This window comes from Typopeltis vanoorti, chromosome 5, assembly GCF_054136105.1.
Source record: "Typopeltis vanoorti isolate ZY-2024b chromosome 5, IOZ_Tvanoo_1.0, whole genome shotgun sequence".
Lineage (NCBI taxonomy): Eukaryota > Metazoa > Arthropoda > Arachnida > Uropygi > Thelyphonidae > Typopeltis > Typopeltis vanoorti.
In genome coordinates, this window is record NC_143553.1 from 58657847 (window position 1) to 58729935 (window position 72089).

A 72089-nucleotide genomic window follows, 5' to 3' on the forward strand; every position below is an offset into this window, starting at 1 on the left:
GAGGCATGTGGTGAAGTCGTCTGTAAGGATAATAAAATAACACACAGGAACTTCTGAATTATATTAACAAGACCTGCAAAGTTTCATTTCTAAACCGAATTCGCCGCATCATTCTTCATAAATTCGTGTATGGCAAAACTTCGAACTAAATTCTTCCGTGAATATTTTATATTTCCGTATGTCCAGCAAATAATGATCTAACAGAACCCAATTATGCACTAATACTAGGTTAATTTGCGTACTCATCAGAGGAAATTCCTATTCTCTTTAATGTAATGCCGGGTCAGCTTACCCCCCCCTCCTCCCTCCACATACACATACAATCGAAAACTTTTTTTTTAAATTCTTCATTGACGGCCATTTCAATGGATATATATCTCACATACATTTTTAATTATTAGTACCTGTTAAACTCTATATTTAAGTTGTAATATCTTTTTTTAGTATTCATTTAAATTGGTGTCTAAGTGGAATTACACCAAAAATAAATTCATTATGGTTATTATTATTATTCTGTCCCATAACTTATTTGGTCTTAATGGCGTGTCACAGCCAGCCAGGTAACTTGCCTTTTCATGAACTTGATTTTACTTTGATAGGACGGTTAATCTGTTGCAGTAATCCATGGAAAGTATGTGTGCGTATGTGAGAGAGTGAGAGAGTTCTCTAGTCAGACTGTTTAGTAGGGACAAAAAATCCCAATTTTCGGGGAGGAAATCTTTTGACATCCAAAGACAGTGTTTTGACTGACTGTGCTAATAGTATTATATTCTATCTATCTCTCCCTTCCATCTGCTTCAGTCGAGTTGGGCCTCCTCCCAATGAGGAATCAAGGCGAAATAATGCAGCCCGCAAGCCACTCCTGCTGCATCCCTATTGGAGGTATTCATGACTGTATTCCGTGCGTGTTCACTGGGCCGGCTTGCCTGCTTGCGGGATGAAAAAACCCAAGCTAAACTGCTGGAAAAAACCTACTGCCCGCGCTCAAGACCGGGCGCGGGCAGTAGGGTTTCCTCAGATCTTCCTCAGCCATAGCCAAGTTGGCTATGGCTGAGGAAAATCCTTAAGCTCCTCACGTCTTCGACGGGAATCGAACCTAGGACAGACACTCCTTATATATATATATATATATATATATATATATATATATATATATATATATATAGAGAGAGAGAGAGAGAGAGAGAGAGAGAGAGATTAAAGATACCAAGCTATTTTAAATATAAACCTGGTTTTAATCCATTTCCCAAGTAAGCAAACAGACAAGTAAGTCAAGTTTGCGCCTACAAGTAGTGCAGGTCTGGGTGACCCGCACGTAGTGTAAGTCTTAGGCAACTCGTGGTCGTGGTTAACGTATATTATACCCAAGGTAAAAAACTTTTTACATATATATAGATAGATAGATTTCTCTTTCGTTATTCTAAAATGCATTTATAAGAGCTTTTGAACTGAAAGGGAGTTAGCCTCATATGGATATGAGAGTGTTTTCTCAGGAAACTCGATTTTTAATCTCCATAAAACAAGACTGAACACCACAAGGAATTATCAGTCAGGCTATACTCGTCTCATAATAATAATCTGTAGTGTGATCCTAAATCATCATCAACAACACTCTTCGCATATTTATCAGTTTCCTTACTCGCACCTTCATACTCGACACAAGTGGGCACATCCCACATCTTAATTCTTCTTCCATAGCATTTTTTAACAGCCCCTATTTTATTATTTATACTCTTAACTTCTGATGTACAGCTGCACTTGGATGTTTTCAGAAGTATATATATAATCAGTTACATTCTAACAGTCTCTTTGCCTTCAGTTTTTAATAATCACTTGATCCTTTTCTCTCTCGCTCTTAAAATAGGAGGAATTCCATTCTCACACTGCCACAAAATGTCTCGGGGATTTGTATACCTGTTGAAATGTGAAAGCTTCTTCCCTTTTTGGAAATAAGCTAGTAGTTAATTCTTAAAAATCTAAGATAATTTCTGTTGGATTTCTGAAGCACATGTATGTATCTTGAACGCAATAGTTTTTCATACATAATCATATTTTAATGTTAAAGAAAAGCAAAATATTTGTTTTTTTTTGTTTCAATCTTATTTGAGAATGTTATAAATTCTGCCTAAGACTCTTTGAAGAAGTCTGAAAAGAACTGATAACATTTTCTTTTGCTATTGAATCTTAAATGGCAAATATGTTTATAGTAAGTTATATTTTATTTATTTAATTATATTGTTTAAAGTATATATTAACTGTATTAGTTTATTATTGATGGTATTACATTTTAACTGCACTGAGTTCAAGAAATATATTATAGCATGGCTATACGTAAATTTGTTGATATCCGGAATGAATGTAACATACTGGCATTAACATCTTTAATTCAGCTGATTAGATGCAAACATCGCTAATGATCGGCTCAATAGTAAGTGTGATGTAAATATTAAGATGATTAAGTAAGGATATTTTCACTCTGGGGATGAGACTGATAAATTTAAACCATTTTGAAACAGTATTATTATAAGTAATCGCTACAGAGTTGAACAATTTGCTTAATAGACTGAAAAAAAACAGTCTGCTGGGTTATTAGTTAACAACAACATTGTTGAAAATTGCATTTGACTTATTCAAAGATGCAACTTACCATCACTGAGTTCTGTAAATACTTTTGCTGATTTTCACACTGCATAAGACGAAGTACTATTAAAGAAACAATACTTGATACATACTTTCAATTCTGGTTAGGTTTATACTTTCGGAGTACAAATGCTACTTATTCTGTAGGTTGCAGAATTTTCAATAAAAAAAATTCGCTTATTTTTCTTTAAAAACATTTTGTCACTGATTTTATCATTCTTTCTTAAAACGTTCTTAAAGAAAACTCTTCTGCCTTAGGAGTCTGATTTATAACTAATAAGATGTCTTAGATTCGCATTTTTTTCTTTCATTTGTGTATGCGTGTGTAGGGAAAGGGGAGGGGATTTTGTGCAGGTAAATGCCTTGACGTGAGCAGAAACACAGACTTATTTTGTAATTGTTTCTGAAAGATGATACTTTAAATATTTTATTGCTAGTTTTCCGTCTCTTAATCACATTTCTTTTCACTTCATCTCTTTTTACAATCGCAGCTTCACTAGAAAAGGTTGAGACGACCTACAAAACATAGATATACAAGAACTATTTCATTATTGGTTAATGCTTGATTGCGATGTTAACTAATTTTGTTATACATAAACGTTTTTCTTTTTACAGACCGTGATGGCGCTAATAGAGAATGAAGAGATAGAGAAAGAACATTTAGATCCAAAAATTGAAGATGTTTTAGAAGCTTTTATATGTGGAAATGTTACGCGTATAACTAGTTTGACAGAGAACGAAAAGAAAGCATTGTTTGCAGCGATGTCGATGAGTCTCGATTCCAAAAGCAAGAAGCACGTTAAGTGCCTTCTGAAGCTCATATATACTAATAAAAATTGCTTTAGAAAAACAGTACCCGAGCATATAATTTCTGATGTGTTATGGGAAGATGTAATAAATTACGCACCATTACTTATAGACCTAATGAAAAAGGGATTGATGCTGTCTCCGAACTTGTTATGCTCATTACTTTTCATGTTGATTCCTAATTTAGAACAAATCATGGAAATTATACCACGAGACGACATTGCTGATGTACTTTTTAATTCCATCCGAGACCTCATTCATCAGAATGAATGTTATGTAAACACAACACGTAAGTTCGTTCCTAGGTTTACAGCTGAGTTTCTAAATGACCTGGACCCAATAAGAAATGACGCACCAGAGGGACCCTATAAGAGTGTAGAAGATTATATTTCAAGGCAGTGTCGTTACCTCGAAGATCGTATTATTACTCCTTTCGAGGAGATACTAAACGAGTTCAAGTTTCAGAAGATGTATAACCTTCCCTTTTATAGCCTCACTGACGTACGCGTTTATGAAAATTGCACCATCACTGATATGGTATATACAGTTTATGGAAAGGCTTACAGGATAAAGATCACTTTTGAAAAGCAGGTGTTTTGGGAATATGTAAAACGCCTTAAAGAAAACCACACACTGGTTATTTATTCTGATACAATGAACACTTTTGTGTTCGGGTGGCTTCTTGATCGTTTCCCACAGAATGGGATCAGTAATTATTGTGAACTAACTTTCTTGAAAAGAGACTTCAGAAACAATGTTTTATTTCCTGGCAAACACATAATTTTAGAATCTTCCATTCATTCTGATGCATATTGTTCTCTGCTTGCTCTTAAAGAAATCAAGGATCTCCCTTTCGTTGACAACATAGTTTTCAAACAAAATTTGGAGGATTATCCAAAGTATATTGTAGAGGAAGCAAATGACGAGGAAGCAAAAGAACAAATTTCTTCCAAAGAAGGCAACATGAACTCAACATCCGAAGATAATGATTTTCCTAGTGGAAATTTGAAACAACAAGAATTTGCGGAACGTATTATTTGCGGAACCAAATTTAAACCGTTCAAAGAATTTAACGCGAAATTTTTGAAAACCGTTCTTGATCAGCATCAATACATGGCTTTCACAATGGCTCTAAATACAAAAATTTCTCTGATTGATGGAGCTCCAGGAACTGGAAAGACTTTCCTTGCGTTGAAAATTATACAAGCAATTTTAGAAAACAAACATGTTTCGGTACCAATTCCGATATTAATCATAGCGTCTAGTGAAGAGGTTTTAGATCAACTTCAAAAAGGTGTTCTTTGGTTTACCGATAAGGTTATAAGATATAAGCTGCTTAGCTTTTCAGATATGACGAAAAGAATATCCTCAAAGGCAGGTAGTCCAAGCTCATCAGAAGACAAAACGTCACTAGAAGTCGGGAAGGCGTTGAATTCTCTATTCATCAATGATAATGACATTTCTGCCAAACTATCTATTCTTAAAAAATACATGTCAAATTTAGAAATATGGAAGAAGCAAATCAAGGACTTACCTTCTCATCCATTACTTTTTGCTAATATGTTTCGAAATATATTGCGAGATTTTGAGGATTTTTCTGAGAATAAAGCAACAGATTATAAGCAACACCCGTTTCTAGCGAAATGGCTTTGCATAACTCCAGAATTTCTTCTTGAATATCAAAAGGTTGACGAAACCCGTATAACTTTTCAGGAAATTTATAATAAAGAGGAGATGAAGGAGGAGGATATTGTTTCGGATGGTGTTATAGTTGACGAGCCAATAGCTCACATGATGGCCAATATGGTAATGGAGCTGTTCTCTTATCACTGCACAGATTGCAGCCAAGAAGCACAGAACAAAAATGGAGCAGATGATGAGAGTAAACGTCGCGCAACGAAAGATCAATCACAGAAAGAAGAGAGTGATGTAGATGAAGAAGAAGAAGAAGATGAAGATGAAGAAATCGACTGGGAAGGTAAAATGCGTCAGCTGGAGTACAACATAATAGTAAACGAAGAAATTGAATCACAAAAGGATAGCGGCGATATTTGCTGTTCCACTTCGAATTCATCATTATGGGAGTTGAAACTACCGGACAGATGGTGCCTTTTTAATCGTTGGCGAACAAAAATCATCTCTAGACTTAGAGAAAGACTTAATGACGAAGAACAGAAGTACAAACAATGCTTAAAAGATATCGATACACGAAAAGTTAATTTGATGAGTGGTGTCGATGTTTTGATTATTAATATAACAGCCGCCGTCATTGACAGAAAACTTATTGAACAGTTGAACCCACGAGTCGCTGTTGTAGAAGAAGCAACACTTATTTCGGAAAGTCAACTTGTTTCCTGCTTGCCACTCACTATAGAGCATTTGATTTTGTTTGGAGATTTCATGTCACTTCAGTGGAATTCATCATACAGAGTCACACAGTCAATTTTCGAAACCTTTGCTAAGAATAATTTTCCGTACGAGCAGCTGAAGATACAATATACCGTCCGGGGTCCTAAGGGAGAACTATTATGTTATCACCTTTGTCCCCCACTGGAAAGCAAAAAGATTACAGATTATGATCATACTACTTTTATTGGGATACAAATATGCAAACATCTTAATCCGGGTCCAGAAGAAATGCATGTCCTATATAACAAGGACAATCTAATCATAATGTCTCAGTGTGAAAAACCATGCAATCAAATGCTTAAATGTGGTCACCGTTGTCCTGGAAGTTGTGGCTCGTGCTTTCTCTTGCAAATACACGAGAGGTGCAAAGAAACTTGTTATAAAGAACTGCCTTGTGGTCATATCTGTCCGGATATCTGCGGTGTTCAGTGCGGACCATGCAAGGCACCTTGTGAGCTTCACTGCCCTCATGAGAAATGTCCGAACGAATGTTGGGAACCTTGTGGAAAATGTATAGAACCTTGTAATTGGCGATGCAAGCACTTTGCTTGCACCCGAGAATGCTGGGAAGAATGCGACAGAGAACCGTGCAATTGGCCTTGCTCACTTACTTTAAAATGCGGTCATCGATGTCTTGGATTTTGTGGAGAACCCTGTCCTCCTGTTTGTGGGGTCTGCGATCCTGAAAAGTTAATTACCAGAAACAGTCGTCTTTCTAATCAACATTACATCTTGTTGGAAGATTGCGGTCATGTAGTGGAAAAGGAATTATTGTATGATTGGTTTCAACTACATGATACTGATTTTAATGTCAAATGTCCCCACGAACTGTGCTCAATAAGAATATCGCATAATAGGAGACTAGGAAATATTATTAAACAGCGTAAAGCTAAATCCGATCGAGAAAATGAAGAAAACCAAGTAAGCCTCATAGATTCAATTCGGGACTCTCTTTGTATAATGGAACTCCCTGCTGAGAGCAATGAAATTAATCATTTTAAAGAGCTTCTTGATAATTGGATGAATAATCATAATTACGCCTTGAGCATGCAACAGAAAGAGGAGCTATTGTGGGCTGTTGGTAAATTGAGGAAAATGATACTACTACATCAATACAAACAAAAATTTCAGTTCATGGGATCGTGTGTCCTAAACGTATATTCAACAACAATGGATTTAATTCTATCCCAAACTCCATTTGATGAAGACACAGAAGAAAATATTAAAAGGGCTATTCAACTTCTGGGAGGTCTTTGTGCAATGGACATGTAGTAATGAGGAAATCCAAATTTAATGAAATTGTAGAATAATTTTAAAAGGATAGAAGAAATGTCGTTTATTTATTTGGAATTTATATAGAAAATTGTTCAACTACAGTTATTAATGTCAAATAAAAACGAAAAATAAATGAATTTTTGCATTTGATTTAATATGGCTACTCAGTTTGTTATCTATCTATATCGATATATATATATATATATATATATATATATATATATATATTACGTCTCTTAGCTTTCCCAAAAGAACTCTCTTTCTCAAATTTTTCTCCATGCTTTCTTCTCTGTTTCATCTTAATTTCTTTCTTTTTTTTTTTTTTTCAATTTACTTCATCGAATAAGAATTCTTTCACATCCATTTAACTGATAATGAGGAAATCAGTTATCTTTAACGTTTAAATGTTAATAATAACTGATTTAAGCGGGATTTTTTTTCAGCTGGATCACTTTCTCCGGCTGCATGCTTTTCATTTATTGGCTCCGTTAGAACTCTACTAGGAAGAGGAATGAAGTCGTTTCTCATTAGAAGGATGGACAGTGAAAAGTATATGTGCTATATAAAAAAAGCTGAATTTATTTCATATTTAATAACATTTAAAAAATAAATAAAGCATATTAAAAAAATAAAACCCATCTAGTTACACTTATTTCAAATTATGCATTTGTATTTAGAATAAAAGCTGAATACATTTTAAGAAGATTTAAAGGATCTAAAATGAAATTATTCTAAAAATTACATCCCGGTTCTTGCTTATCTACACTAGTGTATTGAGAAAGCCTGCATGAACTGTAGGTCATATCATTATGGATGTTTTTAAACGGATATGTGTTAACCACTTTCGATTATTCGCCTGGTTGGCCTCGTGGTTAGTGTACGGTTTATCCTCCAACCAACAACTTGTGGGTTCGAATTCCACCGTTAAAGTGGTTATTTAGGGATTGTCTTTTGGTAGGAGATGAATTTTATTACCGGAGCGGTGCTTTGGGGTTATCTAAAAATAAATAATAATGAAAAAAACTTAATAAAAATAATAGAAAAAGAAATCTTTAGCTTACTCGCGCACCGTACTAATGTTCTATAGATTTATAACCTTTCGTGCTTGGGAATCGCATTAAACATCGCCTTGTTTATTATTTGACATTTTTGTGGATAAATCAGTATTTTTTTCTAATAGCTAAATGCAATATAAGATTGTTAATGAAGTTGGTGTTGAAGAACAAATCAAAAAACAGTCGTACTCGTATTGAGTGTGAATTTCGAAATTCATTTCCAAGGCTTCCATCACAACAAGGAAAGCTTCACACGTTACAAAGATAGTTATAATATTCCTGATAAAAATTATAATAAATGCATATTTGACCTAGTGAAATTTGGTTTATTTTTCTATGTAATAAAATAGTTAAAATGATTTTATCCGTTTATTTCACTAAGATATGGCGTTAGGGCTTCTGTTTAACCATGGTAACATTCTTGCGTCTACCACTGTTCATAGCTCAGTGGTAAGGTGCTTGTCACTACTTCAAATTGTTCTACGTACGAGTACAATTTCCACACCAATGTTTTAGGTCGCTACGGCTCTGAAGCTTTAATTATTTATTTATTTTTCTAAGGTTGAAAGCAAATCGTGCTCATCATAGCATCTTGCTATACGAAATGTGATTTATTTTTTTATAAGCAGTCAAACTCTAAATGCTCAGCCAATGAGCAGTTTCTTCTCTTCCCTAACTGAATTTATCAGTCTACTTGTCAGTACTTTCCAAATGGTGAATCCATTTTCATAAAGCACTCTTCATGATTTATGAAAGCAATTGAAATGAATAAAAATTCATTTACAGAAACTGAATCGCACGAATAGATATGGACTTCTTATTTCATTTCGTTTTGATTGCAAATAAACCAATTTTGCAAATTTTTCAGCAGCTCGATGGCTAACAACAGGGCCGTCGCCAGATTAGATCGTGCCCTAAGTCAAAGATTAAATATCGCCGCTGATGATTATATGACAAAAATATAATAAAATCTTCAATTGCTATTTTGATTTTATTACAAGAGAAACATTAATGCAAAACGATTACATAAAAATATTAATTAAATGTTTGCTCTACGGGGATATCGCACAATAAAACTATTTATGAGTTCTAAATTTATATAAGGTATGTCCGCCTCTATCGATATAGTTGCTAGACCAACCACTCTTTCTTGGGTCATTGCTGTTCGCAAACAATTTTTAATCAGTTTAGGCTTGGAAAAACTTCTTTTCGCACTTGCTACGCTAAAAGGAATTGTTAGCGTAGCGACGGCGCCTACCGCAATATGGCTGAATGAGCGCCCTTATTAAGCCCCGCCGTGAAGCAGGCTGTCGCTATGCTACACCCTGTCGACGTAACAATCATATTTGGAGTTAGCTGTCTGTTGATATAGACACATGATATAACTTAGATGGATACTTATATATCAGTTTCTTATAGGTGATGTCAAAGATGTCAGGCTTTGATATCTATTCGAATATTCATGATTATTAATGTAGACTGTTACAGAAAATTATTCATTGAAGTTTCAGTATTATCATTAAGTAATCATCGAGTAAGCTGTTTAACAAACCGCGTGGGAGCATAAATATCCATATATGATTATAAAGTTAGATCTCACAGGATTAGGAACACAAACTTGCAATGTTTAAGACTTAAAACATCTCAAGAGCCTTTCAAAAAACAAAAATATTGCTGACAAGACACCTAGAGAATATATAATATAATGTTTTAATTAAGCTACTTCCTGTTCAGTTCATTTTAATCACGCTGTAAGGATAGTCTCCGTTATTCATCTAATCAATCAGAAAGGTTTATGGCCTCTTATAATTAAAGACATGACTATCCCGTATAAAGTAAGTACACTAATAAACACGCATTTTATTGTTAAGCATTATCTATATAGCAGATAATTACTTATGTGGCCTCAGTGGAGAAATGGATAGGAGCTTTTCTTCTTCAACTCCAGAGTAAAGTATAAAACTTCAGTAAGAAAGTTTAAGTCTTTCTTAAATGAAATTATTATGCAAAACATCTGAAATCTTTACAATAATGTATTATGAAAACGATGTGATTTTGACGAAAAGGCCTATATTTGACAAAGGTGACTTGAGAATCCCTAGATGGCCATAATCTGAAACCACCTAATGTAATTTTTGTTTTAGTTTATTTCAGATTGTCTAAAATTAATCCTTTACTAAAATTTATAGTTGTAATCAGCCGAATCATTAGAAGAAAAATTAATCAGAGGAGAACGGCTCAATAACGTTCACTTTTGAAGTGGAAAGAAGGAATTAAGGCTATTGAAAATATATGTCCTGAATTTTGCTTTGATAAGTGTTTTATGAAGAAATGGCGGTTTTTTTCTTACTTTTCGTTTTCAGTAACTGATTTGTTAACATTTCTGGCCATCGATGACAAGCCGCGGATTGAAATCAAATTCCGCTTGTAGCAAGATGTTCGTATAAGTTTTAGGGTGATTGATGATTTTCATTGCCCAATGTGATGTGATATAACTGCCTGCCTTTATTGGAAGCTTTAAGTTGCATGATATTTTTGTTGTTTTCAGATCTAACCGTAGTGTACGCATGTCAATGTACAGTAGTTCCCAAACTATTCGTGGGTAAAATTACTATTAGAAAAAAAAATCTTAATAAGTACTTAACAAAAGAAAACCAAAAATATTAATAATGCTGATATGAAACTTACTGAAAATTGTTTTAGCAGGCTTTAAAAAACAACTGGCATAGAATGTTAGTAATGCTAAAGTTCAAATCCACTCAATGTTCTTTTTTGTTAAAATCTCATATATAATTATACTTAATTAGATAATACAAAGTAAGTAATTGTGTATAATTAGATTCGCTAATAATTATAACTGTTAACAAATGATTCACATAATACTATCTCTTAACCATCGCTAGCCGAGCAGGATGTATCCCAATTCAACGTGTTACTATTAAAGCCAACTTACAATAGTTTGCACCCTAAAAGCATTAATTATTCCGTTACCAATATTTTTTTATATTATTCTTTAAAGATTGTGGAATTTAATAGTCAGATAATACGTATGTAGGCTAATAGATTAGGTTGCTGGCACTCTCTCCGTATGCTATTTAAACAAAATTGCAATCTTTGAACTCATAATATTACTGTTAGTCTGGAGGCAGGTTTATGTTAATACCTAGTAAAAACAAATCTGCGATAAATATTCGAACATAATTATTATGTCTGCAAAGGAATCCTAAAAAAAAAAAAGGAATTCCTCTTATCTAGAAGAGATAAGGGAATGGAAATGAAGTAGGACATGCATTTTATAAATGATCTGATAGCAGAATAATAGATGACGCATGCTATGAAGTGATGAAGGAAGGTGGTTGTATCTCTTGGTATCACTTGCTTTGTTAAGAACTTTCGCTTGATTTAACCACCGAAATTGTTCACAAAATGGGCACACTCTCGCTTTTGTTTAACAGTGTGCCTATTTCGTGAACGATTTAGTTGGTTAAATCCATACCACGACTTACTGCTATCCTTCCAAATGATTAAAAAAACTGTATACGATTCTCATCAATGATGACAGGAACATTTCTTCGGACAAGTCTCATGCGGAGGTGGACTCCCTATGAGACTGGTCTCCTAGATTTGGAACGGATCTACCCATCTGCCTAACGAAAAGATGACCTTGTCCTATGCTAATAAGTTCCTTGGGGAAAAAGAGTTGGATATATAAAGAAAACGCGAACTATGTTTGCATGCTTATCATAGGAAAGGTCTATTGGCAGATTTCCTACACACAAGCCCATAACCAGTAATGTACGAAAGATTCTTTTACTTGATCGAAGTAAAGATTGTGTCATTTGTAAACAGCTTAGTTTTTATGGAGAGCTAGATTTCTAATTAATTTCAGATCAGGATGATATGGTATTGGAAGAGTTAATATCCTGTAGGTAATCGCAAAGGCAAAAATCTCAGTTTTCATTTATGTTGAAAACTACCTTCATAAGAATTCCATAGCAAACAATAACCGCAATTATGGTGAAGTCTGTCTTCATTAAAAGAGTTGAAATGAGAAAGATTTTTTTTGTTTTTAATTAAAAACATTTTTATTATATATCACAAAGAAGAAACAGTACAAAAGAGCAATGAAGACGAAACGCTGGATAGGAAAATTTTTGGAAAAGAAATCCATGATGACAATAAGAACGAGAGAGAAGAAACGGTCTATTATAGCATTCACAATAAAGATGATATCATGGCTTTCAAAACCACAAGACAAAGCATTTCAAAAGGCTATAAACATGAGCATATCCGCCATTTTTCAACCGTTTTTCACGTTACTTTCCGGAAGGCATTTACCGATCTCCCACAGATAGGAAATCTTGGGAATCTTTTCCAAGAGTGAAGAGCCACATTCTGCTTTGGTCCATATATTTTTTTATCTTGCATCAAGAGAAGAACCATCACCTTTCTTTTATCGCCATCTTTTTAAGCTTCTTTCTGAGGTAGTTTTAAATTTCTTCATAAATAAAACATCCTAACATTTATCATATATTAGAATAAAACAGCCGTTTCGCAAGGTAAAAATCTATATTCCATCTTTTAACGGATTACGACACTCATTTTACGTCTTCTAGCTATTTATTTCCTACCAGTTTTGGCGATAGCTTAAAACGTCAGTGTTCAAGTGACAGATTGCTCCCTCTAACGTCTCTTATGCGTACATCAGTGGTGCACAAGCTAAGCATATATGAGATTTTAAACGTCATCTCGACGGTGTAAACAATAAGCGAGAACGTGACGGGATTGTTGTCAGATGAGAGAATGGCGTGTTGCGATCTGCGTTACATACATACCAACGAGGAAGTCAAACATTTATCAGACTTTTGATTCTGAAATGAATTTGCAAATAAGGGCAAGAAGAATCATCTGATTCTACTTTTACACGTCGTCGGAAATTTCTAAAAAGGATTTGCAAGTACGTGACGTATTAATAGGGGTCGATCGCTTCTTTTAATTTTTTTTTTAAATTTAAACAGCAGAAATGCACGGCTAAAATCTTTTAGGGAAATCTTTTCGTATTGTTCAGCTTTCCTCTCTCTCTCTCTCTCTCTCTCTCTCTCTCTCTCTCTCTCTCTCTCTCTGTGTGTGTGTGTGTGTGTGTGTGTGTGTGTGTGTGTGTGTGTGTGTGTGTGTGTGTGTGTGTGTGTCTTTATCTTCACGAACAACGATATATTATCATGGCTTTCTGAACGGCATTTATTTTTTAGTTTTCATCTTTCATTTATATCTTTAGTGCTCACGTAATCTTTTCAATTTATCAATTTTTATTTCCGTTTGGAATCCTGATTTGCTGAAAATAAAATGCATATTGAAAATCCCATTATTTTTTGACTTTTCAATTTTCATTTGCACTTTCATTCTCACTGTATGAAAGCAAAAGTGAACAAACTTAATTAGAAACACGCATCCTACATATACTGACCGAAAAATAGCCAAACTATTGATAGAAAACAGGATTAATTTTACTGTATTTGATCATTAATACGCCAAGAAACAAAAAATCTTTAGAAAGAAGTTCGGATACCAGTCTTCCTCCTTTTTCTAAAGCATATATGCCACTATTCAGATACTGTTAAACCATCTAAAAGGATAACTGTGCATTATTTTTACTTTCTCTCTCTCTCTCTCTCTCTCTCTCTCTCTCTCTCTCTCTCTCTCTCTCTCTCTCTCTCTCTCTCTCTCTCTCAGAGTAAGAGAGAGTAAAAATAATTCTTTGCAAGATTAGGCAATCAGGAAAAAAGTCAGACCGAGCAGATCTGCTATTTAGACTTGTATAATACAGTTGGCAGTAGAGGGTATTATCATCTTCATAATACTGTTTTAATATTTTTCTAATGGTAGTCATCCGTTGAAAATCCCATTAAAGCCCATGCCAGTGTGTTAAGAATTTATCACAGCTCCTTCCTATTATATCTTTGTAAAGTTTACTTCTGGAATTCGTAGCGAACTGAAAGCAATTTATTCATCTTGACTGATAAAAGCAATGGATATAGATATATACCGTGGGGCAAAAATATACGGGTACACGATTGTTTCACAAATCGCCATATGCCACTGACTCGTTTTTTGTCGCAATTACTTTTCTGCGTATATTTTCAGCTAAATGGTGATAAACAGACGCTGGTATGTTAGCTTATTTGTCTAACAAAATAGCTCTCATTTCCTGTAGAGAAGTTGGACGCATTGATCTTAACCTTAACCGAAGTTCTTTTTCACAAAAGTTCTCTTTCCCAAAGGCTTGAAATCGAATCTTTTTTGCTAGACAAAGCATTCTCATTTACTGAAGTCACTTCTTATAGTATATGACAAGATGGATTATTATGTTGATAGTGATATTGAAAGCTGATATTGTAACAAGAATTCTGGTTCACACTAGAAGTATCTACATACTATAAAGCAGATCTCTTTTCAGAACAATGAATGAGATCATCCAAATATTATAATAAAACCAAAATAAAGATCTTTAATAGCAGAGCAAAGTTAAGGCTGTATTATGTGGATCAGAGACATAAAAAGTGACAAAAGAGAAGGCTTCTTCGTATTAGATTAAAAAAAAGCATATAGCTGGATTTCATTTTTCTTATTTAATGATATTATTCATACTGTTATTTTTTATTGTGGCAAGGGGTGACTTCCTTTGTTGACCCTCCCTCATTTGGATCTACCATTAGCAAAGAGATGCTTTAAGCTGATTCCCAGATGAAGTGCGTATTAACAAATATATTCTAAATAATAAAAAAAATACTCTGTACAGATCAACCGGAAACGAATGTGATTGCAAAACTGATTCTATTTTAGGATCGAAAATATGTGAAAAGAATGAATTATATATGTTTTAATTCCTCTTATAATTTTTATTTTGTCTCCTCTCACTTCAAACCTAGTTTAGCTACGTATGAAAAACACCTGTTACCTACCCTATATATTTTCTTAGCTAAATTGTACACTTCAGTTAAAATGCTTTCCTGTTCTGTTAGGAAAATTCAATTACAGATAATTAATTCGCATAACTACATCTTGAGACACTTCCTCCGCGCACGTTGTGAATATTCCATGAATATCTTCTTCAAATTAAAAATCTGAACAAGCAATGAGCCATAATCCAGCATTAGACTAATCTTAGAGACATAATATAATGATGTCATTAGAGGCTCTTTTTAATTAAATAATCTATCTGTTGACCTTTACGAGTTGCTTACCAGTATGATTCCCTAGCTTAAATTACCTTTCAACCAAAATAACTCGTCATTTCACTTTAAGCGCTCTTTCAGCTAAAGTTGAGTTACTCAATCTCATTCGGCGATGGCAGGGTTTTTCCTTTCTGGAAACTCGGATTTTACAAGTTGCATGGGCTAACCAGCTGGTCTTCTGGAAAACTGCCGATGTAAGAACACCGGTAGTTTTCATAACCTTAATTGCATTGGTGCTGTAATTCACCATAATCCTAATCCGAAATCTTTTTGTCTACTCAAGAAACCTGTTGGATTATCATGTCAAGAACTGAAATCATCCGAACAACTGAACACTGTACCTAGCTTCATTTTGATGTTCCATTTTATCCGCTATGAAATGAAATGTGACATACTAAAAATTAATTATCAATAATTCAGTTAACAGAGACAAAAATTTAAGTTCTAAAAAGGTCACTCTTAGTTCCCACTCAGTTTGCCAAAACAAAAACGAACATTATACTTTGAATATGATTATGAATTGTTGGCACGTCGGAGTGGATTTTGATTTGTTAATCGCCATGCTATATATATTAAAACCTATCCATAACTCAACACATTGGGATATATTGCACCTGGCTTTTGGATGTCGCATCCCGCATTCTTTATCACTGAATAGGTATGTGTTTATATAACTATATACACCGCTTAAAAATAATGTGTGTCAGAATTTGTACATTGGAAAGTTTATAGATTAAAAAATTCTAGTAATGAATATTTATTAACATTCATATTTTGGTATTTAAAGATTCACATTAAAAATAAATACTAAGTTTCTAATACGATAGAAATTAAAAATTCTAATACAATAAAAAAATTGTAGTATGGAGATGATAGTGTCGATTAAAAATTGATAGCGTAACTCTTCTCACTACATTGAGCATGCTGACTGATAAAGAATTGTGATTTTTATTTGCAAGTGACACGAGCACTGTCTTTGGTAACAATACATAAGTTAAAATTAACCCTACACAAAAATTATTATAATTGAGTTTTGGACTTCAGAATTGAGAATGATACCCTTATACCTGTGCAGATGTTCGTGTATTGCCAATTGAAATAATAAAATATTAAAAATAAAAGCAAAAGGTATGACAGCGATGAATGATCGTTTATGAACACCAAATATATAACTTTAAAACAAAATGTATAGAATTTGCGTTAAAAGAAATTTGGAATTTTAAATTTATGAATTTTGATTATAATTTATTACATTTTGTCATCGTGAAACAAATATAAGAAATGTACTAATATAGAAAGATACTGTTTGTGCTACCAAATACAGGAATTTATTTCAAATATCGCACCAGTATACTGAGAAGGCAGAGGCATAGCAAACAGTTTCGTTGCTTTAGTGCTAGACAAGGTAGAAGAATAATTCATCGCATTCTCTACCTTTTCCACTTTTTTGTTTATTAACAAGTTCAGCATACACATGTTGTAAACTGTGTTGTTTTAACAGCATGAAAAGCACACAGGTATGATATTTTTTTTATCTTAATCTCATTCACGAAAGATTGTTAGCCTGTAGTACATTGACATTAGTATCATGAGCTAGCTAAGGGTTAAATAAATTATTTGGAAACCCTAAGCTAGTGACTAATGCATGGAACTTTTATAAACCACCAGTAGGAAAAGTGGGGGTCTCACTCACACTGGACAATGAAAATTTTGATTGAATTTTGGTTGAAGAGCGGATACCAGCTGACTGCCAGAACGTATAGTTCTAAAACTATTCAGTAGGTAGGGGATATTAGAGTTAACTAGCTATATATTGGGCTATTTTTTATTGTTTTTCATGGCTAACCGAAATATGAGAAATTATGTCGTCTATAATATGCCGTGGGATAGGCAGAAAGTTGTGTGTGTGTGTGTGTGTGTGTGTGTGTGTGTGTGTGTGTGTGTGTGTGTGTGTGTGTGTGTGTGTGTGTGTGTGTACATGTGTACAAAAGAAGTCGTGTAGGAAAGAAGACAACGCAACAGGTTTTGTTCGATTGAAAATAGTTTGAATCGCGTAAAGAATGCGCTGAGAATCTTTGTGAGGAATTTAACAAACCAGTCCTGCAACACAGAAACAGGAGTTTTCTTCCACAAACGCTGGATTTTCCACTCACAAAACAGATAAATGGATTGAATAATGCAAGCGATTTGCATGCATAACATACTCTCCTCATGGCCTCAGTATTATTCCCATGATTCCAATCATTTCTGGAGCGCTAATATTACCTCCTTCGGGTCTGATGGGCAAGTTTGGATCTGAAGAATAATTCCAAGTGCATCGTCGTATAATTGCATTTTATCCAGCTCTGCGGCTTAAGAAACAAGTTCCAGGTAACTGTCGAAAATATGTCAGAAATTTATTTTATAACCAACAAGGTGATAGACGCGATGGACAGCTTCTCCTCTTTGCAGATTGTGAATTCATATTCCATCATGGTATGGATGTTTGTGAATGTGATTAGGTGGTAGATGTTTTCATCACTTTACGTGAGACTACTACTTTGCTTTTGGTTGCCTGAGCCTAGTATTCATCCTCAACACCTTTTGGTTTGTTAATCTAAGCGGTATACCAGCCACATTATAGTATCATTCTCAAAAAAAAATTCGTATTAGCTATAGCGTTTAGAAAATTTATGGTAGCATTATCAAAATAAATAGACAAGAGATTTAAATTATCCATGAAGAATAGATAATGCTGATAATGTGAATTGGTAGTAGTTAGTGTGTACTGAGGCTTAATATGCCATAAAATGCAATTTTTCTGGCATTTACGGAGATCTCATAATGTGAGGATCTTTTTTTCCCCTCACTGGACGACAAAAGTCGGTGAGGTTCTACACACAGGATTCCTTTCCTGCTCTCACTCACATATCCATCCCACTAATCGAAAAGGTGTGCAATTATTCCAAATATTTTACGAAAGCGCGATTGAAGATGACGAAAAGTTAAGTTCGGCGACCTTAGCTGTCGTGCTCATAAATGATTGAGGTAGACAGGAGTTAACTATTACTATAGATGGAAGCTCACCAGTACTTTACCGAGTGATGAAAATCATTTGCTATTTTTTCTGACAGCTTTGTTATTCAAAATACTGTTCAAGCAACGATAAAAAAACGTACAACAGAAATTAGGACGGGTATGTGTGTGTGTGTGTGTGTGTGTGTGTGTGTGTATGTATGTGAGAGAGAGAAAGAGAGAGAGAGAGAGAGAGGAATGAATCCGTGAAGATGAGGAAGGAATACTTCTTACATGTGTCCTAATCTCATTGATAACATTCTACATAGAATCTACCAAGGATTTTGAAAACTTCCAGCGTAATAGGTGAACTCTCCCCCCAGAATTGTCACGATATGAAAATATAATAATCGAAGCCTCTCATTACGACCTGACAACATATTGCATGTGTTTGGCAAGATTCCCCACGTGCATATCACTTAAAATGGCTTTTATCTGTATCATATACAATGCAATGATATCTATTATCAGGAGACTCTCCTCCTGATGGGTCTCCTGATAATAGATAAGGATTTACTTAAAATAACGTACACTGCTAGCAATAGAGTTATAACAAGTCCAGAAGCAATAAATATGACTTTGCGCATAAATATTAGTTTCATTTTAGAGAGAAAGCTAAAAGAAAAATTGAATAGTGATAGAAAAACTATTATTGTTCTATACACAGATATGTCCTGTTTTTATATTTTTGTAAAGGTAAACTTAAGCTTACAACGAAAGTGAAATTAAAAACAGCAACTATTTCCGCAGTTACACTCTGGATCTTACACGTTCGGAAAAGCTGGTATGAGAAAATATTTTCAATCTGTACCATCGCATCTATTTGCGCATTTTAGAGGAGTAGAAGACAAGAAATTTTCGGCGAATGGTATTATATACATTAGCTTTGGTTTGAACGAGTATACTAAGTAAAAAAATTGTGTAAACAGATGATATAAATAATAAGCCTGGAAACGATTGTAGATAATCTTTAAAAGGCAAGTTTCGTAATAACATTCATGCATCGCTTTTTTTTTTTCTGAAGGTGTTCTAATTGATAGCAGAATCGTGATAACATGACTACAAATTTTAGTAAAGGTCTTAATATTTAGGTTTTAATATTTATTAAACAGAATAAAAATCCATTCGGTCTGCGTAGTCAATAGTGTTATGCGTATGGACGACAAAACGAATCGAATAGATGCGTATGCATATTGAGAAATGCACCCTACTACTACTAATGATGATGATGATGATGATGAGAGTAAATTTCCTGCATTCGTAGTTATGATTGCTCGGATCTCTAAACTACATAACTTGAAATATTTAGGAAGTTAATAACATCGTTAAGGTTGTAACTAACACTATTTTATTATTACAGAACGTTCTTCAAATCAATCTTTCAAATTAATCATTTAAACACGTGACTTTCGTTCGTTATGTAAATGGGAATTCTCTAATTCTTCTTGGAGTTGTTATTATGAGATTGTAGAATAACAGTTTCTTTCTTACTGTTTTTAAATCTATGTGATAATACTGTCATGTTTAAAAAAATAGTTCTTTTTTTATTTACGCAATGGTCGCGTAAGCTAGTTACGGACATACGACAAAAATACAATTTACAAAAAACTACAGATGTAAAACCAAGAATCAGGACTTATCTGGATTCTTTATCACCAGATTCTTTAATGCTTTGGGTCAAAGGTATTATTGCTGCACTCTTTTCAAGTGGAGATTGTCACAGTAGATCGCATGTTTATTCCTGATGACAGCAACATAAAAGTGCTTTTTGTAAAATAAAAGGGAAATGCCACCTCTGAAAACAGTTCTGTCACATGTAGTTGAATCCGGACTTAGTTGACTGAGGAGAGAAAGAGGAAGTAATAAATTCTCAGGGGTGTTATAAACCTGCGTGGGAGGAGGCAAGTATCGTCCTTTCCAAGATGCAGACTATTTATGGGGCGATGATTTTTCCTAGTACAGTTCCCACTCCCTTGAGTCTTCCGGCTGCTTGAATGATACAGTGTAAATCTTATTTGTATAGACACTGCTTGCCGGTGCATATCCTCAAGTCCCAAAAAGAACTAATTTGGTAAAACCAAATTCGTTACGAACGTATACGAAGTGTAATGGAAGTTTCAGAATTGTATTTATTTATTTGTTATGTTTTCCAAAAAATGGTAGTTACCTACTGTTCTATGCTATCTTGTTCGAAACAATTCCTTTGTAACTTACCACAGCGAACTTAACATTCGCTTCATGTTTAAAAACATTTGCAAGTCATGTTTCGAATTCAGCAAATGCAATCTGCTTTTTTTTTTAATTGATGTGGTTTTCATATCTCTTTCCCGTACACTGTTCGTTTCAATTTTGGACAAATCAAGAAAGTACAAGATGTAGGATATGGAAAGCTTGAGTGAGATATTCCTGCATAAAAATAAACAAATAAAAAAATAAAAGGAATGATCAGGCGCATTCTCTCGTGATGAGCTAATGAATGACTTATCATCAATTGGGGGAGGGGGGGGACAACAGTCTGCTCGGTTTTGTGTGATGAAAAGCTCGATATTCCGTATTCAAAACTTTATTACCTCTATATGAGACAGAAAAACTTACTTTTACCTGTAACACCCTGATAAAATTTCCTTACATATTAAGAAAGAAATCGAGCAAGGTCCTTATCAACTAAAGAGCATGGCCAATGCCCACTGAATCACGGAGGTTCATTGGAGAGCTCCATCTTCCGCGAGCCACTTTGTAAGATGTTTTCCGTACGTGGCACACAATATCAAAATAAAATATTGGTCCAGGGTTCGAACTTAGTGAACGAATGCGTGAGGAACGATTCCATGAATTCCAAAATAAAATCAGCATGAATTTCAGTCCATATTTGAACTTAGAAAAGCAATCAAATCTTTAACTTCGCCTATTGTTTTCTTTCAAAAAGAGCACTAACATTTTAGAGGTTCCTCAAAACATTTTCCTCTATTTAATTTGAAACAGAATTTAATTCTCAGTGTCGCTGTTCTTTGAGTTCTTCTTCTTCTTTTTTTTTTTTTTTGATGGATTGGAAATTGCAAAGAACCTTACACAAACACAAGCGCACATATAAGATATTATTTTTCGATAACATGTGGTACAATTTTGAACATTTTTAAATAAACACCTTATGATAGCACAGATACTTCTTTCTACAGATATTTACCTACCTAGCCATGGAGTAACATTATCTGCCCCTTATACCGGAAACATTTTGATCTTAAATGAATGATTTTAATCCTATCAAACCTTTCGCAGGAAAATTGTTAAAATGGATATTAAATAATTTATTGACTTAAAGACTTAAAATGTGATCTGTGTAACAGTTGTATTAGTTATTGAGTTTAACGCTGATATAACATTGAATTATAACTGCGTTGGAGGTTGTCTCTTACACGAACAACTTCCTGACCCGATGCTCAGGTCGGTTCAGGAAAAACCTACTGCAATGCGTGATACCTTCTGATTCATCCTCAATTGAAAAACCTCTAATTAATGGTTCATCTCATCCTATTCCCAACACGGGATTCGAACCCATCTGGGAATAGGTGCAACATAGAACAGTGCAGTTGGTTTGCCAAAAGTTGCCAGTACACCACATTGGTCCTGTTGATCAATACGCAAGATGACCTAATATCAAAACATATCTTGATAATTCCACCTTCATCGACCTAGAAAATGAAGCTACTGAACAAAGGGTTCGTCGATTCTTTTTTTTTTTTTTTTTTTTTTTTTGCACCAACACAAGCAACCGGCATGGCGCTAATGCACCCTCTGTCCAAAAGAAACCGAACTTTTCGAAAATAGAAGAAACTAGTGGCGCAACATGTTGTATCTTTTTGTTGTCGAAAGCGGCAACCTTCATTAGTGTTGTGTCAATTGTTTATGACGTTTGTTTCATTAGAAGCCAAGTTATAGTGCTACGAGTGACAGTGTGTTTTGACGAACGGTCGGAAAGTCAGTTTCAAACAGAGAGCTGCGTTTGACTTTTGTGTTAAACTTAGTAAATTTTACCGAAACGCATCAAATGCTTCAAAAAGCATACGGTGATGAATGCTTATCTCATACTCAAGTTTACGAGTGGTTTAAGAGATTTCAAAGTGGTCATGAGACGCTTGAGGACGACGAAAAGCCAAGCCGTCCAAAAACTGGACTGAGCGAAGTTAACATCCAAAACGTGCGTGATTTCATTAAATAAAACCATAAATCGTCCATCAGATTGATTGGAGATGAATTGAGGAGTTCAAAATCAACTGTGCACAACATTTTCACCGAGAGTTTGGCCTTCGTAAATTGAATTCGCAATTTGATCCCCACGAGTTGACCGACGACCAAAAAATATATCGAATTGAACACTGCAAGGACTTCATTAAAACCTCTCGTAAGTACTCAAACTTCCTTGAAACGATCGTTACTGGTGACGAAACGTGATGTTTTGAGTATGAGCCCGAAACAAAACCCCAGAGTGCTGAGTGGAGACCACCAGAAGAGGGGCATCCGGAAAAAAGTCGCTTGGAGAAGTCAAAAGTAAAGACAATGCTGATTTGTATATAAGATTTCAAGGGCATTATCCACAAAGAATTCTTCCGCCTGGCCAAATGGTTAATGGTGAGTTTTATCTCGAAGTTTTGAAGCGATTGATAGTGAGAATTCGTCGCATACGGCATAAATATCGTGACGACCGGCCGCTCTTCAAAACACACTGTCACTCTTGGCACTATTACTCGGCTTCTAATGAAACAAACGTCATAAACAGTTGAAACAACACTAGTGAAGGTTGCCGCTTTCGACAACAAAAAGATACAGCAGGTGGCGCCATTAGTTTCTTCTATTTTCCTATTTTCGAAAAGTTCGGTGTCTTTTTGAACAGAGGGTGCATGTGTGTGTGTGTGTGTGTATATATATATATATTAAATGAGTATGGTGAAAGTGGACAGCCTTCCATAACACCTTTTACAATATGTATTTCTTCTATTTCCATTTTATTAAATTTCAGTATTGCTATTGTACTTTGATGGACAAAGGGTATACGCTTTCAAAAATTGCTTCAATTAGGAGACAGTGTGTTGTGGGCCTTCGGTTCCGAATTAGGTTTAGGAGTAGAATGCATCTCGTGTTGAATATTGTTCCTTCTCTACTCAGCATTCGTATTTCGGAGACTAGCAAGAAAAATCAGATCTGGCATTGACTTTTTACCTCTTAAGTATTTCACCCAGAAATAATACCTTCTGTTTGGCTGTCGAAATAAAGCAGATTAAGAGTCAATGTAGACAAAATGGATGCTCACAGCCCATGGTAAGAGAGTCAAAAGCACGTGATTTCTTGAACGATTTTGGGTCATTCTTTGTATCCTCTGCGCTGTGCTGCCCGAATATAGAATTAGGTCTAGTCGCCGACTAGAGGAATCTTTCCTAAATCTTTCTTCGACCGGTTCCCGAGTTAGTCGATTAAGGTTAGGGATCACAAGATGGCAGCACTTGTTTGCCAGTCTCTTCATCGATTGCCGCTTGGGCAACCTATTTCTGATTGGCTACCTGCGGAGATTGAACTGCCCGTTCAGTCTCCAAAAGCTAGATAGGGATAAAACGCTACTTCCTATAAGGGAGTAAAATACGTTATCTGATTTTTTCTTTCCTTCCCTTTTTCCATTTTTCCTGTCATTGAATTTTGTGTAGTGTGTTTGTCGCTTGAGAACGCTACTACGGAACCTTGCAAAAACAGTGGTGATGTGCAGCACATTATATGACAATCAGATCTAAAATAAAACTCTCAGGCAAGTATATAATGTCCATCTGCCAATCTGCGTTTGTTTACTGTTTGGTTTCTCTGGTTTCGGATTGGAAATGCCGAGTTTCTAGAAGTGCAGCCCCTACCATCTTCGGTAGAGACCTTGACAAGGCCTTATAAAGGTTGCTCTCCTTCTTCTGTATTGGATTGGAAGCCCTTTCTAACGAAACAAATAATGTGCCCATCAGGTGTTAGACAGGTCTCTCGTTGTGCACCTCTGCACACCATGATGTAGTGAAACTGCTGCAAGAGAGAGAGAGAGAGAGAGAGATCGATAGATTAACATGTATTGCTATTAAAACAACGTGGCTCCCTTTACTTGTGAAAGCTTTTATCACTTGGTCTGTAGGTCATATTAATACGGTAAGAAAAATCCATTGCAGCACTGCTATATTTCTGATTGTCTTTTCATTATATTTCTATCATGTGTTTACCGGATATCATCTTATAGTTGTCATATTATAGCTGAATCAGCGTGGAAAGAGACTAATCCCAGTCTTTTGATGTGGCATATTTCCCCAAAGGAATCTGAATTTAGACGAGTATTTCCGTATTATAAGTTGACTTATAACTATCGCCTTACTTAGTTAGCGTATCAAATAGACTCTAAAACTGCCAAAATGACATTTATCTTCCTGTGAGATACCGTCGCCTTACTTAGGTGGCCCGAAGTGGCAATTACCATGTGTTTTGACTTAAGGATCTCCAGGTTCCTTCCTCCCCTCTTCACCCCATGCAGGGCAGTGACACTCCTCGTGTGCATATCTTCTTCATTTGAGAGCAGTGATCGGTTGCATAGGCCGAAAGTAGTGCATGGGATCGAACTTAATGGTAACGAATCAAAAGGCTTCCCGATGAGATGGTGAATAAGCCTGCTACTTGACAGATTTTTCTTAGAGGAAATACAAGTATGGTAGTATTTAGGGAGGCCACTACAAAGGCCATGTGTGGACAGAAGAGTGGGCACCTTAAGATCATTGGAAAATTTCACACAATTGCACTAAAATGAAGAAACTTGAAGTGATAAGTCTTCTCAGATTCCCCTACAGCGGCCCAATCATTCAGCCGATTGCGAACAAAACTAGAACATGATCATACATTATGCATGTCCAAAACATTTCAACAGAATCGGACTATAATGGAATAATATGGTCATAAGCAAGGAGGAAGAAAGAAAATTATTGCAAACACCTTTATGGATCATATTAAACCAACGCGCATGTGATATTCTTCATACAGTGCTGAGGATTTTCATCCCACAAACAAGAAGGCTTGCCAGAGGATACAGATATTTAACAGACATAACATATTTGGCCTCCCAGCTTTATGTCTGACACGGGTATATTAATTTCGTCACTCATTGTGGCATTAGCATCCCACCTATTGGAGAAGTGACGTGTCTTGAAATAATTCCAGGAATTTCCGGATTATTTTACCTTAGTTCACTCACGGTACTGCTAATTCGAATGTACTACAGGTTTACAACCATTTGTGAGTGGGATTCACGAGAAGAAAGCCGAGTGTGCTGTAAATCGAAATAACCAAATCCTGTTTACTTATTTACTTGCTTTTGCTCATACTGAAAGTACATTGTTTGATAAATGGAGAGCTATTTCGCCCTGTGCTTACAACTCAGGCTGACCGAGTGGTTAACTCGGTCAGCCTGAGTTGACCTTTTGGTCAGCTCTCAAGCCAAAAGGCTGTGCGTTCCATTTCCACCTTGGACAGGGATGTTTGTAATGTATATACATACATACATACATACAAATATAAGCTCTTCCAGGATGAACTGGGTCACCACGGGAGAAGCAGACCAACCCTCCCCATTAGGGAGAGAAGAGGCCTTCCTCAGCAGCGAGAGGGATCAAAGGATAAATTCCACAATACAGTACAGCTCTATATCGTACCAACTCTGTTTCCTCAATACATCTCCATGTCTTGTAGTATGATTTGGCTTGATAACGTGATGATTTCCAAGGAGATGTTGCCGAAAGCGACAGACTTCTTAAATGTTTGCGACGATTGAAATAACTTTTACTAATATTATTTTATAGAAACCTAGGGAAACTAATAGTACTTTATAGAAATTTAGGGAAAGCATTCCCATTATACACCATCAGAGTAGCTGATGGGACAGTATGTTATACTGGCAAATATGACATGTTGAAAGGCCTTTGGCGATTATTCATTATGTACTTAATGGTATGAATAACACCCAAGGAACAAAATAAATTAATAATTTATTCAGTTGCTAATATTTCGCTGGATTTCAAACCAACATCTTCAGAGCACAAAAATACTTGTCATGATACACAGGATACTCAATCAGATAGATGTAAATTCAGTTCAAATTATGAAGGAAACAACGCGTCTTATCAAGATGCCGCTTTAATCTTCTTTTATTCTTCTACTGAGGAATAAAAGAAGACTAAAGCGGAACGAATAACAAACGAATGACGGTGCTTATGCTTATGTAAGTATATTTTTCTCTGTGTGTATAAGTTTTCTATAAACCGAAAACGATAACTGACATTCAAGTATTACGCTAAATGTAGTCTTTAACGTAACGTTAAGACTAAATGTAACGTAACACTGTGACGTTGAATGTAGTCTTAAATGACTGTCTCCCATATTTATAATTAATGAATGCAGCATACTTACTGAAGTTAGGGATGTGTGCTTCAGAACCAATACTGATTCTAAACATAGTTTCCCAGACTTATATGCACTACCTGATAGTTTTCTTCCATTTAATCCCATGTGAATTAAATGGAAGACTATTGAAAGCATGGTTAGCCCTTACTTTCGATCATAGTGATAGCGAACGTAGTTTTTTATATTCTTCTAGGTAGGTTTAACAGATTTGATAGATCAAGATAGCTAGTTGGATTTAACCGTGGCGTGGAGATTATATGTGTTAAGCACTTTGGCCATCTCAGATGTATGAAATAGGAAAACATTTCTTGTGATTCCATGTGTCAAAGTGAGGAGGGATATGTACGTAAGGGTTACAGCCATTGACTAGAAAGTTATGGTGAAAATGATTGAGTTCTGTGCCAGAGTGAAATTTCGTTTTAATATTCATTGATAGGCTTTTATAAATTATTTATTAACTATTCTGTTAAGAGTTAAATAAATGTTAAATTCTGATTGTTTTAAATAATGCGAATTGTGATATTGATGGTTAATCAAAATATTTTGTTATTTCTGATGAATGATTAGACTTATATGCAGTCATGTTTTACACTAGCATATTATGATGCGTTTTGAATGAAACTCTTTCCAGCGAATAGGTTACGCATACGAAAAATGCACGGAACTAGAAACATATTGGAAAACTATGGGTGCAGTATTTATGTATTCACTATAATTTTCTCATGAGTCTATAATTTATAACAAAGATGATTTTATTTCTAATGTTGATTCTCACTTTCTGTCTTTCAGGAGATCTAATAGGCACTCGAACATATGGAAGAATTTCGCTGGGTATATTATAAAGATTTTTCTAGTTAAAGGAAACAAATAAAAAAAATGTCATGTCAGTCAGAATTTCAGAATTATGAAGGAATTAGTAAAGATGAGAGCAAAAATTCAACTACTACAAAAGTCGGACAAAGTTTAGATTGGGCAGATACTTCGCATAAGTCACCGAGCAACAGCTCGGTCAGTTCTGATGACGAAAATGCTCTCAATGAAAATTTCGGTACAGATGACTGGAAACGCGTGCAGGTTGAAAACATGGAGAACAGGACGTTAAGCATAAGAGATAACTATTTCGATGACGGCTATGAAGATAGGTCAAGTGAAACTGTGGAAAATTGCATCGCAAAGAATTCTGGCAGTTCAAAAAATGTAGACCCCGTAACATCAGAAAAATTCGTTGCGCTTATGAAAAAAGAAGATATCCAGATTCTAGATACATTTATTAACAACGAAAAATACTCTGCCTTATTGGAAAACGAAGATTTATCCGACAACCAAGTGAGATGTGTTTTACGTTTTATGGTTAGATCTGTGTCTACACCCTATTCAAAAGATCAACAAGATTTATTGCAAAAAATAGCAGTTTCTAAATTTTTGAATAGAATAATCACAAATTTCCTTAATATATCCTTCAAGAAATCTGACAGTAGCATACCTTATATAATTGACGATTTACTCACCATCCTAGAAAAACTGAAAGGTTCAGTTCCATCATCACTAATGCTAATACTGAAACTAACAGAATTGGTGAAGTCAAAGCTGGATGAGAATAACAATGAAGAATATAAAGAAATTATGCATAAAGTCGAAATGTTTTTAGTTGATATAAAGAAGAGTACAATGGAAGTAATAACCAAGTATCCATACAGAGGAAAATTTAGAGACGTACCAATATTTCCAACGAGTGATGATTTATACAGATCGCATGGTCCTGATCTCTTACCTATTGTTATAGATAAAGGATACGACACTATAGAAGAATATCTATCTATACAATTTAGCTTACTCAGAGAAGATATGATTAGACCATGTCGAGATCAGATAAATCAATACCAAGAAAAGCATTGCGATGATGACTCTCTGACTGAAGATGAAGAAGAAGAAAAATCCTCAGTGATTTTCCAAAACGCGATGTTGCGAGAAACACGATACGAAAATGACTTTCCTGTTTATATTTTTGAAATAAATATGGCTTCTCGTCCAGGATGGAATGAGTCAAAAATCTTAAGTAATGGATATCTCGTATGTGTTAGTTCAGACAATTTCGACACTAGTATGTTAGCAATGGTACGATACCGTAATGAAAATGGGAAAGATAAATGTCTCCTGTTCGTATCATCACAAGGTACAAATCAAAATCGAATTATAGAAGACATGATTCCAGAGACTGGAATTTCGTACACCATTATACATACTGGTATGTATTATGAAGCTTACAGTCATGTTTTAGAAAATCTGAAATCTTTCGATGAAAATAATTTTCCCCTAGGGGATCTCATCATCACTTTTCGCGATCCTGTTTCACATCCTAAGTACATCTGCCAGTCTACTAAATACACCATTAAAGTTGAGTCCGAGAACCCGATTAGTGAAACGACGAATCCATGGGAAGCAAGTAAGGACATTCGTCTGCAGAATTCTCATAACACAACGTTAACCTTCAAGGTGTTGAATGACTCCGAATGGCCTTCGGCACAAGATCTACGCATGGACACACATCAATATGAAGCGTATCGTTTGGCATTAACTAATAGTGTAGCTCTAATTCAAGGTCCTCCAGGAACTGGGAAGACTTATATCGGCTTGAAAATTATTAGCACTTTAATAAAAAATTTACCTCCCGAAGCATCACCACTGATTACAGTGTGTTACACAAATCAAGCACTAGATCAGTTCTTAGAAGAGACTCTTACTTTCACTGAGAAAGTGATAAGATTAGGAGGGGGATCAAAAAGTCAGGTAATTTTACCTCACACTATTGCGAATATAACTAATGCAATGATCAATAAGTCTTGTCCAGGGTTCAAGGAAGACAAACTCACATTACAATCCTTGGACATTGCAAAAAATCTAGCAGTAGCTTCTTTTCCGAAAACTGAGTTATCAAAATCAAGATCCATAGTGAAAAAGTTATCGTTTTTTCTAAAGAAACACAAAAAAGAGCTGAGTATTTTGGAAAACAATCCTCTCTTTAATAGAGAGATAGAAAGTATAATTCCAAAGAAATATGCGGAGTCATTACTGAGAAATAAAGATGCTGACAAAGTAAAGGAAACCTTGGAAAAGTGGTTATGTTTAACCCCAAATCTGGTTTCTGCACATAGTGATATGCTAATGAATACTCCTGTTGCTGAAAGATTGGAAACATTGACAAATATGGAGATAAATGACATAAAAGATGATCATTATCAGAGTATGCAGGAAGAACTCAATAGTTTTATATTTAAACAGTGGTTTTCTACAGAGGATTTTGCGGATTGTTCTAAAATAAATCAAATAGAAAACACGTGGGAATTACCACTGAGCGATCGCTGGCAATTGTTTAATTCCTGGATACAAGATCGTTGCAAAATCATCAGAGAAGAAATGAGAAAGCCGCAAGAAGAATATAATTCAAGTGTAAAAGCGTTTGAAGAAATCAAATATAAATGCGATGGCATGTTTTTAAAACGAGCTGATGTTGTTGGAATGACTACTACTGGAGCATCCAAATATAGAGATCAGATCGAGAAGCTACAGCCGAAAGTTTTAATAGTTGAAGAAGCTGCTCAAGTGATAGAAGCCCACATTACTGCTGGCTTAACTTCGAGTATTGAACATATAATACTCATTGGAGACCACAAACAGTTGAGACCAAATCCCGCTGATTTTGAATTGGCTAAAGATTATAATCTTGATATCTCACTCTTTGAAAGACTTATAAATAACAACTTTCCATCAGTAACACTAAACGTACAACACCGAATGAGGCCATGCATAGCAGAATTATTGGTGCCAGATATTTACACTACTTTAGACCATAGCAATGACGTGAGGTCTTATGATGATATAAAAGGCGTTGCAAATAACGTTTTCTTTCTTTGCCACGAAGAGCAAGAAGAAAATAGTGAACGAAGCCATGTTAATATTCCGGAAGCCATGTTTGTAGTGGAATTTTGTAAATATCTTTGTCGTCAAGGTTACCATTCTTCGGAAATAACAATTCTGACTCCTTATATTGGACAACAGACGACAATCAAAAACATGATGAAAGATCCATATGTACAAGACGTTTTGGTAACTACTGTTGATAGCTATCAAGGCAATGAAAACGAAATAATTCTTGTTTCGTTTGTTCGCAGTAATGAAAATGATAAAATGGGATTTCTAAAAACACTGAATCGCGTTTGTGTGGCTGTGTCTCGTGCCAAGAAAGGATTATTTTGTGTTGGAAACTTTCGCATGTATGCTGAACAAAATAAGTTCTGGAATTCTTTGGTTACAAAACTTGAAGAAAAGGATATGTTGGGAAACGAGGTGACCTTGCATTGCCAAATTCACCCAAGCAATACCAAAAGTTTAAGCATTGGAGATTTGAACTCTTTCTTACAACATTGCCAAGAGCTATGTGAGTACACGCTTCCTTGTAAACATAAATGTCAGAGACTGTGTCATTATCCGACAACACATACTTGTAATTCATGTAAGACGTCACGTGACAGTCCTGTTGAGGTTTCAAAAACAACTGGATTCAATAAGCAATTCATAGAGAATGAGTATGTTATTTCGAATGAGAAGTCTAGTCATTCTACCACTGCATCGAAGATTAGTCGGGATGGTGCTACAGAAAGTGGATGGAATTCCAGTGGATTCGTCAGTAGTAAATCACAAAAGCATCGTCAAAGTGAATGGGATTCAACTGGGTATGATGATGATTCATTTGAAAATTGCGCAAGTGAGTGGGATGCAACTGGGTTTGATGACAGTGAGTGGGGAAAAATTGGATTTGTTGATGAGTCTTCCAAAAATGATAAATCTGGACTGGACGAATGGGCGGATCATGGCAACTCTCTCCCGTACAGAAAAGACAGCTCTTTGACTTCGAAGAAAAACACTGATACGCGACATATCAGACTAAAAGAAAAGATAACTCCTGTCAAAGATTGGTCTGAATACACTGAAAGGGAAATAAATTGCAATGTTGAAGAACAAACTTCAAAGTTTACGAATTCAGAACAAAAAATAAAAGTGAAAGACTTCAGTGAACAAAGAAATAGCGACATTAACCAAAATGTACATTCAAGCTCAGGCGATGTAGTGCACTGCCTTCCATGTGGTCATAAGATTCTCCGGGATGGAAATATAAATTCTCTTAATATATCTTGTCAAGAGATAATAAAAATGGTCCTCATTTGTGGACACGAAATGGAAAAAACATGTGGACAAAATATAGATAATATTTCTCAGCATTGCAAGCTTAAATGCTTAGCCAAATTAGACTGTGGCCATCTCTGTCCTGGAGAATGTGGTAAGTGCTTAAAACTTCAGATCCATTCTCGGTGCCAAGAAAAATGCAATAAGGAACTATCTTGTGGTCACCAGTGTAAACAAATTTGTGGTGTTCCCTGTGGTTTATGCCAAGATCCTTGTTTCTATAAATGCGAACATTCCAGATGTGTAAATCTATGTAATGAAGAATGTTGCAAATGCCTGAAACCTTGCGGTTGGAAATGCGAACATCATCAATGTTCCTTGCTGTGCTGTCAACCATGTAATAGACCGCCTTGTGACCATCCTTGTCCTCTAATTCTTAAATGCGGACATCCTTGTAGAGGTTACTGCGGAGAACCTTGTATTTCTGCATGTCAGGATTGCCTTCCATCTATAAACAAAACAGAAACAACAGTCGGTAACAAACGTTATGTTCTTCTTGAAGATTGTTCTCACGCAGTTGACATTGAATCATTAAGAAAATTTCTAGAAAAAAGGGAAAATTTAGTCCCCAGATGTCCAGAATGCAATACCATCATCTCTCGGAATAGAAGATTTGGAAATATCATCAAATCTTTTAAGAAAAACAAAAAACCCTTCCAGTGTAACGAGCACGAGTTAAAACTAATTCGTAATGATGTCCGAGAAATAGTCGACCAAGATATATGTGGACTAAAATATCCTCATGTTATCGACAATCTGAAGCATCTGTTTGAAAATATTATGAGCTACGACACGCTAGTAGTATTGCAATCCACTATCCCTCTACTGCAGTCGCTCTTATCTCTATACTGGAATAACGACCACAAATCCGAATTAGTTACAAGATTCCTTACAAGAACAGAAATGGTCATAGATTGGGTACACCAACATCTGACGACCGCAAGCTCCCAGCAAATAAATGAATGTAGACGCCAAGTTAACAAACTTAATCTGACCTTCAACCTTCTTAGCAAGGAACTGCAATGCGAACCTGAATATCGTAAAGAATATTCCGAAATTATGGATTTACTGATATCAAATGGACCTTTTCCTTTACAAAAAGAGTACTTAGTGAAAGAAAAAATCAAAGCATTGAACATGAACGTTCTGACAGATGATCTATTTCCAATGGACACTCGGTGATATCATTAAGGTGGAATAAAGGTACATTACGTTTTTCAGAGGAAAATTGTAAATCTCCTATGCAGTCACACTAACTGCCAAATTTCAATGGGTGTATATGGTTTAAATTTCATCGATTTAAACTAATTATACACATATAATTAGATGAGTACTTAACTAGTGTAAATATACTAATGATATTAACTAATTTTAAATATGTAATTTTGAAAGACAGCTTGAAATTTTGTATATTAGTATATAACAACAGTTTGTAATGAAAATATGGATGAATAATTAGTACTTAAGATTGTGATCTAATTATAATAATAGGTTTGTTGGTTTATGGGATTATTGCTCATTTAACCTAATTGCATGATGGAAGAGTTCATTAACTGAGTGAGACAGATTCGAGTTGCAATCCCCCCCCCCTCACAAATAACCATAGATACTTTATTAATTTCATTTTTCATTTTAATTTTCCTAACTTTTATCTCATAATCAATTCTTGATCTTTCATGAATAGATGCTTTAAAAATTTAAGCATTGTCGATGTCAGAGAGTTTAAATACCCTTTTAACCTGAAAATGATATACCTTTAAGATGCAGGTTGCAATCACCTATTATATTGAAATTTACATTACTATTAATTCCCTATCAATAATTCTCTTTCAAATCAATTTGTCATTTATCAAGACTCCAAATTTTCAAATCTTATATTTCAATCTTCCAAGGCACTTATAAGTGCATGAACCCACCTGGATCTTGTTCTTTCTCTCATGGCAATAATCGTTAATCTTTCGTCTCTCTTCCTGTTTAGATGATCATACTATTTGAGAATAGCTCACTTATGTATTCTTGAATACAAACAATATTAAGTTCCTTTCTAATATTTTAATTTTTAATATGATTTTGCTGTTGACGGCATCTTTTTTTAACTTCTCTAATTTTCCTCAGAACGCTTATCTTAGTAGGCTCTAATATTCGATTATCTCTGTCATTACCAACCCAACTTCTTGTATTCCATACAAATGTGTTCATCTGGCTCTCCATCATACCAACCTTGTTATTTTGTTATCTGTTTCCATATTTCATTTGAAATCTTCACTAAAATGAGTATATAAATAATGGAAACCGTTTACTGTTCGAATCCGAAGTCTTTTGGTTAGAGAGAGGATATGCTAACCACTCAACCAATCAGGAGCCCGTTCCATACATGGAATGAAAGATTTACCCCCCCCCATTCTCTGGATGCTCAGGTTTCTTGCCATGAAAACCAAGCAAACACGGAAGAAGAAGAACAAAAGTGATTAGCAAACATAACAAGCTGGCCTCACACTTCAGTTGCTTCGTCTATAACTCCAACCAACTAAACAAAGCATTTTTTGATATCATTTTTAATGTTACTTTCCTGTTAAAGTGATCCTCATAGATGGTGAATAATAATAATAATGAAAATGTACTGTTTTCTTACACTCGATTTTATGTGAAATTATCTTCGACTACCGACCTGGTTGGCCAAATGGTTAGCTTATCCGTTTTTAAACAAATAGGCTGCACGTTCAAATTCCACTGTGAATAATGGATGTGTGTGAATATTATCATCCAGTGTGAGACCACCAACACCACACTTTCTAGAGAGGCATGAAGTTGCTTGGAAAAAAGACACATGATTGATCTCTATAGCAAGATTTTTGGATTGTTTACTCATAACCACGTAAACATTACTAAGTACTAATTTAATATATGCTTACAGAAATTTGGGTGGGATTCATATCCTTAGTTCTGTGTAATTGTATCGGCTTTCACGGCATCGTATTATATGTGGTAAACTGCCTAGGAAAAAGATTTTCCATATCTGTTAAACTTAATGACATGTACTTGTCATTTAGATAATTCTCACTTCTTCAAGTAAATATCTGGTGCTGACAGTCCTTATTTCCCTTAGAAACTAACTTGTTCTTCTTCAAGTTTCTTTTAGTCCCTTCTCAAGTATGCTTGCATAAATGTTACTGAGACTTTTCTCCCTTTGTTCAAATAGTTCTTTGATGACATGCCTTCCGGAACAGACTCAAAATGAACTACAAGCTAGAAATTACACCAAACTCACAACGTTCCCTTTTCACAAATCGGCTTGTTGTCATACCAGAAACGTTGTCTCGCTGAAGTAATCCTTTGATTCTGTGTGTGTGTGTTCATCCTCCTTAGATGAGCTGATTCTCGTGTCAATTATTGCGGAACATTTCAGACCTTGTGATGTAGATAATATCATACTTGAGTATTCCAGTTTGGTCTCTTTCAGTATCAATGATGCCCATTGGTTGGAAAGATTTGTGTGTGAATTCCATCTAGGAGACAAAGAACCTTTATAAGGTTTTTTTTTATGTGAACGTGAGTTCACCATCTCTTACAGAGGAGAGAGAATTTTTGTCCCTGAATATCGTGTTTTTTTTTCATCACTCAAACCAGGAAAACCGCCCAGAAGAACACGAAACTAACAAACATAATACTGGCCTCTTAGGTATGTCGTTCGGTCGTATTTCAAACAATTACATCCGCGTTGCTGATTATTTGCGAATGCTAATAGCCTGATAGGCTTCGATTCTTGAGGTGTGGTAGAATCGGCGAGAGTGGACGTCTAGAAAGGTTTACCTTTGACACTGGACAAGGTCCTATCCTCCCGTTAGCGTATTCAGCTGTAGATAGTTTAAACTTGCAAAGTAAAATTTCCGTATTCAGATTTCCATAGCCATTATAGGGAATCTCGAGTTTCTGGAATAAAAACTACGTGAGTGATACTGGAGTGAAAACAAGTAGTTTACTAATTAAACTAAATATTTTCGCTTTTTGCCAGCTAAAATTTACATTATCAACGGCATTTTAAAAACAGAATCAGCGAAGACTGGAAATGAGCCCGAGAACAAGGACGTGTGTGGAAGGGGAAACACTGGCAATCTTTTGTGGTTACTGCTGACTGGAGGAAAGGGTGATGCTCCCAAATGTGTGTAGTGATTCATGCTCTACGGAATTCAGTAAACGAGAATAGAACTGATGGTGTAACGATGCACAAATGTTGGTGTTCCCTCATATCCTCTCGTTAGCAGTAATCTGACAGTATGTTAGCTGAGTTGGTTGAGTGGTTAGCGTATCCAACCAACCTGGCTGAGGGTTCCAATCCCGCTGTGGTAATAGATGTAAGTACTACTATACGTTTACATAAAACCTTTTATGAGTGTGAATCACATAAAAAATCACAGAAGACCTTGAAGAGCCCCGCTGTCGCCCTCCATATTGTCCCTGTTCTCGAGGTCATTCATTCCCAATCTTCGCTGAATATGCTTCTTTTAAGTGCCTCTGATAATGCAAACCTGAATTGGCTCAATGTCACCGTGTAAATATTTAGTTTAGTTAATAAATTATTTATTTTCATTCAAGTCTCCACGTAGTTTTTATTCCAGGAATTTTCAACAGAAATCAGTGTAAAGTAAAAGTTCTCAGATTAGAGTAATTTAATAATTATTTTATAAAACAAAAAGTAAACCAAAACCAAAGTTTAGAGACTAAAATAAATTAAAACACAACCGAAGTAAAAACGTTGGTTGTGTTTTAGTTAGAGGTAGACAATCTCTTCCAATTGTTTTATCTCTAGGCATATCCCCAGTTGTAAAATGTGCTTGATTTCCAATCGTTTTTGGACTCCAGTTATTTCGTGCGTAATTAGCAGCCTATGCATGTTGGGTCATTTGTTACGGTCCAAAATCGAGGAAGAGAGAAGGTTGGTGACTAAATATTTTTCGAGTTTTATCAGATAGACACAGTATGATGAGATTCACCTGAATTTGAAGTATCTATTCTTTGTCCATAGGTTAGATGAATGCTCTTTCAAGTCTCTTAAGAACATCTTTACCAGTATTAATTAGATATCAACAAAGTCATCAGTTAATTATAGAAAAACAAAAAAAAAGTTTAGTAACAATACTACACAAACTATGGTGTCTGTTTTATGATAGAAAAATAATCGTAGAATGGATATGTTATTGTTCACTCGTATTGTACTGTATATCTGCAGTATAAGTGTATCAATAGCGCTATTGTTCTGATGTTATTCATTAGTCTAAAACGGACCACCATATGGATTCTGTGAAAGGTTGTTACTAATATTTTTTATAATTTCTTGATGGTATTTTGTATGTCTGATTAATACAACTGATATAATTATTAAAAACTTTATGACTCATATTTTGAAAATCGGAAAAATTCGATCAACTGAATAACACTAAACCAGTCTAATAGTTCTGAGTAGAAAACAAGTAATGTGTAACAATGAAGCATTTGAAAAATAAGTTGCTAATCACGCTCGAAATAATTGAAGTCCAAAATCAAAAAGATCACCGGTTCTGTTGAAAGAAAGAATAAACCAATTTAGCACAACTAGATTTCGGCTTTCTTAGATAAAAATCTTTAGTTTATCGAAAAGTGTCATGTTTCGGCATAGCAAATTTCTGTGATTGGAAAGATGAATTTTCTAATCCTGTCTAGGACAAGAAAGACCTTCATAAAGGCTTTTCAGCTGAAGGAGATTTAGTGCAGTACGGAAGTGTGTAGTTTTTTTTTTTGTACTCCCAAAATCTACAGATTTTCATCCGATCAGTCAGGAAAACTAGACAAAAGAACACATGCAGTTAACAGATATAACACACTGACCACGTAGTCTGGGTTTCTTTCGCTGTAATTCAGAACGTGAAACTGCACAGTACTGCGTACAGACATCTTCTCCAAATATTCAACTATCCTTTCTCGACTTGAAATTGTTTATATTATCTTCCGTATAAGCAGCAAAAATTTTATGGTGTGTTAGTACATTCACTTTTCAATCAACTTAAAGGTATCATAACTTTTGACAGGATAGTATACAACTCTTGGGAAGAAGTCAACAGACACAATATTGTGAATATGGAACATTCATGGTGGCCACCTTAATAAGATGTAGGACCTTTCACTATTAATGTTCACTCTCTATTTGGTTTCTTCACCAAATGTTAGGTAATTGTGATGGTGAAGTTTAATGTTAGACTCACTGAGCTACATACGTCTGCGTAACTTTTGTATTTCTGTTTACTCTCCCCACAGCGCTTTCAGAACGACACAATACCATGGAACATTATCATTTTGATACTCAAATACATTGTCCCATACGTTTCTTTCTAACTTTTTTATGACTTCATCTTAAGTTCGTCATGCTGACGAACTCTACGATGCTTTAACTGTTGCTACTCAAACTGATCGGAAACTAATGTAACAGCGTACATTTACATTTCAGTGAAAGTAAAAAAATTCGAGACCACACCCCATTTTCAATTTTGTGTAATTTAGCATATATCCATTGCGCTTACATTTTCTGGTCACTCACATCCTTTCGTTCGGGCTTCAAGTCAAATAAGTCATATTTGTGAAAGATTTGAAGTCTGATAATACTTTGACGATTAGAACTCATGTTTCGTGATAGGCTATTCCCATCATATATATGACGTTCTGCCAATAATTCCAGCTACTTAAATCAAGAAATATCACTAAACTATTCCAGTAAGTCTCGTTTGTTATCTTTGATACTTATGATATCCAAAACTAATTATATGAATCACTGGCATATGATATTTTAAATTAAATCGCTTCTAAAGTCTGATACTCTAACATCATCATCATGCTTATGGATTTAGGCCTAGAGTGACCTGTTCTGGCCTTAGAAGTCATCGTTGAATCTCTTAAGAGGATGTCCTGGTTTTCTTTTTCCTAAAATACTTTCAGGGGACCCTGTAACCTCTAGAGAGCGCGTCCCCTGGGTGGCGGATAGGGGAGCCCATAATATATATATATATATATATATATATATATATATATATATATATATATATATATATATATATATATATATATATATATATATATATGGTGGGGTGGTCCGAATATACTGAATAAGGACTCGTGGACCAACAGGGCCATAAGGGGGCAATCATCTTGATTGTAAGGGAAGTGGCACTCCCGTGGTCCCTTAGCTGGATCGATCCTCTTCTTCCTCTACTTTGAGGAAGATCCACTCACTTTAATCTTTCCTATAAGGCCTTATCAGCCAACTCTTCTTATTTTATGAGCCTTATGCTATTGGAGTACTCGAGGGCTATGAGGTCTTTCCATTTCTGGCCTGTATCTATGCCCCCCCCTCTGTAAACTACTCTATTATAACTCTACTCTATTAAGGTACAATTCAACTGGGCGATGGACAACTGGGCGACGGGATAAAAGATCAAATATGTAATTCTATTCTGTTGATCTATTACCAGGTAAAATTTAAATAATATTTTTGGGTACACGTCAACTGGGCGACGGAATAAAAGATCAAATATGTAATTCTATTCTGTTGTTCAGAATAGAATTACATATTTGTTCAGCTGACGTTCGCCCAGTTGACGTGTACCAAAAATATATTTAAATTTACCTGGTAATAGAATTACATATTTGATCTTTTATCCCGTCGCCCAACTGACCGTCACCCAGCTGTCCGTCGCCCAGTTGACGTGTACCCCTTTTCTTCAGGTATATCCATGGGCAATGTGTCCATCGAACTGGCCCCATCATTCCTTCACTTTCCTCTAAGCAGACAAAACCACTAGTAGCTGCTGGTGATCATCCGTATATACAACTGAGCTTTAAACCTTAACCTCTTTGAAGTATCCTTCATCACATTTCCCTAAAGGTATAAAATATTCAGGTATAAAATAAACATCGAATTCCTTCTTTTCCTTAACCTCTTGTTTACACTCGGTAATGTCGTGGTATAGGATTTTGCAACCTGTCATGTACAGAATTGATAAAAAAATCCCGAGAAATAGAGTTTGTCATCAAACTATCAGCCGAACGCCCTCACGCGTGTTCTTTAAACTAGAGAAGAAGGTCATCAGCCACGGCTAATTTTTTCACCACCTCGACATCTACCGATTAATTAGGACCACCAGTACAGATTCTGTCACTTCCGATCCACGGCTGATCACCTAACCACATGGCCCCGTAATCTTATTTGATTCTTCCCTAATTACAAAACAACCCAACTAATCTACATCACTTGCATCTAAGCAGAAGTCACGAAACCGCATTGGAGAGACATGTATAGTCGCTCTTCAGAATTTCCACGTGGACTTCTATAGAGACCTAAGGAGTAAACTACTATCTTATGGTCTATTGTCAGCCACTGGTACTTGAATGGCCATTTTCTTCTTCATTCGGAAAAGCGTCTACCGTGACACTTTCTGACCGGATCAAGAAGAAAATGGCCATCCAAGTACCAACTGGTGAAACACAAACCATTAATGTTAGTTTTACTACTTAGGCTTCTATGGTAAACCTGATGGAAATATCAAGTGGAACTAGACATATTTCTCTGACACGTTTCATGGCTTCTGCTTAGAAGTGAGAGATGTAGAATAGGTTGGATTATTTGGAATTACGGGAGAATCAAATAAGACTACGGGATCATGGGCTTGGTGATCAGCCGCGGATCGGAAGTGGCGGAATCCATACTGGCGGTGCTGATTAATCGTTGGATATCGAAGTGGTGAAGAAATTGGCCGAGGCTGATTATATTCTCCATTAGTTTTGAGAGATCACATGAGGGCCATGGACTGACAGCTTGATGAGGCGACTAACTCTCTCGAGATTTTTTGTCAGCCCTAAAAACGAGAGGCCGCAAAGCACTCTATTCACCCACCCTCTTCATCCCATACATAAATCATCCATAAACCTGAAACGTCACCCAGTTATAAAACAGGGTGTCCGAAAAAAGAACTCCGGGATTTTCAATGAAATTTCTTTTATGACATTTTGAAGAAGAAATGTATGTAAACATATATTATCGAAGTGCAATGGCACACGTTTTTACCTGTTAGGGGGAACTCAATGCGTGCACCATTTACAGCCCTACAGACCAAAACGGAATTCCACCTCAGACCACACTCGACTCGGGTAAGCATATCCATAGGAATTGCTTCTATGCTTGCTGTTCTTCTATGGCGAAGTGGGCAAGGGACTGGATGTTTACTTGATACACAATGCCTTTTACGTATCCCCCAAAGGAAGAAATCCATTGTAGTCAAATCGGAACTGCGCGGTGGCCAAGCAACGAGACCTCCTCTGCCTGTCTATTTTCCTGGGAATCGGTTGTTGAGCACATTCCGCACAACAGTTCCATAATATGTAATATGCAGCACCACCGCGCAGTCCCGATTGGACCACAATGGATTTCTTCCTTTGGGGATACGTAAAAGGCATTGTGTATCAAGAAAACATCCAGTCGCTTGCCCACTTCGCCATAGAATAACAGCAGACATAGAAGTAATTCCTATGGATATGCTTACCTGTGTGTGCTCGGAGATGGAATTCCGTTTTGATGTCTGTAGTGCTGTAAATGGTGCACGCATTGAGTTCCACAATCTCAGGCAGTCAAACTTGTGACATTGCACTTTGATAATATATGCCACATACATTTCTGCTTCAAAATGTCATAAAAGAAATTTCATTGAAAACCCCGAAGTTCTTTTTCGGACACCCTGTATATTCAGTGGATATTCGTATCCCTTTATTTTCCTTCCTTTTGGTTCATTACCTTACTACACTCGAACATTTCCTCTTATGCATTTCCTAAATAAATAAATAATAATAATAATAAACTATGATCTCAAATCTTCAAATCCAGTTTTAACAAATTTCTTCTGTCTCCTCAGTTTTTATCCGTCAGCAGCGCTCTTGTATTAAAGCAGAAGGAACCTTTTGTGTGTTTAATTAGGGCAACAATGTACAGAAAAACTACGATGTCAGTATTTCTAAAATACTGGCATTGTAGTTTGACTGACATTGATGATCAAAAATCAAGGAATTTATTTTAAGCTGTTGAAAATAATTCAAATTTATATTATAAGAAAATAAATTATAGTTTTCGTCAAATTTAATATTAAATGCATGATATTGTTATATGTAAATTTGTTCCTGAGATGTAAACATTTGTTCTGATTTTTGTATTTATTATTATTATTTAAGTATTTATTATGAATAAAATGCCTAATGAAAGAAATGTTAAGTCACATTTGTAAATAAGTATTTCTTTATTAAAAATAAAAACTACAACAACAACAAGAAGAGCATTGTTTTATTTATTTTAAGCTCAATAATACATTATACAAAAGAAACTTGGATTTATAGAGGGAAATTTTGCTGAAGCAGGACAGTTAACCCTATCCACATGCCCTATAATTAAATCTTTGCTTTAGGTATTCACAGGTGTTTGCTTGTTTGAAGTAGAGGTCTCTGGATACTACTAATGAACTTATTTATTCATGATAGAACCATAAACTGTTACCCCAACCTATTAAAGAGCTTTTAATAGGTAGAGGTAACGTAATTTTTATTTCACAATAAGACAACCTGCATTTTTGGCATCCCAAATCTCCTAGAACCACATAACGCAGATTCATTTGCGTTATGTGAAATATATCTCCTTTTAATAATCAACCAACACAGTTTCATCTTTTCTGTTTGAACCTTAATCGAAAGTATTTGAGACCTACAATGCAGAGTGGTACATCTCTTACGACTCTTTCTATAAAACCTACTGCAGACCTTCCAGGGTATCATTTACCCAGCCTAAATGTCCATCTAAATTTAAATGACAATAATATCACTAATACATTTCAAAAAGGACAATAATAGAGGTGGGAATTACAAATATCACAGCGATGGTAGGAATGGTAGGAAGTCTATGTTAAGCACCTAACAAAGGAATCAATAAGACAAGACATCGAAAAGTACGGTTTAAAAGGTGAATCCCTTCATACTACATAATCATCCACATGACAATTGACAACTGTGCAGTGTGTGTGTGTGTGTGTGTGTGTGTGTGTGTTGTAGAAGATGATTTTGTAACAATAAATAATAAACTGGGGAATGAATTAAGAGACAAATGTGTGTTTTAATCCAAGATGAATATTTAATCTCATTAAAGCTGTACTCTGTGATTCATTATGAGATAAACATTGATAAACTTTTATGCTTCACACAACTATTCTTTGACTTTTGAGAGATCATCATTCAAAAGAAAATGTAACATATTTATAAAAAGCAAGCAAATAGTAATTCGTTATGTTTTATTTTAGTGATAATTTGATTATCTCTAATTTCTTCTCATCAATGAACTTCTGAAGGATATTCCTACTGGATCCATTAACTCGTGACAATATATCAATCTTACACTCCTGGATTTTTTCACTCTCAACTTTTAAATTGAATTCTATTCCATCAACTGCAACACATCACAGTAGACAGATTTTTTCTTCATTGCGCATAAAGAGCGCGATGCACTCATTAAAACAATGATCATTCTCAAATAGCATTTACAAAGATAAAAAAGTTGAGTTCACTCACCACTTCGTGGGTCCAGTATACTTTCATGGTGTTATTTCCATACCTTTAAGTCCACTTCGGCGAACTTTATGTTTTCAGTTTTCTGTTTATCACATGCTTCTTGATATATCCTGCATACAGTTGCGCGTAGCCATCCTAGACGAATTCCAAGCTGCTCTTTTACAATGCTAACAGTACATAATAACTATGCTTAAAAATTCTAGAATTTCTCGTACATTTTACAGAAGGAATTTTGACCAATTTTCATATAATCTGTTTCTTTCTACTGCTGACTTTTGAACTATATCTTCAGCAGTTGAAGATTCGGCCTAACAAGCTCCAGTACACACCTAAATTACATTAGTAACATATATCGAATGACTTTCCCAAAGTATGCTTAGTAGTTATGTTATCTCAACAATCCAATTTTTTTTAAACTTTCAGTGGTACGTACTTGCAAGCGTAACAAATATTTCTGACATACGCCATTTATTTTATTTTGTTATTTTTTAAAAGAGTTGAACTGAATCGATAGTTTTCGAAACTCTGATGCTTTATGATGCTCCTAAGGAAAACATGCTGAGCTGTCTTGGGAATACTTTGATTACTATTGTAGCATAAGCTATAAATAGTACTTAAGCGATGATAGTGACTGACTTACCATTAGCTAGAATCGGCAAATGGTAAGCCAATTATAAATGTAATATCACAGCTAGTTAATCATTCTACAAAGATGAGGAACGTAGGCACATCTCATCGTGGTGTAATTGATACGAGTCATAAGTCACATTCGGTACTGAGCAAAATACAGATGTTTCCTATAAAATTTTAGCCTTTTTAAATTTATTAGTTTCAATAACATAAAATACACGCAGTATTCTATTATATGAAATAGAGAAATCCATCCCATTAAAACTTGATTTTATTTGTGCGTAGAATGAACATTTTTTGTTTTCTTTTTGTTTTCTATTGGTTCGACTGTTAGAGCATGAAACAAAAATTGTAAAACAGAGAAAAGCTCCCTCTGCGGTTGTCATAACTTTTTTTTTTTCAAAAAAAAAATATTTCTTCCAATAAAATAACAAACATCCTCTCTCTTAAAGGATTCTAGGTGACTACTTCTAACCAAAATGTCTTTCGAAGATTTGTGCGCAGATCTATCCTTGCGTTTATTTATTACGTACATTAATAGTGCAATGAAACTGTTTTCTCAACGATGGTAAATAAATCTGTAAAACCTGAAATAAATCGAATTTATTACTCTTGGTTGATTGTGAAAATTACGTTTTAATAATTAAAATCTTAAGTCAAAAAAGGCTACAATTTAACATGAATATTATATTAAAGTAGAAAGTATTATGGATCCAGCCATATTTTATAGTCAAATATACAAAGAAACTTTAGAAAATTAGAAAAAATAATAATAAAATAAAATTTAAACTTACGAAACTAAATTTTGATACTTTTGTTAAATACACGAATTAAGTGTATTTCATTTATAAATTGGAGTTAGGAAAAACATTTTACTAAGATTATAACTTTACTTGTAAACAAATGTAAAATGCATTAAATTACAGATGCCCTCACCTATCAGCGTGAAGTATTAGATTAGGCAAAAATATTACCCGATTATTATTTTTTTTTAAAAGAGGATTATGTTTCAAAAATGATTGTTTTTTTTTGGCTATAATTAGTTACCTTCTTAGTATTGGACGAAAATCATTTCACATTTATGCCTTTGCACATCGTCGTTAATTTTTGTGTTTACCGTATTTTTCGAACGATAAGTCGCACCCCAAATTTATGAGATGATTTTTAGAAAAAAATATTTTATTATATAAAGATATTTACAAATTCTTACTTAATTTTTATTTATTGTTACAATCATTTGTATTAGCAATATTAAGTTTATCTTCACTCTCGGTACTATCACTCGTCTCGCTAATATCACTGTTCGTATTACTTTCGTCTGAACTACTGTTGTTGTTGTTGTCACTCCCTTCAAAAACTGCGCCATCTTCGGTACCATCCATCGCATTACTTATCCCGCATTTCTTAAACGACTTTATAATCGTCTCTTCTTTCACAGCTTCCCATGCATTTTTCACCCAGGTACATACTTCTGAAATTGTTGGCCGTTTCATACGTCCTGTTGCTGTAACATCGTGATTTGGCTTTGCCATCCATTTGTTCCACTCTTCCCACATAAAAGTTTTGAATGGTTTATTAATAGATCCATCCAAGGGTTGTAATTGACCTGTAAGGCCACCAGAAATGACAGCTAATTCTGTATTCATTCCTTTTAGAAGCTTCTTGGTTGATTCTGTTTTATGCGCTCTGAATTGATCCCACACTAACATCGCAGGCTTTTCAAACAACGCGTCTGGACGTTTTGCCCATATCTTTTGTATCCATAATTTCATTCCTGTTTCGTCCATCCATCCTTTATCTTGAACGTGGATAATAACGCCACGAGGAATTTCATCTCTCGGTAACGTTTTTCTCTTGAAGATTAACATGGGGGGGGGGTAGTTATGTTCCGTCCGCGCAACTAGCTAAAACTACAGTTAGTGAGTTTTTTCGTGACCTGTTGTTTTGATCACAATTGATTTGGTGCCTTTTGAATCTACTGTGCGATTTGAAGGAACATCAAAAGTTAGAGGCACTTCATCCATGTTCGCAATTTGATTAAGCTCAACTTTAAATTTCCTTCTCTGATATGACAAATCTATGGAATTCTATATTAGCTTCATAATCAGCCGGCATTTTTTGGGCTAAAGTGCTTTTTGTACGCATGCATAACCCCTGTCTTTTTATAAATCTAAAGCACCAAGACGGTGATTCGGTGAAATCTAAAATTCCATTAGCAGTTGCCCATCGTTTCGTTTCAAAAATTATCATTTTCGTAGAAACGGATATTCCCATGTTTCGATGATTTGTTACCCAATTTTTCATTTGTACTTCTAATTCTGGCCATTTTTCTAAGTGTGAACAGAATGTTTTCTTGTGTTTACATAGCAGTTTTAATTGTTCCTCTTGTTTTCTCCACTCGCGAATCATTTTTTCTGTTTGTGGTGGACCAAAAGGTCTTTCTGCTGCTCTGTTTCCATATTGTTTTGCATAATTTATCACATTTAATTTATAACTCACGTTGTATGAAAGTCTTTTTTGTTTTACACTCATTTTTTCTAATTTTAAGATAAAAATTTTAACGACTTATAAAAATTAATTCAAATGAACCGTACAAAAGCGCATATGTTTACGCACTAATGACTATTGATGCTCTAAATCAGTGATTCACCCACATGCAGCGAGATAACTTAGGTACCTACCTTCAGTGGCGTACTTACTAATTTTATTAACATATTGCGGCAGTAATTGAACTTCGCTAACAGCTTCGGTACAGTGTGAAGATTCGTATTTTAATGTTGCCTTCGGACCATAAGACTCACCCCAATTTTCAGGCGATTTTTCTACGTAAAAAGGTGAGTCTTATGGTTCGAAAAATACGGTAGTTTGTGCTTGGTTTTTCTTCTCCACTTTTTTATTTTTATGTTTTATTTCATCACAGGTGGATCGTAGACCTTGGGATAATCTCTCCAGTGCTATCCGGAAGTTTGATCAAATACATCAAATTTAGTTTTCTGTAGATAAGAAAGCAACTATTTATCGGAGATACCGTCGACAGTTCTCCTGAAAGAAAGAAAATAAAAATGTCATTAAAACATGAAGCAAATATCGTTATAGCACTTCATTGTAACAAACTGCATTCACTTCAACTTTTGTCATATCCGAGGAGTTTAAATTCTTAACTGATATCGATGAATTCGGAGTTGATAATTCCTATCAAAATACGTCGTACCAAGATCGATTTTGATCCGTGATAGAATCCTTCTCGTTCGATGATAAACCCTATAGGGTCTTCAGGTTGGCAGAAGCGACCAAGGAGGTCAGCGCCTGGGTCATTTGCCAACTGCACGATGGCCGGAGAAATGTATGAAAGCATCAATAGCCTATTCTCATGACGTCAGAATCTATTAAATATATTCCACAAGCGCTCGAAGTGGCCCTACCTACGCAATTGTCATTTTGTGGTTAGCCATACATAGCATAGCACAGATAGTATTAGCTTAACGCAAAACCATAAATTGTGTGATTAACTGCATCTTCCAAGGTGGCGCAATTTTAAACATTTACAAATACTTGCAGGACAACACTTATTTTTTAACACCACACAAACAGCAGTTTGAAATTCAAAACTAAAAAAAAAATAATAAAAAAAAAAAGAAGAAATGATGCAATTGTATGAGATGTTGCTATACGAAAGATACCCCAGGAATTTAATTATTCCACGAGGGACGTCCAGAAAGTAAGTTCCGTTTTTATTTAAATATTTTCACTGGAGCGCTGCGATCGCAATGGTGCGTATGCGTGCTGATTCGTTAGCAAGGCGTCAGTGCCATTTTCAGACATTCTCGCAGTGCGTACGCTTCTTGGTGTGTGTTTATAATGTCTAAGAAAATCGAATTGCCCGCCGCATATAAAATCGAATCGCCCGTCGCATGTGAAAATAGGTCAGTTATCCGTTTCTTGAATGCGAGGAACGTTAAAGCAGCTGAAATTCATCGGCAAATTATTGAGGTTTATGGAGAATACGCAATGAGTGATTCAATGGTACACGAAGATGGGTAAGACTTTTTAATGAAAGAAGGACAGGCATGCCCGATGATGTTTGAACGGGTGAAAGTCGCCAAGTGACTTTCACCTGTTCAAACATCTGAAATCTTTCCTTGGTGGCCGGTGGTTTCAAGACGACGACAAGGTCAAAGAAGCAGTCAATACGTGGTTTGCGTCAAAGGCGGTAACCTTCTACGACGAAGGTATACAACTCTTGGTGCCCCGTTATGATAAGTGCTTGAACAATGGCGGAAATTATGTGGAAAAGTAGTGAAAGATGTCTACTTTAATTGCCAATAAAGTTTTTTTTTTTTTTGTAAGTATATTTTTGTTTCTCTGACAGCCCATCGAAACTTACTTTCTGGACGTCCCTCGTATTATGAAAGAAAAATGCCATTCTTAACATCAAACTAAAACATTCTAACTTTTGACTACGAAAATGGAGGAAGCTATGGAAAAGAAGAAAGATTCCAACGATTATGACATGCTGGAGGAGGCGAATAATTTCCAGTCCAGACTTCATGAACAAGTTTCACTTGATTTTTGATGATGCCAGTCATTTTAATAAAGGTTTTTGGTAGGTGTTTTCCAAGACTTTGATTCCGGAGTGGGGGCGGTATGGAAGTTTATTCTTCTGTTTCATGATTTTTTTAAGTTGCATATTTTCCTGAATATGGAACGAGAGAGAGAGAGAGAGAGAATTTAACAATGAATGGGTGTATTAGTATTTTCTTAACATGAGCAGTTTCTGCGCAAAATATAAACCGATATATTTTCTGAGGCAGACATGCATATAGCAGTACTTTTGTGTTGTTTCAACTCTCTGTTCAAAACAGAATGACAGGACTGAATAAATGTATAATAATTTTATGAAAATGGGAAGTTAATTAGCTGTTATTTGTATTTTTTTTAGCAATCGGAAAACTTTATAATATTTATGTATAGTTTGTGTAATTATAACTTACGTTTTTTGAGCTTATTATATATTATCCAGTAGTTGACCGAATATAGAATATAGAAATAGTACTTTGATAATAAATTTCATTTTCCATACCACATTAGTACTCTACGGAGAGAGTCACGATGTCTCGATATTTCGCAGGTCCATACGGTATTTCATGAAACATCATTATTCCATCATGCATTTTCTGGGATTCATTTTTGCTCGGGTGTTTAAAAGTTAATTCGCATTACTGTTCTTCCTTTTAATGCCAGTATTCGTTCTAAGACCAGATTTCAACATAAGCCTGGTAACTAATCAGTAATGACTGAGTTCCTAATCTTTTAAAAGAACGACCATACGATGAGAATATTAAGCGATCATAATCCATCTTAAGCTATATCTTAGGCCTAAATGAGTACTGCTAATTATACACTGTGAATTCATAATTATCAGAAATTTTGAAAAAATTATTTAATTAATTCTTCTAAAAAAGCTATAGCAAAAAAAAATCAATATAAAAGTTTAAGAATAACCCCATATATAAATATTGTTCTTCTCTAATAATACAAATTCCCTTACCTGACTTTGTTAAGAAGCATCTTGCATATGAAGTAGTTCCCAATATGGCAAACTTCACATTTTACGTGTGAGTAATTCGAACTGCTATTAATAATTAACAGTGCATACATATTATTACCTGAGTCAGTTTCTTTGCATTATTTGTTGTAATATTAATATGTTCCTCTCATTCATCACTTATAAATTACGTGTCATTTCTTTCGTATGCTATTACGTTTGCAAGGCGTTTCAGTTCGCCACATCCTCCTTCCATTAGTACAGAATTCATGCTAACACCAAACTACACCATCGCATACTGATAATCCACTGAAAATTTACACACAGAAGCTATTTCTGTGACACAAAATACCTTTGGAGTTACATAAGTTTTCACTGCAATCATAAAAGCATACATCTGTAACCAAATCACCAACAACTAACGAGATAATATCCTGAGAAAGCTCAGCGGAACCAACATAACAGGGCTGACGTCATTGCATTCGTTCTTCCTTTCAGTTCGATTACGAGCATGCGCATTAGGATTTCAGAGCGAATTGTCAGAAGTGACATCGTGTTAAATCAATAAGTGAATGGAATAGCACATATGGCATTAAATAGACTCCACAAACAGAAAAAAGACAGTGCTTAAAATCAGAGAATGGACTGTATGAGAAAGTTAAAATAAAATAAAAGAAACATGATATTGTATTTTTTTTATTTTATGTAATGTCCATTTTTAAATTTATTTGTCTTTAATGTGATTGCTTCTATCAGCACCTTTTAAATTGCTCCTTCCAATTTTACTTGATTTCTTAATTCAGTTTCACGTTTGGATATATCCTAAAATTTACATTTAATTCGATGCTGTCAAATATTTCTCCTAGGATCAGTAATAGTTCTAAAAAAAAAAAAGAATCTTCCAACAGTTGTGCGAACAGAAGCAAATTACGTTACCAGAACAATAGTGTTTTTTTTTAACACGTGTTTGAGGAACAAATATATTTCTGTATCATTGACAAAGTCAAATATATTAAATTTGACATCTAAACAAAGAAACGACAACCACTTCATTCTCTTCAACTTCGAAAGTTGGTTGCAAAATGAGTTATAAGAATTTCTCTGTGTTTTCTTTGCGTTTAGATAAAATCAAATGAAATTTCCCTGAACTGTGCTTCGAATGCGTTTGTTTTTCTCTGCCACTGAAGGAATTGTGGGACAAAAAAAAAAGTCAATTCTTGACATAAAGAAACATTGAGGTTTATCAATTTAATATACACTTCTCGCAGGATATATTAAATTGGTAAACCAACTTTATATACCAGCATTTTGATGTAGCTTTAAAACCAAGATGGATTTACTTTACAAAAACAATTGCTTCTTCTTTCGTTCGTATATCTCCTAAGAGAATTAAAATATTTTTTATTCTAGAAGGTACACTGTTGGCCCTTTCCATTTCTCATAAATGTCCAGAGCTTCGTTTTACAAGAACACGTGATGGCTGCATTCGTTCCCTCATCTTTCTTTATTTATTGTTGAATTGGGAATAAGACATTCTAGATTTAGACATAAGCTGGTCGTTAGAAACTATAATTTGTTACTTATTCTTTAACTGGTTGTGCACTGACAACAATCCTTATAATTTACAAAAGGGAATATTTCGGTTCTTTGAAGTTCGTGTGAAAAACTACAGTCTTTTATGATGTCATACCACAGATAGCAGAACGGTAATCATATTTCTACAAATTTTTTCTTCATTTTTCTAGCCATTTCTATCCATTTCGCAATCTTTTTTCATAAGTTGTTTTTTGGAAACATATCCGACACTTCTTTTCGCGTCCTATTTTATTTAGAAAATGGTTTGTTCTTTGGAAAACACATTACCAGCATGTTTGGTCGAGTGGATAGCGTCACTTTCCAACGAATGGTCTTCTGTGAATTCAAACCCCGCTGTGGCATGAATGTTTGCGAATTTCATTTGCTATTGTCGCCTAAAAATCCTGCTTATTGAATATTCCAAGTGGTTTTAATGGTTTGGTCTTTAGAGTAGGGTTATGGGTTTAACTAGCTGTCAGCCGACCTACAATATTAAGATTACGACAGGTTTACAACATTCACATAAAAAGAGACAATTCTTCATATTATTGCGTTCTTTGTCTATTATTTCTATTATTAACACACTATAAAAAGTATTTTTGTTAAACATATTTTAACAAATTTAAAAATATTTGTTAAAAATACTTTTAACAAATATTTTTAAATATTTGTTAAAAGGACTGTCGATAATCCGTTTCCATAAAATTTTCTATTTGTCTAAAATTTCATGAGAAGTACTTCATTTTTATTTTTTGTGTGTTTGTTGAATCTACCAATTCTAGAAGTAAAATAACATTTTCCCATCTTAAAATGAAAAAACATTGTAGTGTTCACTCTAATTTTGATATATATTTTTATTTCGAACAAAATTTCCGACTTGGTTCTAAAAAGGTCATAGATAGGTCACTCATTTCTCATGAAAAGTGTAATTCTCTAATCCTTCCAACATTTAGCGGACACGCATCTGCTCCTATAACTTAACCTGATGAGTTTGCATCAGATTCAATCCTAGAATACCGATGTTCTAAGGTCCTAGAGAATATTTAGCATCCTGTGAGGGATATCTTCCGTGCTATATGATAACAATTTGTTAATAAGCAACACATTAATTTTGAATAGTAAGAAGAACAGAAACGATTAACGTGTGGAAATGATTGGTGATAATCTATAAAAAAGCATTTATGTGTAGTGACACGATTCATTATCGCAATAATTTAACGTTGAGTAATTTTTTATGTATTTAGGAATCTAAATGGCACATACAGTTGTGTCCTAAGCATACAACCGTAAGTGCTCATTAGATTCATTTTGTCCGTTTTTAACTCATCACACATCATTACTACACTCTGGGTGTTTGGATTAATAACATTGGTTAATTAGGATCACACAAAAATTGGAACCTTTTCAATTCTGGATTGAATAGGGCATTCTTCATTACGGTGATTAATCAAAAGATCGCGAAATTTTACAAAGTAAAACACCTTTTTTGACTGGTAAAAATTTATGAAAATTCATTACGTAGTATCGTGATAACTGTCACTTATTTATCTTGGTTTAAACTGGACAAAATTGAAGTGGAATATTAGTCAGAATAAATTGAAGAAGTGTAGAAATTTAAGAAATGGATGTCCACTTCTTACCATTATCGCCGAGGTTGATTCCTGACAGTTCCTGATGCGCTAAGAAATCTGCTTAGTAGTACGTCAAATTTTCGGAAAGGAGGAAAGGGGAAGTTGATTTACTTCTAATGAGAGAATCAACTAAGACCATGACGTCTTTTGTAGGAACAACAACAAAAAAACGGTATTTGGAAGGAAAATCGCAACCACCTTCGCTAATGTCAAAATGCCTCTTATGGCAGTTTCTTGCATCTTAGACAGGACATGAACTCAAGTGTTTTCAAATCAAGAGCAAATGTTGAGAATGCATAGCGACTTCACTACAGAGGCATTGGAAAAGGGGGGGAAGAGTGTTATCTAACAATGACGATTGTGTATTTCGTGTAATTACCATATTGGATGGGTTAAGATCATAAGGAGAGAATATTATATTGGTTAGTTACATGTACATCCCAATCTGTTTGTCTTTTTTTATGTGTAGAGAAACCCAAATTTTTGGGAAGAACACATCCTCCACCTCTGAATAACTCAAGTAAATTCACCTTTTCTTGAAATTCCTTTATTCTTCGCGTTTCACCTATTCGAACCCAGGTTTTCCCAATAAGAGGGCAAGTGTCATTATTCCTACTGGACTATGAGAGCGCGGCCATGTCGGAATATTAATGAAGCAATGACCGTAAATCAATGGAAGCAGATTCGACAACTCATTAATAGTATATCATATTGGAATGTTCTACATTCCAATATGATAATGGAACGATCTTAATGGCGATCATGAGTCTCACTGGATTCAGGAAACTTTTGCCAATCGTCAAGATGGAAGGAACTGATCCACAAACCTTTACTGTTTTTTTTTTTTAAGTGAAGATTATATTTTAGCATTTCTTTTTTACCTGGCGCAATCAAATTTTGAACGGAATCTTCATCTTAGAGTAAATATCGCTCCGATTTAAAAAACCTGGTCAAAGACTGATAGCAGACTAAAACGGTTTTAAAGAAGTCTTAATGCGAATGTCTTAATACTTTCCGTCAAAACAAAGGCATAATAAAGACAAACCTTAATGATATAACAGAAGCTTGGAGGGAGATATTCAGTTGTTTGCTCATTATGCAAAACTGGGAGGATTTGATAAAGGTGATACAGATATCTTGCAGGATGACTTAAATAAATTGACAACGTGGGGTAAAGGGAAATGGTTATCAATTTGATGTTGAAAATGTAAGGTAATGTACTTTGTGATGAGAGGGTTATATTCCTTGCACCATATTAATGGTACGAGATTACAGAAAATTGATGAGGCTAGGAATCTGAGGATGATGATGATGGTGAATACAGATTTGAAATTGCTTGTATGCTGAAGAGCACATTGACAAGTAAAGATAGGGAGGTTATTATCCCTCTTTATAAGGCTATGATTTGGCCATATGTTGACTACTGCGCACAGATTTAGTCACCTGCAGCGTTTCTTGGTGACCAGGAGGTGGTTGAATATTCAGAGACGAGTGACCAAGATTGTGATAGGTCTGTGAAATGTTCCATATGAGGATATAAGGTTGTAGAGTTTAGCTAACAGGTGAAGGAGAAGGGATACGATAGAAACTTATTAGTTATTAATGGGATTCTATAAACTTGACACAAAAGAAAGTTTTCGATCCCATTCAGATTCGCTATTTGAAACTTTTACAAGAAAATGTCGAACCGTTCCAGTTTTCAGTTCAGCTATATTCTCCGAATATAGCTGAACTGAAAACTGGTTCTGATGACTTAGCGGAATTGGCAGGGTATAAGAAGCTGTCTCCGCACGGTTCGGTTTTTGTTCTAAATAGGTGACTTTTATCACAACATTTTCGAAAAAAAGTTTCGAAATGATATTAGATTCCGCTTTGGCTGGATCAATTTAATGAAATTTTAGTTAAAATTTCGGTGAATTGCCTTTTCGATGAATTTTCATGGAACCGTTATTGAAACTGTGGATCAATGGAAGAAGGTTCTGTAAGGCGACGAATCGCGGTACACGATCTAGCAATCCGATGGACGTGTCTGAACCAAGCGGATACTTAATGAATGATGCCTACAGCAATGTCTTGAATCCACCATGAAATTTGGAGGCGGTAGCATAACGGTCTGGGACAGTTTTTATTGGTTTGAAATTGACTCATTGGTTTCTGTGTCCGAGTATTTAAACGCTGATGCCTACCAATGACATTTTGGACAATTCCGTTCTTGCCACACTGCGGCAACAGCTTGGAATAGGCCCTTTGCTGTATCATCATGATAACGCACCTGCTCACAAAGCAAGGGCTTCAAGCTCCGTGGTATGAAGACATAAAGGTGAACGGACTAAACTGCCAGACCTACTTGCCAACCCAGCACTCGTCAGCTGTTAGCCATACTACAGGAAGAATGAAAACGAATTCCAGCAACACTTTATCAGAACATAATGGAAGCCTGCTCCGATGGTAATAGCTCTAACAGAAGCGAAAAGATGACCGACCTCGTATTGACAGCAATGCTGTAGCGACATTAAATACGAACAGCTACTGTTCGAAATCGTTTTGGCATCATAGTGTATAAAGAAGGATAAAGAAAAGAAGAGAGAATAGTGTGATATCGATCAAAATGTATCGTATTTGGTCTCTACAACACCTACAATTTACTCCATAATGGTAACTCCGTAACCATTATGGAGTAACCCCTACCAAATTGGCTTATGAAACAAATTGGATGCCTGAAATGAATATAAAAAAAGAGAACAGAGAAACCTGTGGATTACATCTGAGATTTTTAATGTAATACAAGAAAAATAAATCAAGAGAAAGGAAGGAAGGAAATTAGACTATGCAAGAAGAAGAAAGAAAACTATACAAAGAGATCAATATTAGAGACTAAGAAAAAAAAGTAAATGAAAAATTAGAGATTAAAAAAAACGCAAAAAAAAGGAAAATTGATTTTGTGGAATAAAGAAATAACAGAGAAGTGGAACGGATGTCTTGAAAGCTTGTACAAAGGAGTAAATACGAATAGCTGAATTATTGAACCTGAATAAGAAGTTAAAAAATGCAATTCCTGATAAAGAGTTATTAGATGAAGAAATTAAGGAGCGGCCAGTGAAATACCAGGAAAGATCTGGAAACAGAAATTTTAAAACAATCTTGGAGTTGCAACAAAGGAATCATTTAGTGGAAGTGATTAAGTCAATGTATCAAAAGGGAAAGGAAATAAAAATCTCGTGGTAAAAATGTCATCGAAGTGAATGCAGATTGCAAATGTTATTAAACACCAAGCTTAATTCTACATCAAATATTATGCTACATTCTTCTTCTTCTTCACCCATTAGATGTAATATCTGTTGCGATCAAGACTTCATCTTCTTTAATAGTATCTTTGCTACGTATAATAAAGCACATAATCAAATCAAAAAGTGAGTGTTATTTAAGATTTCGTAAAAGAAAAGCGAATCAGAGAAGCAGTGTTATATTCAAGTAAATAAATCTACAAAATTGACTTTCGGGAATTGGAAAAGGAATTCGATAATACACACAATGGAATAAGATTCGAAATAATAAAAAAAAGGAAATTGATTAGAAGACTAAATAATTGCAGAAAATAAAGATAAGGCTACAAGGAAAGAGAAGGTGTAAGACAAGGCTGCAATAAAGAAAGATGTGTAAAATAAAACTGCACGCTATCACTCTTCTGTTTCGATGAAAATGTACAGAATGTAATGAAGGGAGTAAATGCGATTGAAATGCAGAGTCATGTGATACGTTTTGCTGTATTAGCTGAGAATGAGCAGGATTGAAAACATAGGAAAGAAAAATGATTACATGAATATGAATTTCTTATATAAATGCAACAAAACAGAGAAAATAATGATAAGATCAGCGGAACCAAATAAAATAAAATGGACATTAGAAGCGAGATCATCGAAGGAGTAATATTATTCCAATACTTTGGCGATATTGGAATTCAGGGAAATGGAAAGTGGAAATTAGGAATTTGAAGTAGAATTGCTATGGCAAAACAAATATTAAAGATAAAGAGGTCATTTATTGCAAATAAAATGAACAAAAGCATAAGAAAAATATTTATAAAGATATTTGTGTGAAGTATATTCTTATACGATTGTTAAAGTTTGCCTTTAAGTAGAAGGTTGGAAACGAAACTAAATGGTTGAAATTTGCTGTTGGAAAATATAACACGGAGTAAATCGAACAGAAGAAAACAGTGAGAAACATTACATGAAATAAAAGACAGTCAATTATTGAAGAAGACCCATACAAAGGAAGATGAAATTTGTGGGACTGCATGTTGAGAATGTACTTCGATATTTTGAGAGAAATTATGAAAAATAAAAATAAAAATGTCCAAGTATTGAGAAGAATCAAAGAGGGAACTCGCTACACAACAACGGGGATTTTTTTCCTCTTAGAATGACAATAATGAATCCTCCTATAGTCACGAGTCACCTTTCGTGGATATGATTATAATTCGAATAAACTAAAAAATAAAACTTTTACTATTATTTTAATAAACAATGACATCGTGCAAAGAATGCTGTGTAATACGCACCTTTTTATGATTACCTATAACTGTAAATGAATGTAAAAATGGTAAACTAATAGACAATGTAGCAATTTGGTGGTTTCCATTGCACCAGATTATTCTTCATAAATCTCCAATGACTGCTGCTGTACATTTTATATTTGCATATTAGATGAACGAGTAGTAATCTATTTCGGTTATACTCGAAAATTCTCACTTATGATAACGTAAATGGCTTATACTTTTTCTTATAATTATATAGAAGAAAGCTTTCTTGGATTTTATTTTAAGCAGCTTAAGAATTTTAGATACAGAAGTGCACCGTTAACTTATAGGAAACAACAAAGTAATTTCTTTTCACTTTTGATGCAGGATTATATCTGAAAGTGTTCATGAGATTGAACGAAGAGTATTCTAAAGAAGTCTATGGTCACAAAATTCAAGGTTTGTTTTCCATTCTGGGAGAATAAATATGGCTTATGCGATAATCACATTTTTCTCCTTAAATCTTAATAGAAAAGAAAGTTTTACTTATTATTCCTCCATTTTTAGTTTAAGAGCGAATAAATTACGAGTGTAAAATTTATTAGAATTTCAGCGACAAAGCTCAGAGATTTTTTTTTTTCGTTCATGCAAAACGGTTTATCTTGTTGGTTTAAACTAGTCTTAGGCACTGATATCATTAGTATATAATTCATTTTCTTTCGTTGCTACATTTCTTAATGAATATATAAATATAATAAATCAACAAATAAATGGATAAAGAATAAGGCAAAGAAATTACTACAAATTACTTTTAGAGGCAAAGCAAAATAAAATCGCTTCTTAGACTACAGTCTAAGAATTTTAAGAATTAAGAATATATGTAGAAAGTTACATGCGCTGCACATCTTTTTATTTCTTTTTATAAGACTAAAAATAACTGGAATTTTATGAATGTGTCGTCTTTGATTTCTTTTGTACCTTTCTAATTGCAAATTCTATATTGTCTGTGCAACTTTTGTGTCACATTTTCCTTAATTCTTCTTTATTTTATGAGTCAAACATCCATACAAAGCTTTTTTCTGCAGATGGTTTGTTTACTTGTAAAGATTTTCTTAAATTTTAATACTTTTTTTAGTAAAGGAAAGTTGAAAGAAAGAAAGTAGTATGAAATGAATCAGACTTCTCTGATAGGATGCAAGAAATAAACTTCGATTATTTTTGAAGCTATTTCCTCAATTCTATGAAATAAGTTAGATTCATTTCGTACTACTATCTTTCTTTCAACTTTCTTTTCATTATATCCTTAAATGTTTCTTTATGATTTATTACATCTTCATCTTCTATTGTGGATTTTTTCATTACCAATTTCAATTATTTTCTGTTTGTTCTTTCTCATATGTTTGTGCTATACCATGCACACCTAAAGGACTTTGTCCGTGTTGATTTTTGCTTACTCCACTGTTCAATTCCCCATTATAATTTTCACAAGTCACGTGTTATCTCTGTGACATCGTTCTGTATAAATATCATTTGTTTCTGTATTGTTGCATTACAATGCAGAAAGTGTCTTGTTTCGCTGTATGTTAATTCCACCCGCAAAAGATTCTAAACTTTGTCGTACATATTAAACATGGATAAGTTACATTATTCAGAGATGTTACTCTACAAGCCAAACAATATTTTCCAGCCATTTCATGTGGCTAGTAAGCAGGGTGGTATTTTCACACGAGTAATGAAATTCATCTAAAGACATTCACAATAGAAGAAATCATCAGGGTGGCTACAATTTCTCGCAATATGTTTCCTCCTGTCATAATAGAAAAAGATGTTGATGCTTTAGTTTAATAATTTTGTTTATTTTCTAGTGAACAATTGAAATTAATAGTGAAGGGGTTGTCCTTATCCTTCATGGTGAGGAAACAGTCTAATTATATAGCATGTAACATCCGAAAAGAAACGATAATATTGCCGACAATTTAGAATTAAAAAAGCGGCTATTTAAGTTTTGTCTGAAAAACAAAATAAAGAATTATGATTTTCGATGAATGATATCCTTGCTGTAGAAGATGGTTACAAAGGTCAAGGACCAATTTCGCTTCTGTTATATTAGAATAACTTCTGGTTTCACTGTGTTCATCTTCAAGCTATTGGTGACATAGAAAAAACATGTTTGTCTTCATACCTGTAATTGTCGGATACTGGTGTACTTTAGAGTAGTTTTTTAATGATGGATAAATTTCTGGTACGAGACGTTCGGCTATATCAGGATGAATTCTGCGCTGCGTTTGTGGGGTTTGAGATGGAATTCCATTCTTGAATAGTCTTTCACACATTTATACATCTATGTGATACTTCTTTGCTAATTCGTACGCAGTGTTTATGGGTCTCAGTTGTTGGTGATCACCTATGAGAATCAAATGCTGAACGGAAGATGGTATGGACGTAATTAAGTGTCCTTCTAGAATTTCTGCTGCCTCTTCAAATACTACTACTTTTGGTTTCAACACTTCAGTTATCTTCCTGTTCATCGCGGCACAAGTTGTAGTACGAGCAACAATATCTGCATGTTTTAATATATCAGCAGTATATTCAGTTTCCAGTAGTTTACAATCTTCAATAAGATTTTTGTAATCGTTTTCATTCTTGAGAATTTCAAGCTTCACTTTACCTTCTAGAACTGTTCTGCGTTTCTTGAAATATGTCCAACGTTCTTCAAGAAATAATTCCCAGGTTTCATCCTTAGCCATTTCTAGTGTTTCATAATTTTCGTCATCCGACACATGCAGTTCTTCATCAATAATTTCCATAAAATCAGAGAATTTCTCTTGATCAGTGGCATCATTGCATTGAATGCATTGATGTTCTACATCAGTCTGATTAAAAATATTTATTATTTTATCTGAAATTCGTTTAACATCATCTGCACTCAACAGTATACTTTCATCGTAATCTTCTATTCCATTCTGTTTAGTTTCCTTTGTCATATTTTTCAATTCCTGATCGGAACTTTGCATCTTCAGATGACATTCAGATAAACCAGTTTATATATTTTATCTGGATGAAGATACAAAGACAAAGAAACGGTGTTTTTGAGGAATACAATTACATCAGCAAGTGCAAAATGTTCTTCGGTCATTTCCTTCATAGTTCTGAGACTCTGTTGATAAGCTTCAAAGTATGAATCCGACTGTATAGCAGTGTAAAGAGATGCTTGCAACTTCGAGTGCTTTTGTAAATCATTTTCTGTGGTCACATACAGCGTGCAACACTTTTACTTAATTCTTTATTAGGTGAACGTTCGGAAATATAAAGTGCATAGTCTTAAAACTCTGAAGAAAGACAGATTAAAGTTTTTGATTTCAATCGATTAGTGTATTTTTAATTGACAACTCCTAATAATTTGACTTCCATTTCGTAAGCAAGGACTGAAGTCATATAAATACTTTTTTAGAGTAACATTGTGGTAAACATGACCTGTCGTCAAATTATTAGTTAATCTATTTTTAGAGAAAAGAAATTTATAATCTTTTATTGCTTGTCGTAAAGGGTGCAACATGGCTTCTCTTAACAGACGAAATTGCACATCTAAGTAATCATTCACACTTTCGTAATGACCAGCAATGACATTTTTACGAAGGAAAACAGGTTCCGATGACAACATATCATCAGAAGTTGGAATGATGGACAATCCACGAAAATTATTCGGAGGAATAACAGACGCAGATGAATTTGGCAGCATAGTCTGAAAATAATCTAGTTTTCGTGTTTCCAGTTCAACAACAGATTTCAGAATGTTTTCTACATCTATAATATCTTTGTTTTTCTTAAGATAATCTTTTAAGAAAGAAATAAGAATATCAAGTTCACTACTTGTCATTGAAGGCATCCTTAAAGAAATTCTTCTAGTAATCTTATTAAATGATTTATTATTTCACGAACATCTTTTGACCCAGACTCAGATTTAGCAAAGTGCTTGGAATTGTACAAAGAAGAAATAAGTCACATGACTGAAGTGTTCTGAATGAGGTTCACGATGCCTCTTGAATCTGTGGTATCGCATGCTTTAGCCAACAGAGATAAAATTAAGACCACCTCTCCTAAATTTAAGTCATCCTTTCCTAGGTAAGACTGCAATTGTTTCCTATTTAAATACTTTAAAATTTCGTAATTTGTTTTCCTTGAAAAAAAATAACATTTCAGCTGCAATTAACTTCATTTTTATCTTTTTTTTTATTTTCTATATTCGGCTTGTTGTCGTCGTTTATTGCTCTTTGCGAAGTATCGTCCGTCCACTAGTCTGTCCATCGAATTTTCTTTCTTGTTTTGCATAATTGGACTGCTAACTTTGTGTTTTTACTTATTTGTATTGATTTTTAGTGCTGATAGTATTACTATATTCTTTGTTTCTTTATGGAGAAAATGGAATCCGTTTGAAGCAGAATTATTAGAATAATTGTGTAGAATCTGTAAAAATATAGAATATTTTTGATTATATTATTTTTTTAATTTTGGAAAATTAAAAGAGATTACTTCTTGTTAAAGCTATAACACATCTTGTAAAGATACACAAATAATAAAATCCAGTCCAAGAAATGTGCGAGCGATTGTTTACGATTTTTTAATAAATAATAGAGGGCGTAATGTTAAGCATTTTTATTTCAATGAACACTGTTTATCCATTGGCTTTCATTCTAAACTTCTGGCATGATGCTGATGAAAGAAAAGGGGACAAAAGCATCATATTTCTAGCAAAAAAAAATTTCTTTAGATTGTCAGAACAAGTGTCAATTGATGCTAAAGGATGAGGAGTGACTGATTTATAATAATACTATTTTCCATAAATAAATCCAATTTATAATTTCAGTTACATTTTTTTAGTTTGACTGAGAAAGGAATAGGAGGTGCATAAACTGCATTAACGATTCCATTGACTTTCCTCTCCAGTATACAACCATTGGGATTAACAAGAGTAAGCTGAATCTACATAAAGTGCAACAAGCCTGTTTCTGAAATAGTTTTCGACTGTGTTTAAGTTGTCATTCATTAATACACAAATCAGTCAGAACAAAATATTGGCGAACTCCAGGCGGAATTAAAACAAAAACACTCTTTACCATTTTGGTCTTTAATAACTTATTTCCCATATTAAAAAATTACGTTCTTTTACATTACTTAAACTACATGTTTTTAAACGTACAGTTCTAAACTTCTTTAAAATCCAAGTCATAACATAATTTCAGACCTGCTGGAGGAACATGTAACAGAATGTTAGTTGGAAGAAAGGTTGATGGAATGTAAATTGCAGAGTTTCGTGGATAGGCAGAAGAGAGAGATTATGCGGTAGGTTTAAGTTCTCTTTGTCTATGATCTCTTATGCTTTTAAGCGTCGAGATTTTGCCAAAGAGATTTCCGTGCCGTCCTGTCCAAGGTTTGTTGTTTTGTTTCTTTCCAGTTGATTCCTTCTTTTCCAATTATTCTGTATTTCCTTTTGCCAACCTTTCCTGGGGTCTGCCTATGTTTCTTTTTCCTATTGTCTGGCTTTCGTATACAGTTTTTGCCATTCTTCCTTCTTCCATTCGATTAAGATGTCCAAACCATCTCATTTGGGCTTGTGTTATGAATTGATTCAGAGGTGTAACTTGAAGGCTGTCTCTTATGGTTTGATTTCTTCTTCGGTCTAGTCTTGTTTTTTGTGCCACTTTTCTGAGATATTTCATTTCAATTGTTTGTAGTTTGTGTTTCCTGTTGGTAAACATCAAGACTCACAACTGTATGTTAATGTTGGTAGAAACACTGAACGGTACACTGCCATTGTGATATTCTGGGTGACTTCTTTGTCTAGGAGTGGACCTTTCATTGCATAGAATAGCTTTGTTCCCTCTCTTATCCTGTTGTCAATTTCTGTGTCTAGTCTACCATCTACTATCATCTAATCATCAACTGGAACAAGTCCACTTGTTCCAGTTGATGATTCTCTATTTTTATTATGTGTTTTTGTTGGTTTCTAGATATGATCATTGTTTTAGTTTTATTTATAGTCATATTCCTTTTCTTTGTTTCTTCATACCAAATGTTGATATTGTACTGCAAGTCTTCAGTTGTATTTGCTAGAATCACTACATCATCTGCAAAAGCCACGTGTGAAATCCTGGTTTCTTTCAGTTTCCTGTATCCTAGGTGGAATTTTTTTTGTTTTTGTTTAGCATGACTTTAAAATTTCATCCATTACTAAGCTGAAGAGAAGAGGGCTGAGGATACAGCCTTGCCTTATTCCTACATTTGTTGCAAATTCTTTTGATCCATTATTACATGTTCTTATATAATTTATATTACTTTTGTAGAGGCTTTGTATGGCTGCTATTAAGTTATCTTGTTTTTCTTTAATATTTGCCATATTAAGTGTCTGGGAACTCGGTCAAAGGCCTTTTCAAAATCCATATAAAACATGAATTTAGTTCTTTTCCATATATCAATGTTTTCTCTGATATTTGTCTAAGACTGAAGATAAGATCTTGCGTGCTTCTATTTTTTCGAAAGTCATATTGCATTTCATCCAGTGTATCCTCTATTTGAATCCTAAGCCTCGCTTCTAAAATACAAACATAATTTTCCTGGAACGCTTAAAAGCGAAATTCCTCTATGGTTTTCGTCTCCTTTCTTAAATATATAGGGATTATTATAGCTATTTCCCAGTCTTTGGGAATAATTTTCTTTTTCCATACAACATTGAATAGGTGTAAAAGAAATTTTATGGCTTTCGTTCCTAAATTCTTTACCATTTCTGATATTATTTGGTCATTACCTGCTGATTTACCCAGTTTTATTTTATTTATTGCTGCTAACAGTTCATTTGCATGAATTTCTTCACTCTGATCTTCTATTTTGCTTGTGTGTCTTGCTCTTAGGGTTCAATTTTTTCCATGTCCTGCATCTTCTAATAATTCTTGAAAGTACTGTTTCCATCTTTCCATGATGTCTTCGGAATTTGTAACTTTTCATCCTTATTTTTGATAAACTTTATGGGGCATTCTTTCTCTGACCTCATTCTTCTTAAAACATTTTAGAAGATTTTTTGGTTTCCTATAAAATTTTGTTCTAAAGTATGTCCGAAGTCTTCCTAGCATTTTCTTTTCTCTGCTTTCACTAAGGTTTTAACTTTATTTCTTTGGTTGTTGTATAGTTCTCTATCAACCTGCAACTTTGATGTTATCTCTTCCATAATTGCGTTTTCTTTTTAATTTCTTCTTTTAGTTCTTCAGTCCACCAGGGTGTTTTATGTTTCTTCTGTTTATTATTTAATGATACACCACAAATTTCTTTGCTTGTTTCTAGAAGAAGTGTTTTGAACCTGTACCATAGGTTTTCTACATCTTGGTTTTCATATCTCTCTTTTTCTACTTCTTTCATCTTCTCTTCTATTTTACTTTTATACTCAATGGCTGTTTCTTCTTTCTTTAGTTTGTAGTTCTTTAACTTAACATTTCCTTGTTACTTTTTCTACATTTTTCAACTTTTATTTTATGGATCGTTTCCAATACTAATAGTAGTGGTTACTGCCTATTTCAGGACCTCTGTAGAATCTTGCATTTTTTGTATACTTCCAGTACGATCTGCTTATGATGGCGTAGTCGATTATAGATTTTTCATTTCTAGTGGGCTCTTCACTGGTAAACTTATGGATTTCTTTATGCTTGAAAATAGTATTTGCTATTACTAAATTATTTGTAAGACAAAGATTTATTATTCTTTCTCCATTATTATTCCGGGTTATTTCTCCTTGTGATCCCAACACTTGTTTCGTTTCCTCATCTACTTGATTCCCTACCCGGCCATTAAGGTCTCCTAGTAGTATGATATGCCCTTGAACTTCAATTGTTTTTTTGTAAGAGTTCGAGGAATTCATCTTTAATTTCTTTATTGGCATTATCGTTTGGGCCATATGCAACAATTACAGTGAATACTTGGTTGTCTGATTTAAGATCTATAGTGATTGTCAACAACCTTTCGTTTATTAGTTGCCATTTAGTAATATATTCTTTGAGATCTGGTTTAATTATGCAAGCTACCCTCTTGTTTTTCCCATTCTCTTGGGTTTACCCCTGAATAGAAAAGTATATACCCATCTTTCATTTTCTGGCAACCTTGACCTTTCGTTTTTGTTCCTGTCACTGCTAGCAGATCCAATCTTGATTTTTTAAATTCATCTATTAATTCGTTTTCTTTTCCATCTAGACTTTTAACGTTCCATGTTCCGTATCTCATGTACCGTTTTCCTCGCTTTGTAGTTAACCATTTAGGCAGTTCGGCTATCTCTTTGTTATTTCTTTTAATGAGTGAAATTTTAAGGTGTGCAGGGGATTAGCCTTCAGCACCCGAGTCTGGTGGTGGGGCTGCCACCTTCGAGGCCCCCCGACCGGCCTATGAGGGAAGTGCTATCCTATTGGTCCGTGGGAGGCATTTTATTTCCCTCCTACCCTTCATAGTAACCTATGACGAGCATTCCCCGATCCGCCACCAGGGGACGAGCCCGATGGGGGTTATAGATGTCCCCACACGGGTAGTTTAAGTTAGTGAAGGAATTTTACCAGATTAATACAGAGGGGGTTATCAAAAAGGGTACGATATGACGAGAGAGAGAGAAAGAGGAACAATGTGACCCTCCATGGAACCTATGTTGGCATGTGAAGAGTGGATTTTTTTGCATGGAGAGTGGTGATTATACACCACGACGGTCGGTCGTGTGGGTGTAATGCTTGTAAAAATATTCGGAATGAATTTAAGTCCAACATATGTTGTTCAATTTGGTGTAACTAATAAACTGGAACAGTTCGTACTCGTAAACTGAAAACAGTGTCATTCATTTATTCACTATATTAAATGATAATTGCTCATAATCAGGTCACACTGACTTTATGAAAAAACTTACTGATATTTTACAGCATGGGAGGTCTAAAAGTAAATTTTACAAAAAGACAAAATATTTGCTCGCTGATGGACAAGGCAGAGGTTTGGATTTTCTAGTCCGTAAAGTCATGGTAATTTCTATTCTTAAGATATATTATTCATAAGTCTAGAATATGTGAGAAAGATGAAGAAAATCGTAGCACCCCAGCCCACAATGCTATTAAGTAGTCGAATGAGGTGCTATGGAGTCGCGATATTCGACAGGAAACTAAGATGATACTCCAAATGATTACTCTGTTATATGATATGAGGGATAAACATTGAATGCGAAACAGAGATGGATGACGTACGACAGAGTTTTTGTATATCTCACCTTCAAAGGGTTCGATATGAAACCAGCATGGGGAAGAGAGTGAATTTGCAAGAAAATGTAAGGGACTGCCTCGAACGTCGATCTTTACAGTAATCAGGAGAAGTTCAATGGATGCCACAGGAGAGAGAGAGATGGCCCAAGGTGAGTCCAAGAGAGTAATGAATTACTCTCTGGGACTCACCACTAGGAAATAGTGGAAATAGATGAGAGGATGGTTTCACCGTAACAGAAGAAATCCGAGCCAGAGCATTGCAAGAAAGTTCCTGAAATGACTGTTCACAGTGAAGAAAGGAACTACAAAGCAACCTGTGAACAGTGGAAACGACGTTAAAAATAAAGTAATTGGTGACAAGGAATTAGAGTAGGGAGGCGTAACAAGGGTAGAAGATTCACAAACACACTTCCCACACTGAGCCCGCAATCTCCAGTCCACTACGTGGTCTCGACACTTTCCCATTGCAGTATAATTATCATTGGGTTTTAGCCCTTGATACTGAGTATTCAGCCTGCAGAAACATATTACTGTTGTGTCCTCGAATAGAGAATGTACGGAAGTCCCTATAGTGTGTTGCAGACATAAGAGGCTGTCAGTCACACTACCATGAGAGAAATTGTTCACCTACTAAGAGTAGTTTGCACGTGCATTCACCCACTCTGAAGAACAGGTGTGCAAATATTTAAAAAAAAAAATCCGAGTCTACTTAATGTAAATGCAAGATTTTGTCAAGTGATTTGTGTATAATTCGAATTAGTCAGGCTAATCTACTGAATACGAAATGTATCAAGCAAGTGGTATAATCACTTTAAATATACATTTTAAAGCAATGTTCTTGACTAGCAATGCCAATAATCTTAAATATACAAGATGTCCATTTCCTGAACTGTGGTTAGGTAGAAAAGGGCCAACTTCCTGATTACGTTATAAAAAGGGAGTAACTACTTTACTAGGTGATCAGACCCGAACAAAACTTTGCATCTTATCTGTAAGCTAAAAATTTACGTATCAACCATTCATCTTAAGACCTAGGAGCCACCTGCTCAAATAACTTTGTAAATACTGATAACCAAAATCCAGAAATAAAAAAAAAAACACGTAAGGAGACTGTCTATTTATGAGAGTAATAATGCATCCGTCTAGAGAAGATAGTTGAAGGCAACTATTTTCTCTAGGCGGAGGATCAAAATATTCTCTATTGTTTCTGTGAACTCTTTCATTGAAATAGTTGAGGTTATGCTCATAGCTTCGCAGCCTAGATGATTTCCAAAAAATAATCAGGTAGCATTAATACATGCTGACCTACTTGGCCAGTTAATTAGCGTATCCCACCTCTAACGAAAGTGCTGTCAGTGGGGGAGATTATTTTCATAGTGTCTCGCTAGAAAACCACCCCGCTGATAGAAACTGAAGTGGCTTGACAAAATTCTGTTTCGTTTCTAGATTAGACAGAGTATTTGGATTATGAAAAATATAAAAAAAAACCTTTAATTCACTGGCAATAGTTAAGTTTTATAGGTTTACAACGTTCAGTGAGTGGGAGGCACGTTACAAATAAATTGAGTTTAGGTTTTTTGATTCTTCAGTATTTCATGCAAAAATGTGCGTGACTTCAAACTTGTTAGTTTAATACGGATTAATGATCCTGTACAGAGACATTATGTTACTACTACTACTAATTATATATATATATATATATATATATATATAATATATACACGAGGGTGGTCTGAAAAGTTCTCGCCTAACAATGAAAAAACGAATTTATATATATATTTTAAAATAGATTATTATAAAATAATCTCCTTTAAGAGAAATACATTTATTCCAGCGATGCTCCAGCGCCATTATCCCGTCCCTGTAGTGGTTCTCAGTAAGATCCACAAAATACCCCTCTACAGCTGCGATCACCTTTTGATTCGAAGAAAAATGCTGACCAGCGAGAAAGAATTTTTGGGAAGAGATAGAAGTCAGAAGGAGCCAAATCTGGGGAATAGAGTGGATGTTCCAAGAATTTATAGTGCAGACCCTTTAATTTTCCCATTGCCAAAACATCTTTGTGGGCAGCTGCATTGTCCTGATGAAAGATGATTTTTTCCCTTCTGCAAACCAAGTCTTTTCTCACGAATTTTTTCTTCTAGTCTGGTTTTAAAAGATTGGAATAATATTCCTCTGTTATTGTTTTACCCTCTTCAAGATAATACACAAAATACCTTTAGCATCCCAAAACACCGATGCCTTGACCTTTCCTGCTGATGAAACCAACTTTGCCTTCTTTGGCGATGACAACCGGCTTCAGTCCACTGTTTTTACTGCTGTTCGGATTTTGGTGTGTAAGAGTGAATCCGAGTTTCATCCATAGTAATAAATCGACGCAAAAAATCAGTTTTATTCTTGTTAAAACATTCCAAGCACTGTTCAGAGATTTTCCGGCAGCCCATTTCTTAATTGTCGAAAACTAAGGAGAAGAGTGCTCATAAACGTTTATGAACTTCGAATGAATTTCTTTTGGTGTTAAATCTTCTTTTACAAAGAATTTATATACCGCATGATACTCCATTTTATCAATTTCAAGGGATACAGACAATACTTTTGCTTCACAGCTGTATGAAACAAACTACTTGATATAATGACTTACAATTTCACATGGATGCTTATGACAGACGTACCAACTTAGGAAAAAAATCTTGCCGATAATGTTGCCATCTATGATTGAGAACGTTTCAGACCAGCCTCGTGTGTGTGTGTGTGTGTGTGTGTGTGTGTGTATATATATATATACACACATTGTATATAGTCAACTCCTTTTCATTCATTAATGTGGGAGGAATACTTTTTTTTTTTTTTTTGAAACCCTTAGAGATGATCTCCATTTCATCGCTGCTGGAGTTTTGCGCTGATCGTAAGTCAAATATATTCTTCCAAAAAAGTTTGGTTTAGAACCTCCGCGTTATTTAATTGAGCAGTAATAGCAAAATCAGGTATATGCATATATCCTTTTGTTCCTTGGGATAGTTTCTTTAAAGGCACTAATGAAATCGTCTTAACTGGTGGCAAAGGTGACGCTTAATCGGCATCTCCGCCAATTATATCAGTGGATTTATTAGCATAAACGGGCGTTTATTAAAAACATTTAATTTAATAAACTGATTTTCATTCAAAAAATTATTTATCAGCTTAAATATTTTATTCCCGAAGATTTTATTCCCACAGTCCAAATGTAACATTTTGGTTCCACAGTCCAAAATGTTACATTTGGACTGTGGAACCAAACGTTTGCTACATTATTTTTATTATTTTTTTGACTCGTCGTTCTGATTGCAGACATTTTAGTACTATCAAGTCCGTTTCATTTGAAGTTCTTAATTGAGGGAGTCAACGTAACGTATCCGTTTTGTAAAATGAATCGGATTTTTTTTTTCAAAAAAAAAAAAAGAAAGAAATCTGATCCAGTGGCTTTAAGCACCCACAACCTTCCAAGCATGCTTGGATTTCTTAACCGAAATATGAGGATAAATGTTCAGCCGTATGTCACTAAGTATTCATGACTGTAATCCATGCACGTTCACGGGACAAGTTTGTCTGCTTGCGGGATGAAAAACCCCAGATAAACTGGCGGAAAAATCCCTGCTGTCTACTCCAAAGACTAGATAACTTGGCTATGGCTGAAGGAGATCCTTAAGCTCCTCACGTCGTCGACGGGAATCGAACCTAGGACACTCCTTCTCCAGGCATATGGTTGCGAAGCGCAAAGCCACTAGGCTAACCGCGCAGACCAATGTTTTCTTGCTAGACGAAATACGGAAGCAACAGCAGACACTGAGGCTGGCATACTTCAAATTATTAACACTGACTAAAGAAACATAGGCAGAAGCAATGCAAGAGGATTGTAGCAAGAAATTGAACAATGTGGTTGCACAGTATCGGAAATTCAAAGACAGTAGTGAGATTCTGCCCTACCCCAAGAGTTTTGGATATAATTTTGTTCTATTTGCATAATAAGCTTTATTTAATTTTATAGGTTAATACTTTAAAAAAAATTCACGTGACGAGTTGTCTTCCATCAAACGCTGTCGCCCATCTGCCACCGAATACGCGAAAGAGTAAAACCGTTATGGCTTAATCTGAAAGTAAGTTAGCTTGTCCTACGCAAAAGTGGCAGAACTTTTTTTTCTCCTCCAGAATTTCGTCGGGAAGCTTCTCTTAGAGCGACGAACATACAGCACATAACATTGCTAGCTTCGTGGCAATAGTTGCTCTTCGGTTGCAATTCATAAGTATTTTGAATGTTCTTCTTCCAAACTCCCATCCCCGAAAAAAAAAAGCTAGTGTACAACACGAAATAGTACTCGCGTTTGGATTAATTAAATTTGAGAGAAACTGCTTCTACTTACCTAACACTAAAATACCACGAAAGGAATGGAATGATGATTGTATAAAATCACTGATTAATTTACAGTAAGCATACATCACGAGAAAAATTTATTTCTCTCAGTTACACGCCAAAAGAGAATAAAATTGTGTCTCGTCATTTAAAGTATAGGGAAAATGAAACCAAAAATATTAATGATCACGTGCTTTATCAGTGGTTATGAAATCGCGAGTGTTATCAACTAATGTGCAAGTATATTCCAACAAATGCCAAGTACAAAATGACTATACTTTCCTGCCATGTCAGTAGGTAAAAATAAGCTCTGAAGAAAATAAAATTAAATTCCAGTTAATTTTGTCATTTGCAGAAGAACGTAAGGAATCACAAATTATGGACTTGAGGTCCATAATTTGTATTTATATTTTTCATACAAATCATAACGGAAATATTTATGAGTAATCAGCGACAATCATTTAGTGAATCGTTTTTAAAATGATTTTGTAATGGAATGTAACACTTGCAGTTTGATTTGAAATTTCTAGTACTTATATCTGTATTGGCTAGATACAAGTACTGGACATAAGCATTAAGCTATTTGTTATAGTTCAGATAGTCGCCACGTGTAGCGTCACTATATGAAAACGCACAAAATATTTGTGGAATTCACAAAATGAAATTTGTAAAGAATCCTTTCGACAATATGTTCATAAGAATCTGTTTTATGTTTCGTTTATGCTTGATACAATTTAC

The 72089-nt window shown here is 34.8% G+C and overlaps 1 protein-coding gene across 1 annotated transcript; it reads left to right on the forward strand.

Annotated features, from left to right (window-relative positions):
- Positions 1-27808: 27808 nt before the first annotated feature.
- LOC150106449 (NFX1-type zinc finger-containing protein 1-like) lies at positions 27809-33355 on the forward strand. The gene has a single exon (XM_090393003.1). The coding sequence runs from the start codon at positions 27809-27811 to the stop codon at positions 33353-33355; it is 5547 nt and encodes a 1848-aa protein (XP_090249129.1).
- Positions 33356-72089: the final 38734 nt, after the last annotated feature.

Coding starts and splice junctions, on each gene's coding strand:
- LOC150106449 (XM_090393003.1), top strand. CDS start 27,809: ATGTCATGTCAGTCAGAATTTCAGAATTATGAAGGAATTAGTAAAGAT.